The sequence below is a fragment of the Monodon monoceros genome, unplaced genomic scaffold, assembly GCF_005190385.1.
Source record: "Monodon monoceros isolate NGI ecotype Baffin Bay Population unplaced genomic scaffold, NGI_Narwhal_1 Super_Scaffold_18, whole genome shotgun sequence".
NCBI lineage: Eukaryota > Metazoa > Chordata > Mammalia > Artiodactyla > Monodontidae > Monodon > Monodon monoceros.
The window spans coordinates 73,945,211-74,015,164 of NW_021703774.1; the positions used below are offsets into that span (position 1 = coordinate 73,945,211).

A 69,954-nucleotide genomic window follows, 5' to 3' on the forward strand; every position below is an offset into this window, starting at 1 on the left:
TGAAAGGTGAATGAGTAAATACATATAAAAATTCTTAGACTGATGCTTGACACAACATTTCAATAACTGTTAGTTGCCGTTGATAGTAGGGAACTCCTGTTGAGTGCTACGTAAGTTTCTCATCTCTAATGTACAGTGAAATATCTACTAATTCAAGATAGTGTCCCAAACATATGTTGCATTCTTCCCATTTTGCACCCCAAATTCCTTAAATGACAGAAAACTGACAAAAAAGATGGCAAATGGGTTAAGAGTGAAGAGAGCAAGAACAGCAAACATCTTGGAAATTTAAAATTTGGTTACTGACACAAAAATTCAACAGTAGGACTGAGTCCAGAATAGAATCAATACAGCTGGGAGAAAATAGGGGAGCTGAAAGATGAAGCCTAGAAATTCCTCCACAATGCCATATAAAAAGATATAAAGATAGAAAATATGAAAAAAAGTTAAATGACATGGATGATAGATTCAGATGTTCCAAAATTCACCCAATAGGAGTTTAGAAGGAGAGAATAGAAATAATGTAAAAGATAAAATACAGGTCTACCAAATAAGGTTTGCTGATTGTACACTGCACAGCTTCAGGAGCACCATTTAAATTATAATCTTTGTGAATGGTATCCCCTGCAGTTGTGCAGTGCACAACCCAAGTGTCATACATTGTGGTCCTGAGGAAATAAAGAAAAGGAGACTTTCACAGAATATATATCTTCAGACTGCAAGGTCCCATTAAATGCAGAGCATATAGATATGAATTAAAAGTATCTTTACCTAGAGACATGGCAATAAAATTTCAAAACACAAGAGTTAAGGAGACAATTCTAGAAACACCCAGAGAAAATTCTTACAAAGAAATGGAAATCAAATTATGTCAGACTTTTCATTTGGACAACACTGGATATAAGAAGACAATCGGTATTTTTTTAAATCTAGGGAAAATAATTTTGAAACTAAATTTCTATATCCAGCCAAACTATCATCTAAGTGTGGGTGATTTTTCAGGCCCTCCCTGAAAGAACTTCTGGAGTTGTATTCCTGCAAGAATCAGAAAAAATTCTAAGGGGAAGATGTGCGATACCAGAAGGGGGCCATGTGCCCAGTAAAATATATTGCTAAGTCTAAATAAGTTTAGATTCTAGAAAAATTTCTTTACGGCTTAGAATACTTGGTATTTATTCATCCACCTAATTTCATAATTAAATAAATTTATTGAGAAATTAGAAATCAGGTGATAGGAGAGAGATGAAATAAATGAAGCAGAAAAGGTTCAAATAACAAAGAAATATAATACATATACCAAGTTACCTGTAATATAAATTTAAAAAGAAATGTGCTATAAATGATAGATACAAAGTACTGTGAGGTTAGAGATACAGGTGACATTGTTCGTGATATCCTGGGTCATACAAGAAGCATTAATTTATTGTATCCATCATGTCTGTATTGAAATCTCCCTCTGTTTTGATTACTGATTCAAGTTTGGATTTTAAGATTTTTGTTTAGGTAACTGTGATTACAGAGTTTTTTTTACATGTATGGTTTCTGCTCCACATTTTTTCTACTATTTTGAAGAAACAAGAGCTCAAAACTGTTAGTGACTTCAAATATATACGTCTTTTGGTGTAGATCCTAAAAAATTGAAAAGAAAATCTGGACTTCAAATTCCAGATGATATTGACATGGCGAGAATGAAGAGAAATAAAATAAGCTAACTAATATTTGTTATATTTAGGAGGAGGATATAGATATTATTCTAGAAGTTGTTAGAAAAGTGTAAGTTTAAATATATATGTATATACAAAATGTATATGTATAAAAGATGACTATAAAGCACTAGAAGAGGGATATTTCATATTCAGAAAAGCAGAAATCCATTAAGCAGTGATCAAGAATTATTTGCACTTGAAAGGCGATTGTAGGAAGAAAAATTCCAGTTGAACTAATATGAAACACATTGGCTAATTGTGGGAGGGGAAATAAAGCTTTTAAATTATACAATGTAAAAAAAATTGTTTGCACCTAACACAGGTACACACACATGCATAGACTCACACGCGTGTGCATACAACAAAGATTTTTAATAAGTCAACAATCATAGTGGTGATTATGTTAACACAGACACATCTTTCTCAAGAATTAAAAGACCAAGTCGACTAAAACTTGTTTGAAGATATAGAGGATTTGAAGAACATAGTTAACAAAAGTAATCATAAGTATAAGATTATACCTACACCATCTTGTATCCAAAATGGAAAAAGTACATTATACTGAAATTCACATGCAATACTGATTCAAAACTGACCATGTATGAGATGACAAATGAAAACTCAACAAGTGTTGAATAAGCTGAAACCATACAAGATATATTTACTAATCATAATGTAATGAAATAACTAAAAATACTCTCCTTGATCTATACTGTTAGGGAAAAGCACATGGTTAGAGAAGATATCGAAATAAAAATTATATAGTATTTAGAAATAAACAAAGTGAGCACTATATATTAAAACCTATATGAAGAGGTCAGAGGACCTCTTCATAGCTTTAAATGCATTTATGAGAAAATAAGAACTATTAAAAATAATGAATTAAGCTTTATATTTAAAAGCTAATAAAGGAACAATAAAACCTGAGGAAAGTAGAAGGAATAAATTAGGATAGAAATCATTGGAGTAGATCATACTTCCCCACTCTCCCCAAAACAGAATTAATCAATAAAACCAAAATCTGGTTCTTTGAAAGAAAATTTAAAAGTTAATCCTTCGGAAAATTTAATATTGAAAGAAAAAGTACACAAATAACATCAGCAAAATTAGATATTGAAGTATTAAAATGGTATGTATATTTTGATACAGATATTTACAAATGTAGACAACTCATTTTTCAATACAAATGATCAAAGTTGCCTTAAGAAGAGTAGAATACCTGAATAAAAAATTAGCTATAGGAGGAACTGAAAAGATAGGCAAAGATCTACCCTTAAAAACAGCACCAGGCCCAGACAGTTTTACCAGACACTGGGGGAAGAGACAATACTTATTATATAAATTGATCATGATAATGGAAAAATATTAAAAGCCACCTACTAATATTATGGGGCAATGAGAGCAACAAATATTATTAAGATTAAGAGAAATAACCCCTGCAAGGCAAATGAAAGAGTATTTGGTACATAAAAATAATCCATAAAAGTTAGATATTATGAGCCAGAATATAGATTTCAAAGTAGAAAGAGAGGTAATTGGGATAAGAAACTGCGATACAAGGAGTTATTAAGTGTAAGGTTAAGATTTGAATTCTAGTTTATTGTGCCCAAAGCCTGTGAAATTTCAAGAAATTATTTCTTTAAAGTTAGAAAATATTATTTTCTAAAATAAATATGATACTTACAGTCCCATTGTACATACCTATTTCTTTTCTTCAAGGCTTTTTTCCTGCCCGTGCAGAAGTTGTCCTCAAAGTTACAGCCAGACTCCAGATGATTGCTGTTTCACTGGAGATCATGCCATTGCTTCCTCAAAATTAAATTATCTTTTCAGAGAACACCATATTTGGGGAATTTATTTCTCCAGGATGTGTAAACCAATTATTTCTAGCCTTTCTTAGAGATTTTCTATCTCCATTTAACTCACATACCGTGTTTTGGCATCTTTCCCTTCCACACATGCTCCTTCTCCACAATTTATTCTTTCGTATCCTAAGCCAAAGGGTTAAGGAATAATACGTGCTTAGTGTGACAAGAAGCTGAAAGGGGAAGGCAGGAAGATGAACTTCTTACCCTTTTGGGGTTTTGACCCCATATTTAGAAACAAACAAAGATATGAGGAATAAAGGGCAGCAAACAATTTTATTGGCTCCAATTTTACTGCCAGTGTGCATTAACAAAGAAGTCTATACCTAAAAGACCTTATGGGGCTCCAGATTTTCAGCTTACTAGCATTTTCTTTTTGACAACCTGCTTTCCATTGCTAACCTTAATATACAGCTCTCTTAGGTAGGGTCTTTCATTTTTTATACTATTATTGCTGTGAGACCTTTTTCTATTTTTTATTTGTACTTTCCACTTAGATTGTCTCTCTAGTCCCATGGCTCTGAATACCACATATATATGATGATTCTCAAAAGTTTATCTCTAGTTCAGGATCCTTCCTTGAGCTCCACACATGTATCCATTGCTTTCCCAACAGTTAAATGTCAAATAGGAATCTTAAGATGTTCAATACAAAATTTTGCTTCTTGCTACTCCTGTCTCCCCTGCTCCACCAATTTGCTCCTGCTGTTTCCCAGCTCAGTCTATGGAGTTAGTTTATTGCTCAGGCCCCAAATCTAGGATTTGTACCTGATTCCTCTCTTCCCCATATTCCCTACATGTAATCAATCAGCAAGCTTTTTTTTTTACACTTCCTACAAAGTACATTCCAAATACCACCACTTAACACCCCTACTGCTAGTCCAAGCTACGGTTATCTCTCCCCTGAATTCCTAACTTTTTCTTGCTTCCACTGTTGTCCCCTTACTACCCCTGAGGGTCTGTCTCCAACTAACTCTGGTGGCAGTGAGGACTGCCAGACACCTTCCAGCCAGCTATGCCTCCAGTGTCTAATTCTTAGACTTGGAATTACAGGATAGGTCTGGCTATCTTTGGCTTCTTGGGGGAACATTTCTAAATCCAGAAGGCACTGGTTTTTCTCCCGGCTGAGTTTGGGAGCCAGGAAAGACCCAGAATGGAACCAACTCTTCCTGTTTTACCCAAAACCAGTCGATCCACTTTGGTGATTCCTTCTCAGCCTAGGAAACTTCTGAGTGTTCTGAAATGGGCCTGGACTCTTGTAGAAGCTCCTGTGGTCCCCAAATGAGTTTAGGGCTCATCCTACAGAGCCTGGAAGGTGAGAAACGACCACTCTCCTCACACCCAGTTGCCTGTTCAGCTCCGTAACTGTCTACTCTGGAGAGTTGTGCTTAGGTCTGGAACAGACCTGGGGATTACAGGATGGGCCCAGGAGCTTCTCAGATGAAGCTCTAAACGTCTAAGATGAAGCCTCGATAGGTCCAACAGGCCCTGGGTGTTGTCCCTGCTGAGTCTGAGGGCGAAGGAAGGAAAACCCCACCTTCCTCCTCTCTCCCAGCCAGCTGCATCAATCCCCTCTGGGCCCTTGTTCTCAGTCCTGGAAACTTGTCTTCCGGGATAGGACAGGGCTTGGACCCTTGAGGGAGAAGTTCCATGGTTCCCAAATGCATTTCAGAGCAGCCCGTGAAGAGCCTGGGGGCTCCCTGCCCACAGGCCTGCAGGTTCCGCCGGCCCGGGGTCCCTTCCTGGCTCTTGATGGTGGTGGAACCAGCAAGGAATTCATCAGGGCTTGACTGGACAGCCGTCTCGTACTCTCCACCTGCTCCCTCCCTGCTGCTACCACCGCCTCCAGCCGCCTTTATTCTTGAGGTCTCGCCCAGACAGCCAGCGACCCTCCCCTTCCGGTGGCCCCCTTAACCAGGCCTCCGCGGAGGCCAACGCCAGCCGCAAACTCCCGCGCGCCCCGCGCCTCCCGGCAGCACCTGCGCTAGGCGGCAGCCGAGGCTGCAACCGCAACAGGCGCCCGTGGGGTGGCGCGGCCGCCAGGTCCGTGAGCAGGATCGAGCCCTTCTTCCATCCCCCCTGACCTACCAAGGGGTTTTTCAGCTGCGCGGTTCCGCTGCAAGTGCCCACCCAGCTCATTCGGGAGTCGGGTTCTCACACCTGCCGGCCCCAAGCAAACAGTTACGTCGGATATGAAGGAGCAGCCCCTGAGTTGGGTGCTTTTTTGGGTACCGGGGCAAATCTGACACTCACAACCCCTTTCTCTCCTCTACCCGCCCGCCGCCTCTGCCGCCGACCTGACCAGAGCTAATTTCTTGCCCCTGCCGGCTCTGAGGAAGCAAGTATTTCTCACGGGGCTTTGGGGGGAGGTTGCAGAAAGCGTGCACCCGGCCAGCCTCCGCGCCGCTGGGCCCGTGCGCACTGGCGGTTGCAGCTTCTGTGGAGAGCTAAGGTCGCAATGTGCACAGGAGACCACAGGGTGGCGCCAGCAGCCTTCCGTGAGATACGCACAATGCCGCCGCCGCGACGGATCCGAGAGCTACCGCCGTGGTCTGTCCATCCGGGAGCCCGGTTCTAGCCAGTAAGTGTGGAGCTAAAAAAGTGTATTAATGACCGTTGGTAAGTAGCTGATTTACAATAGAATCTACTAACACGTCCCAGTTAGGAAGAGAAATGACTGATGAGTGATAACAAGCAGATTTGCCACTAAGTAAAAATATAAATATGGATTTACGCTATCTAGTACCCCCCTTTTTTTTTTGGCAAAAGTTAATGAAACAATCCCTTCTAAATTGTTACAGAAAATGGAAAACACCAATTTACCTTCAATACATTCCTTTTACTTGAAGATATAATGTTGATCTGTTAGAAGTAAAAGGGCTTTTCAGGTTTTTTTGAAATCATGCGTACTGTTCAGCTGAGAAACAGACTGAGCCACGGATGAATGAGATCAACCTCTTTACTGAGGATGGTGATAATGCAGGAAGACTGCTCTTTGAAGTTAGGTGATATTTCCCAGCATGCTTTTTGCATATCACTCTTTGTGATGGCATTTATGCTGTTCTCACAATATTTCCAGCTTCTTGCCTTAGCTTACTTTAGGATTTTACATCCTCTTTGTGTTTGGGTGGAGCTATGTAACCACTTCTGACCAGTGAGTTGGAAGTGGGAGTGCTGCGTGTCACTTCTGGGCTGGAGCATTTAATTTCTGGTTTGAGATGCTCCAGAACTCTTTTTCACTCTGGCACAACAACTGGCCTTCTTCCTCCCTCTCAGTTGACCCTAGTGTAATATAAACAACAAAATTTTGTTGGTGTAAGGTGCTGAGATTTTGGAGTTGTTTGAGCCTTAACATACCCTAGCCTATTCTTATACAGCCTAATTCATAGATGAATAGACCAGGTATAGAGCTGTGCATGTTTGTTATCCTAGATAAGGTGCGGTTGTTATCAGTATTTCTTACTTACAATTTCTTTGCCTTGCTCTCAGAAGACTTTCACCTCAGAGCCAAGCATCTTTTTTTTTTTTTTTAAATAACAGAGCAAGAGGCAAGGTCTTCAAATAAAAATTGTCATGAACTTTGCCCTACCTCTCTACAGTATACTAGGACTCAGAACATCTCAACATGGGCTAACATATCCATTTCTAATACCTGACTTTGCCCCTAACACCCATAAGTATAAAATAGAGAAAGACACAAAAACTTACCTCTGGTTTATAGTTCCTTTGTCTCTTTGGTACACTCAGAGATTTTTTTTTTATCCCCAGGGTAGTGTATCATGATTTGGGATGGGTGAGAGATATGCCTTTCTTTTGTAAACTGGGAGAAGGGTGAGTGGGAAAGAGGAGGTGGAAAAGGTGAACCAGCTTCAAGCATTTACAACAGGCATGTTCTTAGGCTGCACAATGTAATGAAAGAGTGCTTATGGAAGTTGATGTTTGGGGGTTGATTCCCTTAAACTATCATTGCCAATGTACCTGTTAGAACATCTTTATATATCCCTGTGGGTTCATACACTCTTGGGGGACACCTATGCTGGTGAGTAAAGCAATCCATATGTGTGACAATAGGGAGTGGTGGTGACTGTAGAATAAAATGCTGTATGGTGCTTGTTTCACCAGTGTTGAATAAAATCTTATTGACCCATTTCTTGATTCTACAAATAAAATTATCAGGTTTGCGTTTTGCTTCTAGTGTTAACTAGTGAAATTGCAAACCCTGACCTTAAAATGCAAGCCTTCATAATTCATAAAAGTACAATTAGAAACAATTGAAGATGTTCCCTCTCCCTTACAGACAGAAGGAGAGAGAACATTTTGCATCATAAACCAGCTCAAAAAATCTGATTTGATAAGGTTTTAAACCAAAAACATTCACAGGAATATCAAGCTTATTCTCCTGTGCACAGTGGAGCCGTGGTGCATATTTTCTAATGTTAACAACTTGTTTTGTTCTCTGTTAAAATAAATGTGTCCCTAGAAGTGTTATCTGAACAGTCTTATAAGACTCCAAAGACTTTATAAATTGTTGCAGTGGCATACAAAATGCTCAGGTTGGACTTTCTGGAAGCAGAGGCTGAGACAGAGTTTAGGGTACAAGATGATTATTAGGGATGAACCCTTGTGAAAGGAAGAATGAGGACAAAGGATTGGGCAGAGGAAGAAATCAGACTGCAATGAAGGCCTGACAGCCTTGATCGACCTGCTGAGGAGCTCTGGAGCAAATACTACTCCTGATAAGTTATTTGAAAAAGGCAAGGTGCAATGGTGTGTATATTATGCTAACATTTGTGTACAAAGGGAGAGAGAGGGAAGGATGTCTCCCTTTATTTGCCTATAAAAGCATAAAAGTCTCTGAGATGACAGAAAACAACCAATAGTAATTATCTTTTGGAAAGGACATTAGAAGGTACTATAGACTGAATATTTGTGTTTCCTCCCAAATTCATATGTTGGAATCTAGTTCCCAAAGTGATGGTATTAGGAGGTGGGGCCATTGGTGAGTGTTGAGTCATGAAGGTGGAGCTCTCATGAGTGGTATTAGTGCCCTTATAGAAGAGACCCCAGACAGCACCCTCACCCTCTGCATGTGAGGACACAAAAAGAAGATAGTCATCTATAGATCAGGAATTGAGCTCTTACCAGACACCAAATCTGTAGGCACCTTGATCTTGGACTTCCCAGCCTCCAGATCTGTGAGAAATAAATTTCTGTTGTGTCCAAGTGACCCAGCCTGTGGTATTATTTTATAGCAGCCCAAACAGACTAAGACAGAGGGCTAGGAGTCCAAGATGGAAGGAGATTTTTAACTGTATATGTTTTTTGTACATTTTGGATTTGACCATATATTCAAAAACAAAAACATTCTTAAAAATACATAATGGGATGTTAAATGTTCAATAAATGTTCTCAGCTATTCTGAAAAGAGCATTGTGTTAAAAAAAAACATGTAAGACCTTCAGGATGGCTGCACATAAATCACTTCATATAATCCCCATAATAGCCTACCCCCCCCCCAGGAATATGAAGTCCATTTTATGGATGAGGAGACAGAAGGCATGGAGGCTTACTTTCTATGGCACAAAGCAATCATGCAGCAGAGCCAGGTTTCAACACAAGTCTGTCTGGCTCCAACCCACCCTCCACTTATTACTAATAATTATAGTTAACAGGAGTGGGGCACTTACTATGTGCCAGGCACACTGCTAAGTATTTACTCATTTATAGCCACAATATTCCTAGGAGGCAGGTATTCCTTTTGAGTCCATTTTCCAGATGAGAACTGAGGTTTGGAAAGGTTGGTGACATGTCCAAGATCACATAGCTAATGAGCAGCAGAGAAAATATGATTCACTCCCCAAGCCTACATTCTTAACCCCTCTGATATGAAGCCAAACTGTCTCTCCGAATGTCCAGTCCCCCTCCCCCGTGCTCCCCTTGCTGCAGGCACACTGGTGGTTTTCAATTCCCATCCCAGACCAAGCCCCTCCCCACCTCCCAGCCTCTGCACGTGCTTTTCCCTCCACACAGAAAGCTTCCTCCTGGTCCCTCCCTTATTTGCAACCCTAGTTCCTCTTCTTCCTCTAGGTCTGAGTTCCAATGTCCCCTCTTCAGTGTAGTCTTCCCTGACTTTCTACTTCGATTCTTCTCTCACTCAGATCCTTGTTTTTCCCATCAAGGCACTCATTACAACTTACCAAAAATTTTATGTTAGTTTCATTTTACTTGTATTTTATTTGCCTTTCCCACTAGAATGAAAGGCCCATGAGGGCAGAAATTTGTCTGTCTTGGTCCCTGACATATCTCCAGTAGCCAGAAGATTCCAGGTATTAATAGGTGCTCTGTAAGTATTTAATAGATTATAATCATTAGAATTTGCAGCTCACCAATAGAAGAAAGCAGATGGTTTCCAACCCCAAGCTAAGAGTTCTCTTGTGTTAAAAAAAAAAAAAAAAAAAGGTTTCAGCTTCTGCTGCTCCAGGAGGTAAGTTAGCACAGCAAGCACAGCCTCGATGGAGTCCTCCCAGTGCCCTAGAAGGAAGTCTGCTCAAAGGTGTTCACCCACAAATCCCATACCAGGGACCTTGGGCCACAGAACAGCCCTGCTTGGCCTCCTTAAAGCTTCTTCTCTGCAGGGAGGGATCACACAGAATCTGATCTGCTGCCCAGAAGCTGCTGCATACCAGGGCTGAGCTGGATGCCTCATGGTCATGAGCCAGTTCATTCTTTGCCATCACCCCAGACGATAGGCATCTATCCCATTTTACCCATTAGGAGACTCAGGTTCACAGTGGTGAGATGGCTTTTCCAGAGCCACGCAGCTGGTAAGTGGGAGAGTCACTCACTCCCCCTTTAACATTCTTCAGTGGCTCCTTGTCACCTTCAGAAATGAACTCCAAATTCTTTAGCACGTAACAGAGCAGGACCCTATAGAATTCTCCTGGGACAGACCCTTCACCACCTTGTCCTCTGCCTGCCTCCTTTTTGTAGAAAAGCTGTAGTCTCCCAGGCCGCCCCTGAGTCACAAAAGCCTGGCTCAAGAGTTAAGGACTGAAAGGATGTGAACATGTAGTGGCAAAAATAGCAGTTGGGCCAGGAGAACTGATAAGAATTTAAACAGTAAATTGGCCATATGGCAGTCACAGAATCTTTAGTTCTTATCTGAAGTATATAGATAACAGTATCTGATGCACATTTCCTGAGTTGTTTTACAGATGCTAAAACCCCTACCAAATGGAAGAAGTTAACTACTTGATGACCATGAGCACTGTAGCCCCCAGAGCTACCGGAGCCTGAGGATTGATAATGTTAACCCCTGTGACACCACCCTGTTACCTCACCATCAACCAATCAGAGAATTGTGCAAGAGCTGATCACATACCCTGAGACTCCCCTCCCTCCCGTTGCCTTTAAAAATGTCTCCCTGAAACCCATAGGGGAGTTAAGGTTTTTTGAGCATTAGCTGTCCCAGACTCTTTGTCTGGTGCCTTACAATAAATGGTGCACCTTCCTTCACCACAACCCAGTGTCAGTAGATTGGCTTTACTGCGTGCGGGTGAGCGGACTCATTTGGTTTGATAAGAGTAAATGTTTTATTAATCTTCTTCTGACTTTTCAGAGGGTAAGCACAGCCTTATTGTAGTCAAAAGGGACATAGGGAGACTTTTCTTTTTACAACTATAATTTAAGATATTACATTAGAACTCAATAAAGACCCTGTTTAAGTCACAGCATTTCAGATTGGATCCTCTGGCCTTCTCACCTGACTCCAGGAAGATGGCATAATATAGATACAATGCATGGTTTATGTCAAGGTTTTCTGTTGAACACTATTCTGGAAGGAGAAGAGCTATGTTTGTGTCCACTGCTGAGCCACAAAGGCTTGAATGGAATCTCTTAGGAGCAGCATAAGTAAGAGGATGACAACTACTAACTCAGGGAGGATTGAGATGGTTCTTAAGTTACAACCATATACTTTCCCTTTCCACTACTCACTTCTAGATCCAAGTCTTGGTTCTTTTGATCTTAGAGACATCACTGCCCCAAACATGGCCCAGTCTTCAGTTCTGTCTCTACAGTTTCAAGAACTATGAACTATAAGACCAAATGAAATAGATAAGATTAGACGTCTAGGAGTACAAGGACTTCCTGGGATCATATCACTATTCTCCCTGTTTTGGTTAGGAATATTGTTATCCTAGCTCAGATAGATGGCAGTTGGTTCAGTTCAGAAGACTCACATGGGGAAAGGCCATTTCCAGTGTCAGATTTGTGGCACCCCCCCCCCCCACTTCCCCAAGATAAGTGAGTTTAAGGGTGGTTTTTCCTTCACACATATTAAAAGAAAAAAATTATTTCCTCTGCTCACAACACTCCTGACACCAAATGTATGAGTTTTCCCCCCACATTAAGCAATTCTGATACTAATTACTCAAAGCACAGACCCCACGTGATAAGGGCTCAGTCCCACAAGACTGCCCCCCGAGTTCCCACAACCTCCTCTTCAGGTTTGTAAAAATTATTGATAATATCAGGTTGGAAAGAATGAAAGAAAATGGATACTTTTACACACTGTCAATGTAAGTAAATTGGCAAAGTCTTTTTTTTAAAAAAATATTATTCAGCTGTGTATAAGCAAATCTGAATTTTGCCCATTAGGTTAAGCTATTATATTGAGCCATATGAAATTGCCAATATTTGAAAGATTTTGACTTAAAAATGAACTTAAAGGGCTTCCCTGGTGGCGCAGTGGTTGAGAATCTGCCTGCTAATGTAGGGAACACGGGTTCGAGCCCTGGTCTGGGAGGATCCCACGCGGAGCAACTAGGCCTGTGAGCCATGGCCGCTGAGCCTGCGTGTCTCGAGCCTGTGCTTCGCAAAAAGACTGAGATAGTGAGAGGCCCACGCACCACGATGAAGAGTGGCCCCCGCTTGCTACAACTAGAGAAAGTCCTCGCACAGAAACGAAGACCCAACACAGCAAAAATAAATAAATTAATTAATAAACTCCTACCCCCAACATCTTCCAAAAAAAAAATGAACTTAAAGATAAATCAAAAGAAACTATCTATGTTGAAACACACACAAAAAAGAGTGAAATGTTTTCAAATTTTCGAGAGCATATGGGTCAGAAAAGAACTAAACCAGATCAAAATTTATTTTTCATCTTGGTAGCTCCATCTACTGGTTAGGTAAGGCAAGAATTTCCCTCCTACATAGCACATAAGGGGTGGATGGCATAATTTCAATTGCTCTATCAATTTCTCTATCTCCTAAGAGAACACTCTTGCTTTCCTGATCCCCAATCCATATACTGCACTGTCATTTAAGGGAGTATTTTATTGTGTCTGATGTCTCCAGAGACTACTTTTCACCTAAAAATTGAGAATGTGGTCCTAAGCCATTATTTCTAGATATCATTTTGAAGCAGGAAATGAGATGACCATTCAAATAGGAAACAATAGTAATAACAATTTCCAGATACAACATTAGATAATGACTTATTGAATAGGCTTTATGATAGTCAGAATTGCCAGAAATTAGGTTTCTTGGGTCCTAAGATATCCTTAGGGTTGGAAACGATCCTAGGATTATCCCACTTGTAGGGTCACAACCACCAAAAGGATCTCAAGGATAAAAACTAGTGAAGATTTCTCTATCGCTTCCTTGAAATCCTAAGTAAACCCTCTACTTTTGTACTCTAGAGTCCTTTGACAGCAGAGCCACTTTCCTTGGCCGACTCAGCTTCTGTTTATTTAAATCTTTATTTCTGTCACTTGAAGGCACTTGGAACCTGGCACCATTTTTTATTTCTACATGACCTGTCCTCTGGTAGGTAACTAAAACCTTCAAGGACACTGGAAAATGCCAAATAGTGTGCTCTCAGTTGTGGTGAAACTAGGCTATGCCATCTTATTCAGACAAGTGAGGTTGAGGCCGATGGTTCTATGGTGGCATTCTTCATTCTCACTTGTGAAAACTTATCTCAATTTCTAGCCAACATATACATGTGCATCTGTGTACTACACTCTTTTAATTACATAATAAAAATAAACAGTTTAATTTTAAATGATGTGACTTGATTTTCTTATCCAAAGTAAAGGCTGAACATGTATAGGATTGCCATCTGGGGGATCCATAGGGAAAAAAAGTTAGATTTTGAGACTGAAGCCTTTGATTGCATGGCCCAGAATAGACTGATAGCTGGAATGAGTTAAGAAAAAGAGGGGAAAGAAAATTCTGTAGTAATTTTCTGTAATAAAATCTGTATTTGTAGTGGTCTGACAGTTTTTACAATGGTTGAACTGTGATTTGTACTCCATCTTGTGGTGTTAGCAACTTAGATTTAAGAGCCATAGCAGTAAAACATGACCTTATTTTTTGAGGCATTTAGTATATTTTAAAAGTTGATGATACATTTCTGGTAATAGTGGCTAGAATATTTAAATTAACCTTCCTTCTGAAAACAAATAAGTGTTGGATAAAATACAGAAAACGTATTCTTAAACACATTAAGGTGATGATTAGACGATAAAGAATCACCAGGTCTAAAGTAAGGAAAAACTGGAAGCCAGGGACATAAACAAGAATAGAAGCCACACTTTTTGCTAAGGGCACTTCCTGATCCTGCAAATTTGGTGTGACAGCCTCCTGTGGCTAATAGAGCAGAAATAAAAGATCAGGCTCTGCATAAGTTGGGGTGTCTACCAAAAATGCATTCCTATCAAAAGCTAGGACCCCAAATGGCTATAATCTTAGGATGAAGGTGAACTATAAATGAAACATCCCCGCTGTAATACAATTAACTTAGAGCATCTTTCACACATTTTACTTGGTTTAAGCTTGTTCTAGGCTGGGAGTGTTCCCAGGTGCCTGGCAGGAAGGCCTTCATTGTAAGTCTCAAATTATTACAAAACTGTTTTTTCAGATACAACATGTAGCACATATTCAGAGATAATGAAAACAAAGAAACTAGATCTATGCATGAGAACCAGCAGATACATCAGGCAACAGAAACTGACTCTTGAAATAAAAGAGATATTGGAGTTATCATAAAGACTGTAAACAATGATGTCTACATTGTTCATGAAACAAGTGAAAAATCTGAAAATACTATAACTCAGAAAGATACCTGCACCCCCCATGTTCACTGCAGCATTATTTACAATAGCCAAGATATGGAAACAACATAAGTGTCCATCAACAAATTAATGGATAAAGAAAATTCAGTGCACGCACACACACACACACACACACACACACACACACACACACACACACAGAGGAATATTACTCAGCCATAAAAAAGAATGAAGTCTTGCCATTTGCAACAACATGGATAGACCTTGAGGACATTATGCTAAGTGAAATAAGTCAGACAGAGGAAGACACATACCATGTGATCTCACTTCTATGTAGAATCTTAATAGAAAAAAAACGGAGCTTATAGTTACAGAGAACAGATTGGTGGTTGCCAGAGGTGGAGAGTGGGGGGTGGGCAAAATGGGTGAAGGGAGTCAAAAGGCACAGACTTCCAATTATAAAATAAGTCATGGGGATGTAACATATAGCATGGCAACTATAGTTAATTGTACTGTATCGCATATTTGAAAGTTGCTAAGAGAGTAAATCTTAAAAGTTCTCATCATAAGAAAAAAAATTCTGTGATCAATGTTAATTAGACATTGTGGTGATCATTTTGCAACATATAAAAATATTGAGTCATTATGTTGTACACCTGAAACTAATATAATGTTGTATATCTCTTATACCTCAATAAAAAATTTTGTTTTAATTGAAAATTTGGAAGAATTTTGCCTATTAGGGAGTTTTCTTAGCTTCAACTAAACATTCAGAATCACAAGACTTTCATAGGCCACACATGGCACCAGTCTACTCAGAAAGATAAAAGATAAGAACTACAGCTTCCTGGCAGGACAATCTCAGGCATTATTCTTCTGTGGAAGTAGTCCTTGCAGCAGTCTGCACTGCCACCCAGGAGATATTATCTTGGTTCTCTGCCCCTCACGTTCCATTCCAGGACAGATGAAGAGTGAGGTGTAAGGGAAAAAGATATAGTGGAGCCACCCTGGCTTTGAAACTCCAGGTCCCAGGAACCAATATCTCTTGCAAAAACTTCACAGTGTAAGCAGATAGGGTGGGGGTGGGGGTGGGTCCCTGGAGAAAGAAAAACAGGCATGGCTTTCTTGACATAATAGAAGCCATTTTTGGCCTAAGCCATTTTGTGATCTAAGCCTGGCCACACTGCTTGCCCTTGAACAGGTCTCAGTAATAATGATCTTAAGGGAGCAAAAGAACAAACTGTTATCAAGCAAGAGAAGTAACAATAGCAAAGATAATGAATCATTTGTAAAGACTCCCACTTCTGTTTCTATGGTAAAGACTAGCCTGAAGCACTTTCTTGAGCTGATCTGCAGAATTTAACACCCCCTACCACCCCCCCACCCCCCAACCTCAACCACCAGTTCAACAGGAACCTAAGGGATGATGAGGTTGGCCTTTTCTGACCCTCCTGACTTCAATAAACTTAAGCTTGGATCCTGTTGGCTGCCCAACCCCCTTTATGAATATGCATGTACCCTTAGCTTAAAACTTCCCCAATTTTGCTGTCTCGGGAGGGGAGACACTGCTTTGGGAAGGATCCCTGGTATTCTTACTTGCTGCAAGCAACAAACCGTTCCTTCTCTCAGTCTTTAGCTTGGTTGTGTCTTTTGACTCAGCACTCACCAAGAGGTGAACCCAGTTTTCAGGTAACAATAACATAGTTTCCAGTGTCCATGCAAGGTTTATGCAAGTTACAAGAGTCACTGCATTCAAGGAAGCTCAAAGTATAGCTTCTCGCCAGATGCTTATTTTTCCAAGTCCAGGTGTCAATCAGGAGTCTTTTTTTTTTATTATCAATCAATGTATTTTAGTAATATAGTTGATATTTCACCCCAAGATTCCAGGAAAACAGACCTGGTTAATTAAAGGTCAAATTGTCATGCAGAAGGGGAAACATTTTGGTTTTTTATTGGTTTAACATTTTAACTACAAAATGGAAATTATAAAAAGTGACAAAATGGACTTAGAGAAGAGTCAAACAGAAATTCTAAAATGATAAACCTATCCAAATGAGAATAAGCTAAAGCTATTTATTCAGAACTTGCTATAGCAAAGGTGTCAGCCACCATCCTTTAGGTTTAGTAGAGACTCAAAGGCAAGCAGAAGACTGGGAAAGCTTTATGGAAAAAAGGGAAGGCTTCAGGTATGCTGTGATTGGAGGCTGCTGGCATGGGGAAGCTGTAGGCAGGCTAACAGCTTCCAGCATCCAGCTGTAGAAGCAGGATGTCCTATATGACTGGTTAAAGGTGCATTTTTGGCCTTCTCTGGTTGGTCCTAAGTTAGAAGCAGGGACAAAAATTAAAGTTATTAATCAAGTCCTGGCCATTTGGGACTGATTATTACAAGGGTTTTTGTTTGGCTTCCTGGATTGTTTGCTGAGAAAATGGTTGACTTTCTACAACTCTGACTTATAGATAGTAGGTTGACTTCCTGGGCTGGTTAGTGTAGATAATGGGTTGGTTTTCTAGGCTGGTTACTACAAATTGTGGGTCAGAGTTCTACTTTTATTTGTTATCTGGCCATTGTCCATTTGCATATTCAGTCTCTGATCTAGAACTTACTAAAATCATGCTTTTATCCCCATCACTCCCCTGCAACTGCTCTTGTCAAGGTCACCAATGACTAATTTTGCTAAATCCAGTGGTCAATTCTTACCTTCCTTTATGTATCTATCAACATTTATCTAACCTATCAACAACAGCTGATCCTTCCCTCTTCCTGGAAACGTTTTCTTCACTTGGTAGAAAAAAAAGAAATTCTGAAACAAAATAAAAATAACTAAAATTTAAAACTTAGTGGAAGAATTTAACAGGAGATCAATCATAGCTGAAAACAGAATTAGTAAAGTGGTAGATCGGGAAGAAGAAAAAAAAATGTAGAACAAGAAGGAAAACAGTAATATTAAACATAAGTGAAAAAATAGCAAATAGAGTGAGAAGGTCTACCTTATTTTTTAGTTAGTCTCAGAAGTAGAAGAGAGAGAAAACAGGGTAAATATTAGAAGAAGTAATGTTTGAGACAACATGAAACACACAAACCAACAGATTCTTGAAGGCTAACCAATTCCATACAAGGTAAATAAAGGGACATCAATACTAGAGAGATCACACTAAAATTGCAGAAGATCAAAAACAAGACAAAAATTATACAAACACCCAGAGAAAAAAGAGAGGTTACATTAAAATCAGCAGCAATTAGACTACTGACTGACTTTTGAAAAGCAAAAATCAAATGCAAATATCTTCAATGTTCTGATAGTAACTGCTTCTTGACTCCTATACTTAATAAAAATAGTCTTCAATAATTAAAGAAAAATAAAGACTGTTTCAGAGAAAAAAAGCTGAAACAGTTCTTCACCAGGGACCCACACAGAAGAAATCTCTAAACGATGTTTCTCAAGCAGAAGGAAAACGATTCCACATGGAAAGACAGACACAAAAATAGAGAAAGATAACAGTAAATACATAGATAAATCTAAATTAACATTGGCCATATAAAAATACATAAAAAGTCTTATGGGGTTTAAAAATGCTTAGAACTATAACAAATGATAACAGCATATACGTAGAGTGAGACTAAATGGAATAAAAGTATCCCAAGGTCTTTATACTGTTTAGTATGACAGTAAGGGTCATAATTATTACTATGCTTGAAAAACTAAGGATTAAGATTGTAATTTTTAAACTAATCACAAAAAGGATAGAAACGAAGTGAAATACAATTAAAAATTTAGAAGGAAAAAACTGAAGCAAAGTATATATAAAACAATAAAAAACATAACATTGTAATAGTTTAAAAGATAACCAATTAAAAAAAACCCAAGAGAGAAATAGAAACACAGAACAAAGAGGACAAATAGAAAAAGATAAAGCTGATAGATTTTAAATTAATTATATTAACAATTACATAAATATAAGGAGATCAAGTTGTACAGTAAAAAATAAATATTGCTAGGCTGGATTTTAAAATTAAATATATGCTGTATTCGAGAGATATACCGAAACTATAAAGTGACAGAAAGGTTGAAAACAAAAGGAGAAAAAACAAGCTTTATTGAAAATATTAACCAAAAAGTAGCTACATTAATAGACTTTAAGGCAAAAAACATGACTTCAGAATATGTCTCTTGTGGAATACAACCATCCATTTCTAATTGCCTTTTATGCTAACTGGATATTATGGGTAATGATATATAAATTAATTTCCATGAGTCATTTTGTTAGATAAAGAACTTTGATATTTTCTTCTTCACCCTCCAACTATAAAGGCATAATAAACTAATAAATCTTTAAAGATACCTTATCTTTAAAATGTGTGTACGTAATTACAGTCATGTTATAATTTAGGATGATTCCCATGCCACAGCAGGCCCTCAGAATTTCTTCCCTAGGCAAATCTTAGGTTATTAACTGTCCAGGGTCAGGGGAGACTGTAGGGAAAAACCCAGGATGACACTGTCTCTGGCATGCAGATGGATGGATGGCAGTGCCAGTGCCAAACTCCTTGACTGCTCTTGTCCAGCTTCCTGCTGCTCTTTCGTCTCTGCCTCCCATAGTAAATCAAATGCTCATTTATGTGGCTTCTCTGAGGCCAACTGCTTCACTTATCACTGGGTCAATAGCAGGAGGTATTTGGACCAGAATAGTCTTCCACCACCCCACCGAACTTCAAACATTATCCCTTCCTCCCTCTTAATTTTGTGTCTTCAGAACACCAAAAGTGGTGAGGACAATTTCCCCATCCTTATTGTTTGGCTAACCCCTAAATTCCTGTGTTTCCTATGCATGTGCCAAAGAAGCAGAGGTCTTACACTCTCTTGCACTCTCAGCCTTCTGGAGCTGGCAGATTTGGACAGAGTAGAGATAAGGTGGACGTGTTCTCGGTTTCAGCAGGTGAACTGTCCACATTACCACTTGATGCAGTCTCATCTGCGAGGAGTGGCCATGTGGTCAGTCAGTTAGGGAGTTATGCTGTTAACTGAATGGTTGGCAGTTAAAGCTGATTGGCTTTTGACTGCCTTTAGCACTTTCTAGAGCTACCCTTCAGTTTCTCTCTCATTCTAAACAGCTTTTGTTCTGTATCTGCCATATGCCCACCTAAGTCAGAAGTTCTGAATATTCCTCTGTTGACTGTAATTGTCTGATAGGCTGTTAGAAGAGGTAAATAATTATAATTCAAAATGAACAATTGACTTCTCAGATACTAGGTTCCAAAAGTTAACTTAATGTATGATTTTGACCATTTGTGATATTGTGGTGACCTGTACAGTGACCTGTTGAGAGAAGTGTCTTTATTGGCCAAATTCCTCATCTTTCTGGTTCAGTGTAACATACAGAAGTTTCAAGAAAAGTTTATGGAATGGCAACCTAAAGGAGAGGGTAAGACTTCCTCTATGTTCCTCAAATCTCTTGGGGTACATTTACATGCATCATGACAAGAGAAAATCAGAATAATATAGGCATGACAAGGGAAGGAAATCTTCTGATCTTTTTCCAAAGCTAACTTCCAAATATAGAAACACAGTAAAGTTATTCCTCATATTCTAGGACACTCATTTGTTAGTAGGTGATGTCATTGTGTCAGAGGTTATACACATGAGTGTAGCAAGGATTTTAGCTCCAAATGTTACATGTCCCAGCAACACACCGAAACTTACTTCCTGCCTTGGAAGATGCACCCCAGAGGAACAGTTGTGTAACTCATGCCAGGCACTAATCTTTCCATGATCATAGCCCTATCCCAGTCCCAAGGCTGTCACATTACTGTTTAGAAATGGTCTTCAATAATTTTTGTTCCCCAAACACTGTCCATTTTCTTCTTTCCCTCCCTTACCTAGGCTGACTGTGTTGCCCCTGCCTGTTGGATCTTTGATGAGACTTGCCTTTGCAATAAAGACTTAATAGAGGTAGTAATGAAGCCACTATGGTGCAGAAAGAAGAAAAACAGTTGTACGTTTTGGCCTGCACTCAAACTTGGGTCACTCAGGTGGGAGGTAAAATGCTTGCTATGGAAGCACCAGTATTCTTAGTTTAAGGTGTTCTTCACAGATCATAACACATCCAATAATTCATGAGATTGATTCTCCCACAACCACCAGCAGGTCCTAGGACTTCATCTACCAGGATTCTTCAAAGAAATGGAGGCACCTGTCCACACCCTGGACTCAATGACTGCACAGATTCCAGCACATCAAGCAGCCCACTGTTTCTGGAGCTTGGTCTGGGATGGAAGAGAACTGCAGGTAGGACCCAGCTCCCTCTAAAGGATGAAAATTCTCCCCTGAGGAACCCAAAATTGTCCCTGTGTGAAGACCTCTGCGCTTCTAGGACACCTCTGATCATTACTACTAAGAATTCCCATAAGACCAAGTTTCAGAATGTTTCCTCCAGAGAACTTCCTACAGGGGCCTTTTGGTGGCCTTCACTCCGGCTGCTAGGAAACTGACTTGGTGAAACTGAAAAGTCAAAAGGACAGGTGTACCAGCACAGTGACTCATTTTTATTCTTGCTTCCTAATTTCCAAGCCCTGTCAGAGACTTGTGCTTCTCCAATATGTAAATGTTTTAAAGCCAACATAAGTCCAGAAACCACTAACTCCAGACGCTGATCTATTGCAATTATTTTCCCAGCACCACCCACAGTCTCCAGGGCCCTAATGACCAAGGGAGGGAGGACTACTGTTGCTTGGCTACTGTCTTGGTTGACGTGGATTTAGGTACAGGTATGTCCAGATTTATACCACGGAATAGTCAATCAGAATGCAGTGGGACAAAGGGCCTGGAGTAGACTAGACTCGCTGTAGGGAGGCCAGTTTTTGATCTGCTTAGATTAATGGAGGTAAGAGGTGATAGAGGAAGGGTATAGTAATGAAGTGGAGGTGAATCTGTAGAGAATCCTATAAACTTAAGCACTATTTATTAATTATACTGGAAATAAACTTCTGTGCTGGGAGGATGAGAGAGTCTATCCAAAAAGGATAGTAAGATCTGGTATGGGCAACAGGCTGGATGGTGGTGAGGATAAATGTACTAGGTAGGGATGGGAAGAGGTCTGGGTATGGTTTTACTGACAGATTGAAACACGGGACAGTATACTACTCCTCTGGGGATGCAGTACCTGGGTGTGATCACAGAGTGCCGAGGCAGAGGGTGGTGTGTGACGCTGACAGGGAGCTCACTGGTGTGTTGAGTTCTAGCGTTTGTGACTCTGAGACGCATATGAGGCATTGACCTGTGAATTAGGAGTTGTGAGTTGGAAGTATAGGTTTGTAGTTTGGAAAGGGATGTGGGAATAAATGTAGATCTGGTTGACGTAGGTGGTAACTGAAAGCATGCTGGCCAGAGCTTGTGTGTGTGTGGTGTGTTGAGCAGAGGGCAGATAGAGCCAAAGCTCTTCAAGGTCAAGGTGATGGTCGTTTTCCTTGTTGAAAACAAGTTTATGACTCAGCCTGGAACTAGCCTGGCTTCTCAGCAGGAGAAGTATGATTGCAGGTTATAGCTCCTGTCTTTCAAAAAGTCCTAAGTCCCAAAATGTGGGGGAGCTCCCCAGGCTCCTTTCATCAGTTTAATTTCCCCAGGGAAGACTGAGGAAAGAGATCTCTGTACTATTTGAACTTCACCAAAAGATCACCATGCTAATATTTTAACAATCAATATTTCTTTAAAATAGTCTACGCCTAATACAGCTAATAAATCAAAGCCTATTAATTTAGGAAATCGAATTCTCCCAAAAAATTAAATATTGATTGCAAACAATATTAATCTTTTCATACTATATACCCGTTCAAATGTTTTATGCACCTTAAAAAGCAAACACATAATATTACTATAATTATCGTAAGACTGATCATTACTTTTTCATAAAAAAAAAAAAAAGGCTCAAAGGACCAACTCCAAGAAACAAAATTGATCTCTTCACTATCTCTATCTTGATTCTGTCCCCTTTCCCCCTCTTTCTTCTAATTGTAATTCTGATTCTGATTCCTATTTCTTTCCTGGATTAGAATTGTACCTTACCTAACCTACAAGTTAGCTTACCTTCTCAGGCAACAGTTTGAGGTTGACAAGTGAAGATTTAGGAAAAGAAACAAAGAACCTGAATGAATTTCTGATATTCTTCTATCAGAATCTGTTGTGCAGTTGCACAGAATCTTTTTCAGAGTTAAGAGTCTGATCAGATAAATCAGATCTTTTGTTATTTATAGTTTTGTCTACGATAAGTCTCCTATTAAAAGCCTTTTGTTCTGGTGTCCTTGTTAGCTATTAGCACCATAAAAAGCTTCTTTTGGAACTACTGCTGGGTCTTTCTGGACATTCTAATTACTCTGCCTGTGGTGTAACAAAGGGAAGCATTGGTGGTACAGTGGTAGAATTTTTGTCCCCAACACAGGGAAGGATCCTGTGTACCTGATTATGTGTGTCAACAGGTGTTAGCCTGAAAATTATATTTTTTTAAAGGGAAAATGAACTGAGAATCTGGCAACTGTTTATAGGGTTTTGTTTTATAGCTCTTGACACATTAGGAAGCTCCTGCGAAAGACTGCCATTTAAAAGTAATGGGTGTTAATGTGTTAGAAAGACAACTTGGTGATTAATCTTGTTCCAAAATTTTTTCACCTAAGAATAGCTTAGAATTTAAGTTTTTTTAACCTATTTTCAAGCCAGTTACATTCCTCTTTTTAATAATAAATTTATTCATATTCAAAGGTTTCCTTACTCTGACATTATGTCTTTCTACATTTTGTTTATAAACTGATGGTGATTTTTTTTTTTAAAGCCTTAAACTGGCATTCTGTGTTGAAATCATCAGGGTTGTTTTACTATTTTGTTTGGGAACTTGTTTGGGAATCTCTGTATTTGTTGAATAAAAATTGTAATGTGTTACATACAAGAATCAGGCTTTAGAGAGAACAAACTAGGGGACTTGATTTATAAAAAAGAAATGATAGATTACTTATATGTTGAGGCAAAATGAAAGGACTCATCAGGTATCGGGGAAAATTGAACCAGGATGATCAACTGCAAGACAGTATCATAGTAAAACTCTTAGATTTTAAAGATAAAGAAAACAAACAAACAAACAAACAAAAATAAAGAAAACATCCTTAGGCTTGCCAGGCAAAACTGTGAAATAAGTTACAAAAGCAACAGAATTAGATGAGCACCAACATACAAAGCAAGGCAAGAGTGGAGCAGCATTTTCAAGGAACTTATGTAAAGAAAGTGCAAATCAAAGATATCATGTCCAGTCAACCTCGTTTTCAAGGTTCATGGTACAGGGGAATGGCTCTGGTATGGTACTCTGGTGACCTTATACTTCTCTACATAGGCCACATAGGCAAGGCTCAATTGGAGTCTAACCCAAGTCTTGGCTGAATGCCTCGGAACATGGAAAGATAGGCAGTCTTGTGAGGTGCTATCATAAGGCTCTTTCTCGCTGATCTCTTACAGGAGGTTCCCTACCTTGGGACAGGCTACCAGCAGATAGTTTCTCACCTGCCTCCTTGCTTTTGTGAGACACAGAAATTTCCAACCTTGCCCCCACCCTCCTAGGGCTCAACTGTAAGCTATAAAACTGCTCAACTGTAACAAGGAAACTGGCTCCTTCGTAACAAAGCAAGCCATCGCTTGTGTCTTCTTGTCATCTGATCCCTCTAGTGTGGTGTGATTTTGTGGAATTATGGATGTGGGGAGCTGACAACGTGCTACATTTACTTATGCTGTGTGTGTAAATAATGAACTACTTCAGTTCATTTGAGACTCTTGTCTCCTTACTGACCAATTCTACAGAAGTGTGACTAGCAGCTGCCACTATACCATTGTCTAGGGACTGCTAGACTGCCTGACTAATTTGGTGCCCAGTGTAGGGCCAGTGAGGTCACAGTACCTTCTTGAAGAAAAGACAGAAGGGTCTGTGTAAGCCAGGTTAGGAGATATGAGAAGGCTCCCTGGGAAGTTCTCCCCCAAGTGGTGGTTATGAGCAGGAGCGGGGAGGGAATAAGGATCCTCCAACTATCCCACGAGTTAATGAACATTTAGAGGCTGGGCAATGACAAGGAAGGATCGAAAACAGTCACCTAAACAGTGTTTTAGTTGTTCTAAAAATTTGTTGAGACTGAGTAGACAGCCTCTTAAAACCAAAATGCAGAGCTGTGCTTACTGCTGTGGGGCTGCCACCCTCATGCTCTCCAAACCCTCTCTTCTCCTCCTCCTGACCTCAGATAATAAGAAGCCTCCCACTGTTCCAACTGACCTCACAGACTGGTCACACCTCCTTGCACTTCCTGAACTTTCTGTCAAGGGGGTAAAATGGTCTCTTGGCTGCTGCTGTAACCCATCAAGTGCAAGTGTTAAACTCCTTGGTCTGTGTTCCGGCAAAAGAGAGCGTGAATTCAACTGACAGAGTTTGGGTACAACTTGCATCAAAGAGAAAAACCAAGTTAAAGTTATGAGTGAGGCCTCTGAGTCAATTCAACACATAGCTGTGAAAATGTGTAATTGAAATTAATGAGTTACATGCTTATACTTTGAATGCTCTTAAAGTGTTAGAGGAGATTCTTCTGTTCAGGGTACTGTCATGTGTAAAAAAAAGTGCTAATGGGATAAACTCCCCTGGGGTTTGCCACCAGTGGATGGGTCAGAGTTTAGCATGAGTGCCTGTACCCTCTAATGTCCAAAGTTTCACCGTGTAAATAATACCCTCTTGGTTGACAAGTCAAAAAATTTAATATCAACAGCTCTGACTGCAGTGTTATCAGACTGCTACTAGCAGGAGGGACTGATAAACCCCAATAAGCAAGTAGCTTGCTTGTCAAGTAAAGTTACTTGGAACTAGGTGGATCAATCCCCCTGGCCATTCTCAATCCCTCTAGCAGCCAAAAGAAAAAAACAAAACAACCCCAAAGCTGCTTTCTCTCACAAAGTAAAGAACTCTGTATTTCTTTTTTTTTTTTTTTTTTTTTTTAAGAACTCTGTATTCCTGATATGGAAGCCACCACTGCATGCTAGACTTACAATTCCTGCCAAAGTTTGACCTGTTTGTTTTACCGTAAAAATTCTTGTTCCATGGTCTTCTGGCCTCCATGCTTTTTGATGAGAAATCTCCATTATAGTTAAAATTTTAAAAATACAGAAATAACATTAAAGTAATAATCTCCATTGCCTACAAACTGGACTTTCCAAAATAAAGTGTTTAAAATATGGTGGGTGTAATTTTTAAAAATGGTGGAATTAGAGCACTTAATTGGTGGTGTTTGGCCAGAGGACCAAAGAATTCCCAAATCTCAACCTGCCAATAACTTAGATTTGCTGGTTGGTGTGGGGGTCCCTGAGGGAGATGTGTACATAAAGAAAAGTAGCAAAGTGTATTGGTTATTACCAATAACAAACTTCCATTGGTAGGGCTTGTGCCATAGTAGAAGGAATTCCAGTAAACTAGACCAGAACATAAGGCTCAGTTCGAGGTCTGAGAGGTTTTTCCTTCTGTCTAAGCACAAAACAACCTTTACCAAACTTCCCCAAATGAATCTGATGGTGCAAGTGCTATGAGAGGAGAAGGCCAGAAAGAAGGTAGATGGAATGGGGATGCATGGTTGGAACCTCCCCCTGACACCAGTTGGGTTAGAATTTTTGCTGCTCAGGTAGAAAGCGGCAGTAATAACCACACCCTTTGGTATGATGTTTTAATATACTCTGACCTCAACAATTAGAAAGGGAAGCTCAATACCTGTCCTGGATTGTGAAGAATGAGAAGTGTTTACTCCCCCATTGGGTATTAAGGGTTGGGGAAGAGGAAGAGCAGAGAATGTCCCTTTTCTACATAAATATTTCCCTTGATTTTCTGATGTCATTCTAAGTAATAATAAGAGAGAGATATTAGGTAAGTCCATCAAAAGGCCATTTTCTTCCCATTGTCACTCCTCCTGTGTTTAATGCTGGGTCAGGAAATGGGCAACAAAGCTGGCCAAGGAATGTCATTTTAATAGTATAGCATAGCCTTCTAAAGTATGTGAGAACATGGCATAAAATCAGTTAATTTCAGGGCTACACTACCTAAGAGGTTACCAACACCTTCCCATTATATTTCCCTTCTTGAATTATAAATAATTGCATTATCTGTCTATCTATCTATATGTAAAATATATACAAAATAGTAGGTATTACTACATATTTGAATATACTCATCAGGTAATGTTATACAGTGGGCAATACATGACAGCATAAGCCAGCTACATCAATGTGAATAATGTAAGCTGTGAAATCTTATTATTAAATTTTATTGTTATTATCACCATTATAGTACAATTTTTTTATTGTTTCCTTTAGATAAATAACAATATAGAAAAATTAATGACCCAATAAAGAAATTTCCCTCCACTAATGTCCTCATCAAAATAGATAAATTGGCCATCAAAATGAAAATTAAATTATGAAAGCAACTCCTCTCTGGTTTTAAAAAGTCTGCTGTGGATATAAACTACTATATATAAAACAGATAAACAGTAAGGTCCTACTGTATAGCACAGGGAACTATATTCAATATCCTATACTAAACCATAATGGAAAAGAACATGAAAAAGAATAGGTATATATATGTATAACTGAATCACTTTGCTGTACACCAGAAACTAACACCACATTGTAAATCAACTACACTTCAACAACAACAACAAAAGTCTGCTGTGGTTCCAACCAGTCTTTGGTCTTCAGGAGCTGTTACTTTTATTTCTGGTGTTTATTTCTGCCAACACTTCCAAAAATGGATCTAGGGATCCTCCGATGTACCACGTTTGTGAAGTTCCTAAAGGTAAAGTATACCCGTGAAACTATCCAAGCTACAAACTCCAAGTTACAACTCCATATCCACAAAATTTAGAACCAGTGAGACCGCTGCAAGCAAAAAAGCCAGGCTTACATTTTTTTTTTTTTTTTGCGGTACACGGGCCTCTCACTGCTGTGGCCTCTCCCGTTGCGGAGCACAGGGTCCGGACGCGCAGGCTCCGGACGCGCAGGCTCAGCGGCCATGGCTCATGGGCCCAGCCGCTCCACGGAATGTGGCACCTTCCCGGACCGGGGCACGAACCTGTGTCCCCTGCATCAGCAGGCGGACTCTCAACCACTGCGCCACCAGGGAAGCCCAGGCTTATGTTTTTTATTGCGACTTATCTTACCTGGAAGGGTGAACACCAAAACAGAAGTGAACAGAGAAAGAGTCTTAAATTCAAGTTTGCTGAAATACTAGGCAGTTCTTTTAGTTTGTCTCCTGCGGACTTAAATGACTATGGGGAAATTGACTGTGAAGAGACTGATGGTAAATAAAGTTCAAAATCATATCTAAAGATTGATAATTTCTAGTGTTGGTTTTAAATGTGGGGAGAAAATTGCCTCGTACAATTTGGGGCATGTAATTGGATTTATACTTTGGTGGTGCCCGCATATGAGAGTTTTAAATTCATACTACATTTCACCTACCTGTTCCACTTTCTGGAATGTATTCTCGGTAAACAGTTAACCCCATGTCTCCTCCAGTCGTGGAAAAAACGAATGATAGCGGTTAGAAAATGCCAAACCTAGTAAGAAGCACAACCTCCCTCCCTGACCGGGAATCGAACCCAGGCCACAGCAGTAAAAACCCTGCATCCTAACCACTAGACCACCGGGGAACTGCAAACTGCTAGCTCTTCTCCTTACTTCTGACTACAGTGACCTTTTCCCTTTGCTCTGGAAGGCCTTGAGCCTTCCAGAAGGGTCACCCGTCGTTCCAGAAATCCTTTCCTAAGGTCGTTCCCTCCCTGCTTCGTCCAAAAAAGGAGCCCGCAGGTGACGCTCCGAGCGCGCGCGAGGCCAGCCGGGTCTGCAAATCCCGAGCAAGTTGCCTCATCCTAGCAGCACCTCAGAAATGGCCTGGTGACGCGTCTTTGTGAGGTGGCTGAGTGTGGAGAGAAGGTCACCGGTGACCGGGGAGCGTGCTAGGGGCCCAGTGGAGGCGGGAGGGAATGTGCGCGGGGAGAGAAGGGGCCGCGCACCGTGACCCGGCATCTCCATCGTCCAAATGTACTCAGGCGGATGTAGCAACGGAGACGGCTTGGATGGAAAACGCTTTCAAATCAGGCTCCAAGGCCCTGAACTGGATGCCGAATCTTCCCCATACAACCTGCTGCACCTGCAGTTTTCTTACCTTACTTGAGGGCAACTCCATCCTTCGTGTGCTCACGCCAAAAAACTTGATGCCGGTCTTTCACAATCCACAACCTAATCAGTTAAGAAATAGTTTTTCCTTTCTGACTAATTGCGCACTTTGATCCACACAGTCTTCTTCTTGGTCTGATTTGGGCCCTCGACTCTCCTGATAAAGGCGTGGAAATCGATTCAACTCGCGACGCTCGGTTCGCTAAGACTTCAGGGTTTGAGACCTTTAACCTCGGGAGCGTGGGGCAGGGCCGCGCTTGAGACTTTTCTTGGCTCCCCCGGTCCAAATCGGCCTCTTCCGGACCTGTCCTCGGGGGCCGGGGGCAGGGCCGGGCCGCCTCAGCGGGGCCCCTCTCGCTGGGTCGGGAGCCCCACAACTCGCGTGGCGCCGGCGGAGAAGCTTCCGGCGGTGTTGATTCAATTTGCCCGCGGCCCGCGAGACGCAGGGACGCGGTGCGCGCGGGCGCACGCGGCGACTTTGTGGTTCTCGGGCATCCGCTGCCCTCCCGGCTCCTCTCGTTCTCCCTCGCGGGCAGTAACGTCCGGGCAGCAAGAGACCTGTAGGAGACGGGAAGCCTCTCCTTTAAGTCCTGTCCAGTCAGGATCCAAAAACGGTCTTGAAGAGACAGAGGGCGAGGTGAAAACAGATTAAGGGAAAAGAAGAAATCCCATGCGAATTCCTCATCTAAACGCACCCTGAAGATGAAGTCGGCGTCCGCAGCGACCCGGTCCTCCCGGCGTGGTGAAGGTGAGTCGAGTTCCCGTGAGCAGTTGGAGCCAAAGCAGACAACCGTGGCCAGGCGGCCAGCGAGTAAGCAGCCCCTTTGCCTCCCCAGATGGGCAGCACTTGAACTTGTAGCACTTGAACGTCTCTCCCTTGGCTTTTGATGGATTCCAAGGATGCAACAGATAGGTCAATTTTTAAAATGCACTTACTTGGGGTAAGAGTACTTTAAAATCTTTTAGCAAAGGAAACGGTTTATGGCTGGTATGAACTACGACTTTCAGGTGTGGGGGAAATACGAAAACCAATACACTAGGGAAAGCAACTACTGTTAATGACACAGACCCAGGAATGGCACTTCAGCCAGGTAGGTTTGTCCCTTAGGTTGGGACCACTAATCTAGGACGTTCACAATGAATATTTTAATTTTAATAGTTTTCAATGGAAATACACATTCCAGAAGTCATATAACAAACACACGAGGCCAGCTTTATGCCAATTTTACAAAAGCGAAAAGGAAAGATGGTATATAAATGACAAGGCCTAATAAAACGCCTTTAAATATTGTTTTTTTCCACCAACATTTTTTCCGCCTTTGGATAGGTAGCATCTAACCCCTTTTTCTACGAAATCTGACAATCACTGCAAGATACTAATATCAACTTTCTAGTTCCAGCTTACTCTTCCCTAAGCCTTTCCTCAGCAACTCCCCATCATCTTTTCTATACAATAAAAGTAAATTCTACTTCAGCCTTTAATTTGCAACCCCACACTCAACAATCAGCCTAGTAAATTAGGGTAGGCCTTCCTACCTACGCTACCTACCCCTACCTACCCCTTTGTAGGGGACTGTCCCTACAAAGAATAGAAAATTGCAAATCAAACAATTGTATTCATGGGTGTAAGGAAAATGAAGTTTTTTTTCAAAAAAATCTAGATTCATTGTTGAATGTTGCAGATATTTTGTCTCTCAATCAGCTCTGAAGGTAACTGGAGATTTTTCTCTGGAGGCTGCAATAGAGGATCTTTGGCTAACAGGTCAGCCATAATATGTGAAGGCACGTATCCTGCAATTAAATGAGAGGGATTAAGTGACAGCATATTTTGATGTGCATGGTGGCTACTTTAGTATATACACATTTCAAAATTTATTGAGCTGTGTGAAAAAGTCAAACCTGGAAGACTTTAAGATTTACTATCAAGCTGTTTATTACTACAAACAAGATAGTATGGGAGTGGCAAAAGGATACATGTATAGATAAATGGAACTGAATTGAGACACCTGAAACAGACCCACCTTATATGGTCAAATTATTTTTTTTAAAAAGACACTAGAGCTATTCAATGGGGAAAGGAATATCATTTCAATAAATAGTGCTGGAACAACTGGATATCTATGTAGTGAAAAAACCTACAATCCCTACCTCACAATATACACAAAAGCTAATCTGAGTTGGATCATAAATCAAACCATACAAACTAAAGCTATAGCGTTTTATAAGAAAATACATGAGAATATCCTTGTGACCTGGTAGTAAGCAAAGATTTTCTAAATATGACACAGAAAGAAGTAAAAAATACAATGATACATTAGGCTTTAACAACATTAAAAAGTCTTCTCATGAAAATATACCATTAAGTAAGTGAAAAGTCAAGTCACAGATTGGAAGAAAATAGTTACAAAAGATATCTGACAAAGACTATGTCTCCAGAATATATAATGAACTACTACAGTTCAGATTAAAAACGGAAACACCCATTTTTTAAAACAGGCAAAAGCTTAAACACACTTCAAAGAGGAAGATATATTAGTGGCCAGTAAGCGCATAAAAAGTGTTCAATATCATTAGCTGTCAGGGAAATAGATATTAAAACTACCTTGAGATACCACTCCACTCAGTAGCATGGCTAAAATTATAATGTCTGAAAACATCAAATCTTGGTGAAGATGTGGACAAACCAGAATTCTCATACATTTTTAGTGGGACTGTAAAATGTTATAACCACTTTGGTTTGACAGTTTCTTATACATTTAAACATAAATTTACATAAATATCCTTTTGTTCCCAGAAACACTTCACCTAGATATTCTTCTAAGAGAAATAAAAACACATGTCCAGGGGCTTCCCTGGTGGCGCAGTGGTTGAGAGTCCGCCTGCCGATGCAGGGGACATGGGTTCGTGCCCTGGTCTGGGAAGATCCCACATGCCACGGAGCAGCTAGGCCCGTGAGCCGTGGCCGCTGAGCCTGCACGTCTGGAGCCTGTGCTCCGCGACGGGAGAGGCCACAATGGTGAGAGGCCCGCGTACCGCAAAAAAAAACAAAAAAAAAACACATGTCCATACAAAAAAAATTGTAGCGAGAATGTTCATAGCATTTTTATTCACAATAGCCAAAACTTGAAGCAACCCAAATGTCCATTATCAGGACACTGGTAAACAAATTGTGGTATATCCATGCAATGGAATACTACTCAGCAATAAAAAGTAATAAACTTTTGATATACTCAACAATATGAATAAAACTCAGAGCCATTATGCAGAACACAACAGCATTCATATTCCATTATTCCATTTACAATAACTTCTCGAAGACATAAAACTAAGGTGCAAAATATCAGCACAGTGTTTTTCAAAAATAATGCAGAGGATAATGACAATGAAAACGATGATTCTACTAAGTATAACATTATTGATTGAGTAGTTACTAAATTTAGGCACAGCTAACAATGGCAGAATGAAGTAGACTACTCCTATTAGGCCCATTTTACAGAAGAAAGAATTGAAGCACATAAAGTTTAAGTTACTTGTCCAAGGCCACACAAGGGCTGAATCAGTTTTACAAACCAGAACCTGTGCTCCTGAGCACAGATTGACCAGGTCTTTCTTCTCAGTTTTAGGTTTTTCTGGTTTTCTCAGCTGTAGGGATAAGAAGGGGAGAGAGAAGGAAAGAGAGGGCCAAAGAAAGAGTGAGAGATGGAAGTACAAGGATCTGTGGTTATCGAAGAGCAGAGCAGGAAACTATTGTGAATGTGTTTACATCAAAGGTTGTAAAAATTTGGGGGAGTCTGGGTTGGTGGTCTGCAAGCAAGCTATGGATTCTATAGTGATTAAGTATTGTGCTGAGGTCAGGAGATGAATCATATATGTAAAAGCTGAAAGCTGAAACATTAAAGCTTCTAGAAGAAAATGTAGGAAAATATATTCACAATCTGGGGATAGGAGAGATGTCTTAGAGTAAGATGCCTTAATAATAAAAGAAAAAATAAAGAAACTAGATTTCATCAAAATTAAAAACCTTTGCTCATCCAAAATCACCATAAAGTAAAAAGGCAAGCCACAGACTAGGAGAAGATATTTGCAATATTCTTAACTGAAAATGACTCTAGTATTGAATGTATAGAGAACTCATAGAAATAATAACAAAAGCCAAGCCATATAAAAATGAGCAAAATACTGGAATAGACTTTCTTCACAAAAGAGAATTTCTAAATGGGCAAAAGACCTAAGAGATGTGCAATATAATTACTTATTAGGGAAACACAAATTAAAACTACAATGAGATACCTTTATGCACCCATAAGAATAAGTAAAACTTCAAGGACAGAGAACAGCAAATGCTGACAAGAATGTGGAATAACTTATATCTTGCTGCTGTTGAGAAGGTAAAATCGCACAGTCATTCTGGAAAACTGTTTTGGCAGTTTCTAATAACGTACACCTACCCTGTGACTGAGCAATTCTACTACAAAGTATATATTGAAGAAAAGTGAATGCACATGTCTACAGAAAGGAATTATACAAGCATATTCATAGCAGCTTTGTTCACAATAGCCAAAACTAGAAATAGCTCAATTATCCATCAACAGTGATATGGACACACACAGGAATAACCTTCATGAATAACACCAAAATAATACACTCAAAAACACAGATGCATCAAAAACATTATGTTGCATGAAAAAAAAAGCCAGACACACACAAAGAGTATATTTATTTATGTGAATTTCAAAACAGTCAACACTAATCTATGAAGATAGAAATCAGATAGTTTACATCTACTTAATTATATGTTCTTGTTGAACCATTTTGAGGAATTTACAGACATCATGATCATTGAACCTAAGTACTTCAACATGCAAATGACTTCATCTCTTTGATTATCATTTATGGACTCCAATATTCTGTTTTTTAATCCACTAGACTGTGGTCAGCAAACTCTTTTCTGAAAAGTACCAGATAGTAAATATTTTAGGCTTTGCAGGCCATATGGTCTCTGTTACAACTGCTCAACTCTGCCATTGTAACACAAAAGCAGCCATACATAATACATATGTGAATAGGCCTGGCTCTGTTCCAAAAAAAAAAAAATTTACAAAAACAGGCTATGAGCCAGATTTGGCCAGTAGGCCATAGTTTACTGACCCCTGCACAAAAATCACAATTCCTTTTCATGCTCAAATTATCACAACTTATGCCACTGGGAATTCCTTAAAGCTGGCTATGTGTTTCTGAAAAGATCCTAATAGTTTGTTAACGAACATTGCTTTCTGGTCCAAGCTTTCCCATGCTCACCTTGTAATTCCCCTGCACCATTCCTGGAAGTAGTCATTTCTTTAAGAAGTCTGCTTCATTTTGTGGGCAATGGTATTAAAGACCAAAACCTGGACACTGTGGATACTCATTGAGCTTTGGGTGATATTGCTTTTAAACCAATTCAGTTTACAGTGCTAAAATAGATTCTAACTGAATTTATTTCTTTTACATGTATCAAATACCCATTTAAAAATAACAGTGTGAGGCTTCCCTGGTGGCACAGTGGTTGAGAGTCCGCCTGCAAAGGCAGGGGACGCGGGTTCGTACTCCGATCCAGGAAGTGGGCCCGTGAGCCATGGCCGCTGAGCCTGCGCGTCCGGAGCCTGTGCTCCGCAACGGGAGAGGCCACAACAGTGAGAGGCCCGTGTACCGCAAAAAAGTAATAAGAATAATAACTGTGTGTGTGTATCTATTATAGATTTTTGGTTTGTGATTACCAGAGGTTCATATATAGTAATCTTTATATCTGTATCTATGTATGATTATTTTAAGTTGCTGATCTCTTAAGTTCAGACGCATTTTAACAACCCTGCGTTTTTACTCCCCTCCTCCTATGATTACTGTTTTTGACATCATATTTTACACCTTTCTGTGTTTCCATTAACTACTTATTGTGGCTATAGATGATTTTACTACATTTGTCTTTTAACCTTCCTACTAGGCTTTATAAGTAGTTGATCTACTACCTTTATTGTATATTTGCCTTTACCAATGAGATTTTTCCTTTCATAATTTTTATATTTCTAGTTGTGGCCTTTTCTTTTCTGCTTAAAGAAGTTCCTTTAACATTTCTGGTAAAACTGGTTTCATAGTGCTGAACTCTTTTAACTTTTGCTTGTCTGTAAAACTTTTGCTCTCTCCTTCAAATCTGAATGAGAGCCTTGTGGGGTAGAGTCTTTACGTTTTTCCCATTCATCACTTTAAATATATCATGCGACTCCCTTCTGGCATGCAGAGTTTCTGCTGAAAAGTCAGCTGATAGCCTTATGGAAGTTGCCTTATATGTAACTTGTTTTTCCCTTGCTGTTTTTAATATTCTCTCTTTATCTTTGCCATTTTAATAATGTGTCTTAGTGTGATCCTCTTTGGGTTGATCCTGTTTGGGACTCTCTGTTCTTCCTGGACCTGAATGTCTGTTTCCTCTCCCAGGTTAGGGAAGTCTTCAGCTATTATGTTTTCAAGTATGTTCTCTGTCCCTTTCTCTCTGTCTTCTCCTTCTGGGACCCGTATAATGCGAATGTTAGTATGCTTGATATTGTCTCAGAAGTCTCTTAAACTGTCCTCATTTTTTAAAATTTGTTTTTCCTTTTTCTCTTCAGCTTGAGTGTTTTCCACTGCTCTGTCTTTCAGTTTGCTATTCTATTCCCCTGTATCATCTAATCTGCTGTTGATTCCTTCTAGTGTACTTTTATTTCAGTTATCCTTCAGCTCTATTTGGTTCTTCTTTATATTTTCTAACTCTTTGTTAAACTTCTCACTGTGTTCTTCAGTTCTTCTCCCGAGTTCCTTGAGCATCTTGACCACTCCCTGTCCTTTAATATTTTTGTTGTGAAAACATCCACAATGTTTTCCAACTTTGTTTTAAACAACTACAGGTTCTCGCACATTTCTCTCTTTCAGGTCCTCTCTCTCCATTTCTCCCTCCCCATTCTGATACAGAATAAAAACAGTTCTCTTCTCTCAGGATCTGGCCTGGGTCTCTGCACAAGCCTCCTGGGAGGTCTTGTTGTCCTTGACCATGCCTCCCCTTCTTCTTTTCCTCCTCCTGAAGTTTCCCTTTTGGCCCTGACCCTTTCCCCATGCCCACCCACTGACCCACCACCCACTGAGACTGAATGCAGTTGAGTTGAGTGCCTGGAGCACTCAACTCAACTGCATTAAGAAACAAGGTAATCCCTCTCACTCCTGTTGTGCCTGTGACTCTCTTTATAGTGTCAGCTGCTGTCACTAAAAACTATTGTTTGCACTTGCCATCCATTCCCTCCATTCCATGGCCTAGGTCTTACTGGGCTCTGTCAAGGGCCATTTCCAATGGCTTTTTGGCAGCCCAGGCAACTCTATCAAGACCCAAGTGAAAGAATAAATAAATCTGTTAGATTTTTTAAATCGGCACCAACATTAAGTATCCATTCATCATATTAAAGGAGATAAAATATTTTAAGGGCTTTGACAAAGTGGGAAGTAAATTGTAGATGCAAAAACAATCATCTGTTAAGTAGCAAAGCTGGGCGAGGGTGGGAGTTCAGAAAGTTAAAATTGACTTCTTGTTAAATGAAACCCCTACATGTTTCCCTACTTCAAGGGAAAGAAATCCAACATTGCATTGGGATATATTAATTATTATGGAATGAAAAGATTATGATTAATGAAAAATCATTATGCTAAATTTATTAGTCATACTTCGAACATATACTCCAGTTTTTGATCACTCTGCTCTTAAAAGAATATAAGGGGCTTCCCTGGTGGAGCAGTGGTTGGGAGTCCGCCTGCCAATGCAGGGGACACGGGTTCGTGACCCGGTCCGGGAAGATCGCACGTGCCGCGGAGCGGCTGGGCCAGTGGGCCATGGTCGTTGAGCCTGTGCTCTGCAACGGGGGAGGCCACAACAGTGAGAGGCCCGCGTACCGCAAAAAAAAAAAAAAAAAAAAGAATATAAGGAGCAAAATCTGGAGAGTTCCCAAAGAGAAATGGTGAGAATCACTAGAAGCCTTAAAAAATTCATTTAGGAAAAGCCACAAGAGTTGTTTTTACTGAAACTATCTTCAAGAAAATAAAAGGTGTTGAGAAAATATTATTTGTTTGATGTTTTCTATGCAACAAGATTGAACAAGGAAAATATGCTTAGATTTTTCTTTAGAAATTGATTGGTTGGTAGTATGAGCAAAAGAATACACAGATACTAAAACTGGCTGGTAAGAGAGGTGGTCTTTACTGATAGGGACATCCAGGGAGAAACAGGTAGCCTTGTGTTGAGTATGGCGGGCCATCAGAAAGCAGGGCTTCCTCAGGTTCTGTAGCTACCTCCACATTCCAATTCTAGGATTACAACTTGAGACCAGACACTCTGAGTCCTTCCCATGGTGCTATTGTTGAGTCCCAGTTACTGAGATTTGAATTCTGACATCTCAAATTTTGTTTCTGCCTACATGACTGTCAAAACTTAGGGATGATAAAAAGGCTTTCTGATTTCTGAAGGGACACTCCCAGGGAACTTTATCTCAACTGTAAGACTCAAAAATACTCATCCTTTAGCCCAGTTTAAAGCCCATTTATTTTCATTTGTTTACTTCGTTGTTTGCTTGTTTTTAGTTCTAAAACTTCTCTGGACCCTCCTCTTCCTCTTCATAGCAAGCAGCGTCTCCCCCTACTTGCTGCATCTTTCCTTCAACCCAGTGGATCACCAGGGTCTTCATGGCTGATAAAGAACTATTCAAGGGGGCACATTGTAGGCGTCATTGTTTACTTTCTTGTAGGTTCTGCTCTTGTGATTTTTATGCTCCTAGGGGACCCTTCATAGTAATCCAGCCTCTTTAAACTATTATTTTGTTTTGATTCCTCTAGGTAGCTTTGGAGGAATGTCTAGCCATTGTGGAGACCCAGATGCATTTCTTTTCTATCTTTCCTTTTAAAGGAGGCAGTAAGAGGGTTCTTTGTGAGAAAATGCTCCAACTGAAGACTGTGATGCATCAACCCTTAGAGAAGAAGGGACCTGCTGAGAGGGGAGTGAATGAGCAGAAGACTCAGGCTGAGAAAGCAGGATTCTCCTCTGTGTCCCACAGTGGGTAAGAGACTCTTTGTTCAGAGACTTCTTCTGTCAGAATTAAGTCATTGCTATCGTAGCAGCTTTCAGGGTCTGTATTCAGGCTTTGTACCTTAACTGTAGTGCTTTCTCTTAAGACCTTCCTGGAAATTCTTTAAAGAAAAGTCTATAGTATTTTTATTTTATTTTATTTTTTAAAAAAGGTACACACACACACACAAAAAAAAAAAAAAAAAAAAAAAAAGGTCCACAACGTGGAACCAAGTTGTGTTTGATTTTTTTTAAGATTTTTTCATGTGGACCATCTTTTTAAAAAGTCTTTATTGAATTTGTTACAATATTGCTTCTGTTTTTTGTTTTGATTTTTTGGCCATGAGGCATGTGGGATCTTAGCTCCCTGACCAGGGATCAGACCTGTACCCCCTGCATTAGAAAGCAAAGTCTTAACCACTGGACCACCAGGGAAGTCCCTGTGTTCTTATTATTAATTACTTTATATTATTCAGAGTAATTTGGTTTTATTCTAACTAATAATGCATGTATTCACCAAATATATGATCTCATGGGTGCTTGAGATTTCATGGAACTCTTCCAGTCACTTGAGTAGTGTCTCTTTTCTTCATTGATGGGAACACATACGAATCTCCTGTTACCTGAGATGTTTTGATGGTGAAAGCTGACCCACATCAGTGCCTGAGGAGGTAGACTTATACAGAGGCTCCTCCATCTCCACCCCATTCTCTTGGAAGCAGATGACCCTGGTTTCTAGAATGGCAATTTGGATAAACTCAACATTTTAAATTTATTTTTTATTGAGGTAACATCGGTTTATAACATTATATAAATTTCATGTGTACAATCTTATATTTCTACTTCTGTATACACTACAGTGTGATCAGCTCAATTTTACAAATAAGCTTACAAAATTGCCAAATAATGGCCTGTTGGCTAGATTTGTCAGTCTGTCTTTAATGGCTGTTTGCCTATAACTTTTGGAAAGCATTCAATTAATATGGGGATAATCTGTTATACAGTTACCTGTGAGCACCAGTTACTGAAATACTAAATCATCACTAACTTGCTTAGTGGTTGAAGTGCAGCTTTGGAGGTGGTTAGATTTTGCTTCATACTCCATTGGGTCACTGTCAATATGTACCACTTAAATTTCACTGACCCAGAGAATAATGTTAGAGCTAAAATAACCTGAGAGTTATTTTAGAACTGAGAACACTCAGGCCCAAAGATATGGTTGCTTGATCACAGTTGCACAGTAGCCTTCAGCAGAAATAATATCAGAATCCTGGGCCCTCAATTCACAAAGCCTACACTCACTTTGTCAAACACATTGAAAAAATTTATATTCTTGTGATCATTCTTTTTAAAAAATAGACTTTATTTTTAGAGCAGTTTTAAGTTCAGAGCAAAATTCATGGAAAGTACAAAGAGTTCCCATATACCTATCCCTTGCCCCGCACATGCATAGCCTCTTCCCCCAGTGTCAACATCCTGCACCAGTGTCATATATTTGTTGGTATTTGTTGCAATTGATGAACATCATTATCACCCAAAGTCAGTAGTTTACATTAGGGTTCATTCTTGGTATTGTACATTCTATAGGTTTTGACAAAAGTATGATGACATGCATCTACCATTACAGTATCATATAGAATGACTATTCACTGCCCTAAAAATACTCTGCTCCACCTATTCATCCTTCCCTCCCTTTTAATCCCTGGCAACCACTGACCTTTTTACTGTCACCATAGTTTTGCCTTTTCTAGAATGTCATATAGTTGCAGTCATACACTATCTAGCTTTCTCAAACTGTCTTCTTTTACTTAGTAATATGCATTTAAGATTCCTCCATGTCTTTTAATAGGTTGATTGTTCGTTTCTTTTAAGAACTGAAAACTATTTCATTTTCTGGATGTACCACAGTTTATTTATCTGTTCATCTACTGAAGAACATCTTCGTTGCTTCCAAGTTTTGGCAATTATGAATAAAGCTGCTATAAACATTGTGTGCAGATTTTTATGTGGACATAAGTTTTCAGCTCATTTGGGTAAATAGTGAGGAGTGTGGTTGCTGGATCATATGGTAGGAATATGTTTAATTTTGTAAGAAACTGTCTTCAAAAGTAGCTATAGCATTTTGCATTCCCACCAGCAATGAATGAGAGCATCTATTGCTCCACATCCTCACCAGCATTTAGTGTTGTGAGTGTTCTAGATGGTTGCCATTCTAGTAGTATCTTATTGTTGTTTTAATTGGCAGTTCCACGGTGACATTGATATTGAGCATTTTTATATGCTTATGTGCCCTCTGTATATCTTCTTTGGTGTCTGTTCACGTCTTTTGCCCATTATTTAATTGAATTGTATGTTTTCTTATTGTTGAGTTTTGAGAGTTCTTTGTGTATTTTGGATAACAGTCCTTTATCATATGTCTTTTTCAAATATTTTCTCCATGTCTGTGATTTGTCTTCTTACTCTCTTGACCATGTCTTTTGCAAAGAAGAAGTTTTAAATTTTAAAACTTGGTATTATATCTAAAGAGTCATCACCAGCAGCAGAAACTAACACACCATTGTAAAGCCATTATACCCCAATAAAGATGTTAAAATAAATAAATAAAAAGTAAAAAAAAAAAAAAAGGAGTCATTACCAAACTCAAGATCATCTAGATTTTCTGTTGCATTATCTTCTAGGAGTTTCATAGTTTTGTGTTTTACATTTAGGTCTATGATCTATTTTGAGTTAATTTTTGTGAAGGGTATAAGGTCTGTATCTAGGTTCATTTTCTTTGCATGTGGATGTCCAATTGTTCGGCACAATTTGTTGAAAAGACTATCTTTTCTCAATTATATTGCCTTTACTCCTTTGTCATAGATCAGCCAACTATATTTTTGTGGGTCTGTTTCTGGGCTCTCCATTTTGTTCTGTTGATTTGTCTATTCTTTCACCACTACCACACTTTCTTGATTACTATAGGTATATAGTAAGTCTTAAGGTTGGTAGTGTCTGTCCTCTGACTTTGTTCTTCTCCTTCAATATTATGTTGACTCTTCTGGTTCTTTCGCCTCTCCATGTAAACCTTAGAATCAGTTTGCCAATATCTACAAAATAACTTGCTTGGGATTTTGACTATGATTGCCTTGGGTCTTTAAATGAAGTTGGGAAGAACTGACATCTTGACAATATTGCATTTTCCTATCCATGAATATGAAATATCTCTTCAGTTATTTAGTTCTTCTTTGATTTCCTTCCTCAGAGTTTTGTAGTTTTCCTCACATGGGTCTTGTACACATTTTGTTAGATTTATACCTAAATATGTCATTTTGGGGGGTGCTAATGCAAATGGTATTGTTTCAGTTTCCACTTGTACGTTGCTGGTATATAGGAAAGAAGCTGACTTTTGTATATTAACCTTGTATTCTGCAACCTTACTGTAATCACTTATTAGTTCCAAGAGTTTTTTGGTTGATCCTTTCAGATTTTCTACATAGACAATAATGTCATTGCAAACAAAGACAGTTGTATTTCTTCCTTTCCATTCTGTAAACCTTTTATTTCTTTTCCCTATCTTATTGCATTAGCTAGGAATTCCAATACAATGTTGCAAAGGAGTGGTGAGAGGGGATAACCTTACCTTGTTTCTGATCTGAGTGGAAAAGCTTCTGGTTTCTTACTACTAAGTGTAATGTTAGTTATATGTTTTTTGTAGATACTCTTTATCAAGTTGAGAAAGTTTCTTTTTATTCCTATTTTGCTGGGAGTTTTTTTTTTAATCATGAAGGTGTTGGATTTTGTCAGATGCTTTATTTTGCATCTATTGATAAGATCATGTGATTTTTCTTCATTAGCCTATTGATGTGATGAATTACATCAGGTGATTTTCAAATGTTGGAGCCAGCTTTGCATGCCTGGAATAAATCTCACTTGGTGTGTTGTATAATTCTTTTTATACATTGTTGACTTCAATTTGCTAATATTTTGCTGAGAATTTTTGCACATATGTTCATGAAAGATATTGGTTTGTAGTTTTTTTCTTATAATGCCTTTGTCTGGTTTTGATATTAGGGTAATGTTAGCTTCATAGAATGAGTTAGAAAGTATCTCCTCTGCTTCTATCTTCTGGAAGAGACTATGGAGAATTGGTATAATTTTTTCCCTAAATATTTGGTAGAATTCACTAGTGAACCCTTCTGGGCCTGGTGCTTTCTGTTTTGGAAGGTTATTAATTATTGAATCAATGTCTTCAATAGATATAGTTCTATTCAGATTGTCTGTTTTTTCTTGTATGAGTTTTGGCAGATTGTGTTTTTCAAGAAATTGGCCCATTTCCTCTAGGTTATCAAATTTGTGGGATTAGAGTTATTCATAGTATTCCTTTGTTATCCTTTTAATGTCCATGGGATCTATAATGATGTCCTCTCTTTCATTTCTGTTATTAGTGATTTGTGTCTTCTCTCTTTCTTAGTTAGCCTGGCCAGAGGCTTATTGATTTTTTCAAAAAAACAGGTTTTATGCAAAAAAATTACCTAGATACATTTTAATTGTTATTGTGATAAGTGCTATTTATTATTTGGAAACTGGCTGAGAGTAAATAATAGACCTATAGAATCCAGAATAATAAATGTGTTTCAGAAAAGAGCCTTGTTTTAAAAGTAGAATTAGCTTCATTTATATCTCAGTGACCCCTGAAAGTCAGAAAAGAGGATGCATGGTACTGATAAAGATACTAGGTTGAGAGTTTGAAGCCAAAATTTTTAATGATGGCTCTTCCACCAACCAATTATGGGGGTTCAGATATATCCCCCCTCAGCTTTATTGAGATATTTTTGACATATGTCAAATATCTTTCTTATTCTTTGTGAGCCTCAATGTCTTCATCTGTAAAATAAGATGAAGTCCCTTCCTGAACTAGTATTTTATACCTCTTGATGGACTAGGATGTTAAAGGGTCTGTTATCTTAGTAAATGCAGCCAAGACTGGGCCTTGGCCCCTGATGTATATCTGTGTGTCGTGTGTGTGTTTCTTACAAGGAGCACTATGCTAATATTATATCCTGAGATAGAGCTGAAAGAGCAGATAGGAGAAGACGCATCTTCTTAGTTGGAAAAAGAGAATAACAAGAAGAAGGATGGAGATGATGGTGGTGGGATGGGAATGGGTAGCCAAAGTTGGTGTGAATGAGAAAGTTAGAGGGAACTGAGTGTAAAAAATCCAGAAATGACAACATTGAAACTATTGGATCACTAAAAATAGTAATTAGTAAGAGTTTATTGTGCACATAAAAACAGTTCATGAACTGGGAACTCTTAAACGGACAGTTAGAATGAGGCTCAGAAGTATATTGTTATAAGATAGCTTATATAGTAAGAATGCAGAGACTGTTGATTATTTACAATGATTTGTTATAGCATTAGAGTTTTCCTAATGATAGAGGTTTGGTTAAAACTGGCCACCTCATGCCAATTTGGGGGAACAGCTTAAGTTTTGTTTATGATTTTCAAAGGCACTTACGAGATGCAGCCCAATGTAATTTTTTCTTGTTTTGCAGATTAGGTTGAGTTTAACTTCAGTAATTTTCTTAATACTATAATCAAAGATTTCATTGTCATTATCTATTTTAAAATCTGTGTCATTATATATAGGAGTTCAACCTCCATCATCTGAGTCAAACCAAAGGGTGCAATTAAAGAGTGAGTCCAGAACATGTCCTAAATCAAGTCCAGTACCATTAAGGTTTTCTATGCATAGGGACAGATTGCCAGCAATGAAGTTTACAGTGATTACAGGCCATCCTTTGGCTTCTGAAGCTTCCTCTCAATGGCAGATTAATTGGCCATCAGTATTAGCTGAATGGCCAAAGGATGGATACTAAATCTTTCTGTAAGGCCATTTTTCCTGTCATCCAGGTATGTGTAAAACCTGGTTCTAATATTAACTGAGAGTCTCCCTGAGCATTTAAGTGGCTACACTTAAATAATAATAACATAACAATCATTTTGATTAGTAAAGGAGGGTATGCATTGAATGGTAGACCTTAGTGGGTAGAGAAAATCCCTAACAGAAAAAGGAAAATGAGTTTGAATGTTTTGTGTTTGTAAAATAGCAATATCACAATAATTGTTATAAAAATAAGTCCTAGAAGAGAATGGGGAATCCAGCAGAATCATGTTCTGTGATCTTGGGTGTAAGCTGTCTACCTGATGTTGTCATCTGCTTTGAGCGAAGATTTTTTTTTTCCTGGAAATCTTTCATTTTAAGTCAGCTGAAGGTTGACAAGTTCAAGAGTCTGGTGGTGGTGTGGGGAGGCATCTCTTCAGTTGAGAGACATGGATCCAAGTTTCAATATCCTGTAATTTAACTGCTGTGTGAGAAATTTTGAAAAACCTGGTAGGCCCCTTTCCATCAAGGTTCAAGTGGAGTTTTTCACTGATATCTCTTCCAGAATACCTAGTCTCCAGGTTCCAGTGTAAGGGATACAAAGTCCTCATCAGACCAAGGATCTCTGAAAGTCTCCTTGACCTGTTGACTGTAAGCTTTTGAATATTGTATTAGTGCCCTACAGTATTGGGTCATATTAGAATTTACAAGGGCAGGATGTGCATGGGGTTCTCTTATCAAAGGCATGGGTTGTCCAGTGGTGATTTCACAAGGGTGTTAATTTATGTTTCCCAAAAGGTGTTGACCTCATTGTCATGAGGGCTGAGGGTAGCACTTTAGGCCAAGGTATTCCTGTGTTTTCAGTCAGTGTTGCCAATTTAAATTTTAGAATGCCATTGGTACATTCAACTTCCCTAAAGACTGAGGCTGATAGGGACAATGATAATGCCATAATGTTTGAATAACCTTGGTTAGTTGTTTTAAAACCTGTCTAGTGAAGTGAGTCCCTCTAATATTTGAAATTTCATTTGGGATTCCCCACAATGGAAAAACATTTTCTAATAATTTCTTGACTACAATGTTGGCATCAGCTTTCCAACATGGGAAAGCTTCTATTCCTCTAGACACACCATTACAGGTACATATTGATAGCCCCTAAAGGAGACAATTGAAAAAGTTTAATCATAAATATTCAAATGGTCCAGATAGTGGGGGAGCAGGCCTTGGAGTTACGTTAATGGTTTTACCCATGTTATATGATTGACAGTTTAAACATTGATTATAAACATGTCTTGCTAATTTAGAACAACCATATCACTAACATTTTTTCATAATTTGAGTCATTTTGTCAATTCCATTGTGGGTAGTCTCATAAAGTGCTTGCAAGAGTGGTAGTTTGAGAGATTCAGGAAGCACCAGACAGCCATTTGGGCCCTCTGAAAGTCCTCTTTTTTATGTTACATATTCGTCCTTCTTCATGACACTTTTGTATCTTTCAGCATCAGATACAATTTTTTGCCTATTACACAAATTGTCTTAAGTAATCTGATTTGGCTCTACCGTGGACGGTAGGTTGTGGAAATTCAGGAAAAATGGCTATGTGCCATTTTATGGAGTTCATTTAAATTACAAAGTTTTGGTACCTTAGTAATTTCTTGAGTAGTAGCCTTAGCATGAAAGTCAGCCATCACATTTCCCTAGTATTCAGGGTCTGATCAGTGGGTATGAGCCTCAGTTTTTATGACAGCAACTTGTGAGGGCAATAATAGTGCAGAGAGGAGGTCAGCAACCTGAGGTCCATTTTTATAGGTGTATCACTGGACTTAAAAATCTTCTCTGTTCCCAGAGCATACCAAAGCCATGGACCACTCTGAAGGCATACCTGCTATCAGTGTAGATATTTGCAGTTTTTTCTTTTGCCAATTCACAGGCTCAAGTGAGGGTAGACAGTTCTGTAGGTTGAGCTGAATTAAACTGAGGAAGGGACTCCTCTTTCTAACAGTTCGTGTTGAGTAGTTACAGTATATGCAGCTTGACGTTCCCCTTCAGAATTTGTGGCATAGGAGCCACCAACACAGAGTACTAAATCTGGGTTGGCTAATAGGGTTTTCTGTAAAACTCATCTAGGAGTTAGATTTGGGGAGCCAAATTCAGCACCATTGAGTCTCTCTCTGTCAGGTAAGCGTAGGAAGGTAACAGGGTTTAAAGAGCAGCACAAAGAATGCTCAGATTAGGAGGCAGAAGTAGAGTCTCATGCTAATCTACTAGCTAAGAAATGGTGTGCACGCTCAATGTTTAGCAAACTTTCTACAACATGAGGAACCTGTAAATTTAATTCACTTCCCTGAACAAGTTTCCAGGAGGATCCCACAAAGGAATTTAAAGGCTGCAGCTACTGCCTTTAAACAATTTGGGTGTGCCCGGGCCACTGGACCTAATTGTAGGCTATGGGTCTATTTTTTTCCTCCAGATTTTTGCATAAGAACTTCCAAAGCCTGATTATTACATTCCTAAACAAATAGCATGAAAGGTTTAGGGTAGTTGGCGGGTTGGGGGCCGGGGGGCGGGTCCCAATGCAGGAGGATTTTGTAAAGCCCGTTAGTTTCAGTAAAGCCTTTCTCATATTTTGTTTCCCAAGGAAGAGGTTCTTGAATGTTATTTTTAGTCAATTCCTACATAGAGTGGAGTAGCTAACAAGGAAAAGTTAGGGACCCTGGCTTGTCAATATCCTGCAGGTCTGAGGAAACCTCTAAGTTCTTAGTCATAGGTTGGGTTACTTTGGGTGGTACTTATTCTTTCTGGAGACAGAAAGTGTCCTTTTAGAGATAAATCATGACCTAGGTAATGTACCTTTCCTTGTGAAAACTGAAGTGTATCTCACAAGGCCTTATGGCCTTTATAAGCCAGTCGTAACAAATATTTTGAATTAACTCCTGAGTTCTCTCTAGATGAGGAACACAGAAGTAAGTCATCTGCATATTGAAGTAGAATTTCTGAGATTTTGCAGTGTGCTTAAATCCTTAATGCATCTGAAGCAGCAGTAATAATAGTATTTTTCTGTACTTATATTACATTTGAGAAAGGCTTTTATACGTAATAGCTCATAAATGTTTACTGAATGTATCATTTGCTAGATACCATGTTAGGCACCTGGAATCAATAAGATCTGGTCTCGGGCTTCCCTGGTGGCACAGTGGTTGAGAGTCGCCTGCCGATGCAGGGGACGAGGGTTCGTGCCCTGGTCCGGGAGGATCCCACATGCCGCGGAGAGGCTGGGCCCGTGAGCCGTGGCCGGTGAGCCTGTGCGTCTAAAGCCTGCACGTCCAGAGCCTGTGCTCCGGAACGGAAGAGACCACAGCAGCGAGAGGCCCGCGTACCGCCCAAAAATAAAAAAATAAATAAGATCTGGTCTCTTCCATGGAGAAACTCAAACCGGTGGGGAAGGAAAGTATACGAATAGATAGCTTCAACAGAACACTCTAACTGTTCTAACCTCTGGGTGTTTTGGAAGCCCAGATGAAAAGAGTGTAGGACAAGGCCATCTCTTCCTACGAAGCTGTCACCCATTGAGATGAATTTCTGAAGACAATCCCATTTCACAGACCTCCGCACAAGTGAGTGCAGGCTCCTTCTTAAGGAAAGGGTTTTCTGCGTCAATGGAGAATCCATAGGCTCCCTGAGAGGACACTTAGGACAGGAACACAGGGAGAGATGAGTGGAGGTTTGCAAGCACTTCTCTTTTCCATTATTGAAGAACTGTTTACTGAGAGCCCCCTCTGTGTTTGCCTGTGTGCATAATATGAATAAAAAACTCCCAGCACTGAAAGAATTCTTAGCCTAGTAACCAGTATAGCTGCTTAATGACATGAGAATTGTTGGACAGAAATGTGAATAAAGTGTAGGGTGGGTTAAAAGGTTCAAAGGGGGTTTTATGCTACTTGACCTGCCCTGATCCCCATTCAGGCTCCTTCCAACACCTGGATTGCCTGTTCCAGACCAGCGACCCTGGGCCTCAGGCAGATTTTTGCTTCTCAGAAAACAAATAGCACCTGTGCTTCCTGCTGGCACAATACAGACAACACTGCCTGGGTCTCCAAGAGAAAATGGTGAAATCAGAAGCCGTTGGTTCTGCTCTGGCACATCTGTAGAAACACAGAGGATGTCAAGTTGGTCTTATAAGTTCACCATTACCAAAGAAATGAATGATAATCTGTCTTCATTTTGATAAGTTAAATCCTTTATAGGCTTTGCTCTACTCATCCCAACATTTAAAATAAATTTCAATCCTGACCGTATTTCTAAAAAGGCAAAGAAGCTAAATGACTCTCACTTTGCAGATAAAGAAACTGAGGCACAAAGTAGTAAAGTGACTTCTCAAGTTTGCGGTGGGAGGACAGAGTGCATTGGGCTTGCTGATTCCTGCTCATACATCTAACCTCTTTGCCTCCCTCAGGAACAAGATAAACTAAAACCTTCTCTTCTACTCTTCTATATAACAAATAGTAGTTATATTGGCCAAGATATCATAGGATTCTAAATTAATTCAGAACATTTTTTGGAGATCATATTTTTCAGATCATTCTTTTGAACCCTATGGGCAAAACTGTAGCAGTTACACTGGAGAATACAGAAGCAATAGTATATAGTGATTAAATTAAGGGCTTGAGGATGTCTTGCCAATCAAGCCTTGGCTGTCTATGGAAAAGGCACAGATAGGTCCATTCTGGTGAAAGAAGAATCCCGCTGCCTAGACAAGTGGTCTCTTCTCTCACATAATGATTTTCCTTTCAACTTTTCAATTAACACCTAGCTTTGTTTACTGTATTGAAATGGAGTATAAGCTGAAGAGAGGGACTGGGAGCAGATTTTACAGTAGAATTAGAGAAGAAAGCCATTTTCAGAAGTATAGGGCACGGGGAAAGATGATCTTAGCAGGGGTCTTTTACACAGAGAAACACATCATTCTCTTTACACATCATTCTCTCTACCACATTCCGGTCACTAAACACGTGCTAGAGTTCAGCGTGGAGGCTCTTTCGGTGAAATTCTCAAAGCACCTTCTGCTGAAGTGCCATAATCTATCAGTCACCCCTTTCCACCCTTACTGTTTCTTTCCCGCCTTAGGAAATATTCCTTGATCCAGGATCAGGCTCGAGAGTTGACCCACCTGCGGGAAAAGATGAGGATTGGGAGGGCTGTCTCTTCCCTTCTCATCCAGCATGTCAAGAACACAGTGAAGACCTTTGAAGAGCTCCTCAGCAGTAATAAGATTGACTGCTACATGGAGCAGCATTTCCGTGAGCAGCTGGCCAAGGGCAGCCAGCTGGCAGAGAGCCTTGCCAGCAAGTTCAACACAGGTAATCTGGCCCCAGGCCTCAGGAGGGCCTTTAGTCCCTCCCAAGGACCTACGCTCACACAGGCCCACACTCATCCAGGAGTGACTTTTCAGTCTGGGGTCCTGCTCTGTAATCACCATCTTGGGGCCAGAGTAAGGACTGGCTGGTTAGGAGCAACAGAGCGGCACACAGGGTTGAGGATGCCATGATGATTACCTGCTCCTCCATCTCTCATGGAATATGGCTGCTATGACAGGAGCTATCAGTGGGGGGACAGCATTTATCTGAAACTAATTGAAAGAGAGGTGTAGTAGGGGCAGCTGGTTGTCTTGAAAAGAGCCCTAAACTAGGAATCTAAAGACTTGCTCTAGCCTGTATATGATCATTACTAGTTCTGGACATATTCATATTCCTTTTGATATCTGTTTCCTCACCTAAAAAATGAGGTCAAATAATACCAGCCCCTAAAGTTTGCATGATTGTTCTTAGGACAAATAAACAATATTAATCAGAGTACTTCAAAAGAATGATAAAAGGGCTTCCCTGGTGGCGCAGTGGTTGAGAGTCTGCCTGCTGATGCAGGGGACACGGGTTCGTGCCCCGGTCCGGGAAGCTCCCACATGCCGCGGAGCGGCTGGGCCCGTGAGCCATGGCCGCTGAGCCTGCGCGTCCGGAGCCTGTGCCACGCAACGGGAAAGGCCACGACAGTGAGAGGCCCGCGTACTGCAAAAAAAAAAAAGAATGATAGAAGAATCTTGCTGATTTGGGAATGATTTAGGCGCTCTGTGTATTAGTACCTTTTGTGGAATATTTATTTCAGGAGCCTTTTACATAGAATATTGCCTGGAGACCTGAGGGCACATAGTGAGAGCAGGCTTGAGGCCACTGTGCAGGCTCCTGGTGGCAGATGCAGAGGTGGGACAGGGATGTCTGTCACCTCTACAGAGGCAGGAGTAGGTTCTGCATGAAAGCTGTGATGGGACACACAGACATGGGACTGGGAACCAGCCTTGTGGCAGGACTTGGAGGCTCTGCCTGGAGTGGTCCAGAGGCCAGCTGGACAAGTATCCCATGATCTGTGGGAAAAGAGACATTTTCAACTTTTTACTCTGACTCAGGGCAGAGCGAGTAGAGATGATGATCTTCACGGTGGGTTCAGGAAAGTCTGCCAGACAAGTTCTCTAAAGACTCCACCCAGTGTCTCCTGAGAAAATTCAGAGTATCCTGGACTTGAGAGTCAAGCAGCTTTGTGTCTCTGATCCCAGAGAGAGAACCCAATGTGTGTTTGTATTTGGTAAATGAGAGCTGTTTAAATTATGACTGATCCTTTTTTTAAATTTGCTTTTCAGATGACTGTATAAGTAAGAAGAATCAAAGAGAACAGGTGCTGCGGGACCTCAGGTAAGTCCAAATTTTCAGGGGCTATGAAAGATATAATCTGGTAAAGGATCCAGAGCGAAGGCCAGAAGATCAAAGGAGCAGGAGCGCTCACCCTCCATAAAAACCAAACAGCTGATTATATCATTACACCATTATGTATCCTGAGTGACAACGTGGTCTCATTTCCTATTTTTTTAATTTATTTTTCTTTTGGTTCCAAGTCTCGTATTAATTCACTAATTTAGTAATATAGAGCTGCTCTAGCCTAACTCTCCAGTCTTAGGAGTCTCCTGTACTCCCAGGGATCACCTCTGATTTCCCCTAGATCTTTAAAAACTGGAGTGAGATTATACCTGATATCTTCAACTGTGACCCAACGAGTGCTGGCAGGTGTTAAATGGCTACAAATTTTCTTTGAAAGAAAAAAGATTTATACTATAAATATGACATAGATAGATTTATACTGTGTATAACTATACTTAGGGAAGGAGGTCTAGAAACTACAAGATGCCCAGAAGGCAACATTGCCTCAGGAAGCAGTTTTAAATACTATTCAGTGGATTATGTCACAGAGTATGTTGAAATCTTACGGGCCTGTGGGTGTCTTGTGAAGGAACCGTTAAGTGTTACAGAGCCTGACGGGTCTTCTCTCTTTCTCAGGATGTTTGTGGCCAAGGCACTGGACACTGTTATTCTCTCCTGCCTCCCAACTCTCTACCCCCAAATGGAAATGGATTGTTTGGTTTCTTCCCTAAAGGAACAGTCTCCTTGACTCCTGGGGCCTCCCCTGTGAGCCCCCAGGTCAATACAGCTGTGGTGTTCGGGTGACTTTCACTTTTCCTTCTGTCTTTCTTACCCCCTAGTATCTTAAGGGAGTTGCAGAAGAAGGGTAAAATGACAGAAGTCCTAGAGATCAAGCAGGATGCCCGGCCCCAGACTAGGCCCCAGACCCGCTCCAGCAGCCATGCCCAGTCCGCTGCCCATCGCTCCCCTAGCAGCACCTCTCCGCTGTTTGATGAGCAGGAAGTGCGCCCTACAGTGGATGTGGCCAGTAAGTATGCAGAGAGCCTCCAGTTTCTGGGTGCTCGCTTATTTGTCTAGGCCAAGGGGAGGCATCTTGGCAGCCAGACCCTGCAGATCCACTGTGATGCACCTGGTTGAGCACAGGTCTGGGGCTCGGTGCTGAGCACAGGCCCCAAGGGTGTCAGATAGCTTTTCTCCATTCCCAGTCCCCGACGTTGTCAGCCACCAGACCCCATCAGGCATGTACATGGTATTGGACTTGAGGGGAGGGGTCATGAATTGGGAACGGGAGGGGACAGATGCTCCTCATCACTGCAACACAGTCACGTCATGTTTCAGACTATGGATGCAAATATCATTAACATTGGGCCTCTGATTTTGGACTCTCTTGGGTAAACAGCCACAGTTCCTATTTTCTATTCACCACTAAATATTCTTTATCATTTGTGGATTTACAGATCCCACTCATCATTCTAATAATTCAGCTGTAATATCCTCTAAACCATCAGTAACTGGGACTGGCTGAATCCATCACCAGCATGCCCCTCTCCAGAATTCCCCAAGGAGGCCTCTTAGGCAGCCTTGCTAGGGATAGGAGGAGGAGAGTAAGTTTAAAATCAAACCTTCATTTTCTCCTGCTAAGCCTTCTCTTTATTTTCCCTGCTGAGAAAAGCATTTGAATTTTTAGGCAACTGTATGAGTCAGATTTTGGTGTGAACAACCAGGGACCAGGAAACCATCCTTAGTCCCTGGCTATATCTGCTTTTTGTTTTGTTCTCTTGTTTTTACCTTAACTGTCTGTTTTAGGCATGAATAAGCCATAATGGGTTTTGACCTGGTACTATTCCTGTTTCTCATTTTACCCTGAGAAGCAAAGCAGCGTAATGTTTCCTCACGAGTATAGCAGACAAGGGAAGACAGGAAGTACACCTTTATTGAGCACCTATCATGCTTGTATTATTGACCACTACACATATGTTGCTTCATTTAATCAGGACAGCAGTCCTCTTATGTTGGTGCTGGTGTTCTGATTTTACAGCACGGCTAAGGACACTGAGGCTTGGTGAAGCAAGGGAACTTACTGAAGACAGCCCAGCTTGGGGTAACGTTCACTGTGAGCCTGCCTGACCCTAAAGCTTAGACTGTCCACTGAACTGCAGCCTCAGCATTCAGGGACCAAGCAGGGAGGGAGTCACTCCATTGCACACCTCTTTCTGTAGGCTTCTGGAGCGAGGGTTTTCCCCATTCCTCTCTTTCTGCCCCTATGCCCCACACAAAGGCCTAGCCTCTGCAAAGGAGACAAGACCCTAGACACATTGCACTTCCACCCATGAATTTATAAATGAATGGGGTGCCCTTGATATGTATGTGACATCATCCAAGGGCCTATGGGAGTTTTGAGTGCATCCGTGGACCATAGGCACTTGGTTCCACCTCAGCGCAGCCCTGAGGGACAGCAGGAGAAAGGCAAATACACCTTCTCCTTACCTGCAATTCCTGCCACTACTTGTAAGAATGACCACATTTAAAATGTGGCTGCTGGAGTGGCACTCTCAAAGTACTGGCCTTATTTTCTGTTATTCCTATCTTTTCTGAGGGAGACTGAAGCCCTTCTTTTTCCCATCTGAAGTCATTATTTTCTCAGAGGGGCAATGGCTTATCACTACTCCTTCTTTGCTTTTGGGGTCAAAATGTCTAGGGTAGTTAACAAATGGTGTGTGGCAGCTTCACTGTGAGGCTGAATTCCTCTCACAGGAGGCTCTTCTCTGCTGCTTTCCACATGCTGTGTAGGGCACGCTCCCTGTGTTGTGTGGCCAGGGGAGAATGGGACAAGAAAACGCTGATCACTGTTAACTGACAGATTTGAACCCTCCTACACTCTTAGCTGAGAGTAAGTTGATTTTCTGGGGAGGAGATAAAGGGGCTTTGAAAGGGGTTGGGAATCACATTTTGATTGAGTTCCTACTTTAAGTGAGGCTCTGAACTGAAGGCTTTACTCTTTATTTCACTGTGATGTTAATTACATCTGGTATTATGTAAACTGGGGAAGGATACTGACTTAAGTAGGCAGTTCCCTAGAGGAACTTGGCTTGGTTGAGGGAAATAGGACTTCACTCCTCCCTGCTTAGAGGAGAAACCCGACTACTCTGTGGACCTTGATAATAATCCTTGAAAGGGGCGACTCTTGAACTTTTCTCTGAATTATGGCCCTGCCACCTAGCCAGGTTTTTTTCTAAAGGGAGCCAGCAAAGGACATGATGATGTTCTCGTAGGATCATTGAGCTGTAAGATACCATATATTGTTTGGTTCTACAATCCCCCATGCAGAAATACCCAGGTCATTCTTTGGACGGGAGCCAGACAATCAGCTATATTTAAGAATTATTTTTACAGTCTCATGAGCCATTCTGGGTGGGATGCAACTCACCACTTGCCACTCAGACACTCCTTCAGCCTCAGAAGGCGTTCAGAGTAAGCTGAGGCAGGAGGAGTGGGAGCCACCCTGTCTAGGTTTTCTGCACATCCGCCAGAAGTAGAGACAATTTTCCCTTCTTCATCCTCTTCCAACAACCCCAGTACAGGGAAGGACTAGCTTAGGAAGGACTAGCTGCTCTGTTGCTGGCAAGAGCATAGACTGTTGGGTGAGTGGATCACCTGTTCACAGACCAGCAAATTGCTTCATCTCCTTAGTCTCATGACTTATACGATTGGCAATGAGTCCTGCTGTTGGAGGAGACATTTCTGAAGTACCTCCCTGGGAACATTCCAGCATTTGGGGATCATAGAGGGAGCTAGGAGAGGGGCCCCTGTACTTTTCCTGCGTGTGCACTGTGACCCTCAGACACTACATCTAACAACTACTTCTTGATATCATAGGCCAGGGATGCCAGTAACCTTGGGGTGAAATTTATGGTCCTTGAGAAATGAGTTTTTAGCTGATACTCAGCACTAGGCTTCGGGTCACTGATATCCACCTTAGTCTTCATTCCACGAATTACTGCATTACTTTTCTAAGGCTGCTGTAACAAAATATCACAAACTGGATGTTAAAAACAACAGCAGGGGCTTCCCTGGTGGCGCAGTGGTTGAGAGTCCGCCTGCCGATGCAGGGGACACGGGTTCGCGCCCCGGTCCGGGAAGATCCCACATGCTGCAGAGCGGCTGGGCCTGTGAGCCATGGCCACTGAGCCTGCGCGTCCGGAGCCTGTGCTCTGCAACGAGAGAGGCCACAATGGTGAGAGGCCCGCGTATCGCAAAAAAAACAAAACAAAACAAAAATAAAAACAACAGCAATTTGTTCTCTCACAGTTCTGGAGGCTAGGAGTCTGAAATCAAGGCATCAACAGGCCATGCTCCCTTTTCCTTGCCTCTCCCTGACTTCTGGTGGTTGCAGGAAGCATCCTTTGCCTTGAAGATGCATCACTCCTATTTCTGCCTCCACTGTCATGTGGTCTTCTCCCCTGTGTATCAGTCTTGTTGGATTCAGGGTCCACCCTAATCCAGTATCATCTCATCTTAAGTAATTATATCCATAAAGGTCACAGTCTGAGGTTCCAGGTAGACATGAATTTTTGGAGGATACTATTCAACCCAGTATAATTATTTTTAAAACACTTCATTTCTGACTTCTCTGTTTGTTTCTCACTCATATTCCTTTCTGGACAGATGTGAGCCCAGCCACTCCTGCTGATTCAGGTTCATTGCCCAGCAACCATTCAGAAGCCATGTCTGCTCAGCCCTTCTATCCTTTGAGTGGCACCACACAACTGAGTGGGACACCAGACCCTGGGCTTCATGGCAGCAGCGGCCCATGGGATGAGATGAGGCCTCAGAAGATGAATGCATCTGGGAACCTATCCTCCTTCTCCTCTTTATACCAGCCCAACTCCAAGTCCTCTGGTAAAATACAAAGGAGAAGTTGGTGAAATAGAGCCCATTGACAGGAATGATACATTCCTTTCCCGGCCAGATGGTTTTTTGTTCCTCTGTTAGACCCTGGCTCACAGAAAATGGGTGAGAAGATGAAAGGCAACATCCCGTGGGTCAGCCAGAGAATGAAGTCCCAGCTCAGTGTTGGTGCTTTCTACGTGCCTCTCCCATTTCCCCTACCTAGGGACTCACTCTGGGCAGGACAATAAAGGAAGGCACTCTGAGGCACTCTGTAGGGAGGATGAGTTGCCTCACATTTGTGTGTTCCCTTCCATGGGGAAGGTAGGTCTTCCTTAGGTCAAGAGCTATTGCGGGATGGGAGACTGTTTCTATACACACACACACACACACACACACACACACTTTGTATACAACTATAAGCCAGTCCTGCCTCTCAAACTTTGCCATTGGGTTTGGAGCCAGGCATCTGGCACCCAGTGGCTAGGGGTGCAGCTGTGTAGAGGAAAGCCTTGAAGCAGCTCAGTTTCTGGGATGCAGACAGTGTAACAATACAACATTTGAAATTCTCAGAGAAAAAGCTGGCCCTAAGCAAGATGTCCTGGTGGATGAAGCTAATTTTGGTCTTTCTACGCTTTCCTTTGTGCATCTTTTTCTCTCCTTGAAGGTGTTCCTTTCTCTCACTCCTCCTTCAGGTCCTGATACCTCCCCAGGCTCTTCCTTGTCACTTCTCACCAAAGGAAAACACTCAGTGTCACTCGTTATTCACAGCCTGATCTAATTTCATCTCCACTTACCTTAGTCTTTCTGTCAGTGAGTGGATGTGATTGAGAGCCCAGGAGCTCTTTAAACAAAGTTGCCTGGTGTTTCCTGGGTGCCCAGTTGTGAGGAGGAAGTTGACGGAAGTATAGATATGGGCAGGGATCTTGCAGGGAGACCCTGGGCAGAACCCCCCACCTGCCCATGAGTGACAGCCTTCCCCATTTCCTACCTCTCCCATGTCTTGGTGGTACGCAACAGGGGCTGACCTGCTGGAAAAGAATCTTGTTGAGATCCAGAACCTGCGCCAGCGCCTGGAGGAATCCATATTCATCAATGACCGCCTGCGGGAGAGGCTGGAATATGTGCTCAGCAATGCTCACCAAGGAAAAAGTAAGAAAGGCACCAAAACCTCCTGGTTCTGTCCACATCTAGGAGTCTCAAGAGGGCATATAGGTTTGCAGTTATAAAACACATTGGTGTGCAGTACTCCACTCTTCCTCACAGTCAGCCCAGAGAGGGAAGCAGGACAGGCACTATTGTCCCTACTTTACAAATACTGACCCCAAGTGGCTTGCCTCAGGCAGGGCTAGTTTTCATCCTCAGGGGGCTGTCTGATGTTATGCCCATTCTTGTGACTCCTTATACTACCTGGTGCTGCCCCTGGGCTTGTGGCCTGACTGTCAAATGATAGAGCCAAGGCTTCCATGGTGCCCACTTCAGCAGAGGGAGGACCACATCCCACCTTCATGTTACTACCACATGCCCTGGATAGCACCTGCCACTCCCCCGCCCCATGCAAGTGGCCCGTATTTCCACACTTTCCACCCAGATGTTCTCGCTGGAAGACCAGTACTTCCACATTCCTTCTCCCTTGTCAGGATCAGAAAAAAGGTGACCAGAGCCCCTACAACATCACAGCAGCAGCCAATTAGGAGGAAAGACCCTGTTCTACAACTGCAGCCATTGACATGAGTGTGTGGCCCGTCATGGACTCAGCCACATCATACTATTGTCCCAGTGCATGAGGCTCCCAGGTTTTCTGTTTGGCTAGGGCTGAAACTTTGGTGAATGCAAGGAACTATATCTTTGAAAGAATCTGTTACCCAAATGTGTGACTTGACTGGGTTGTTGTTATTCCCTGAGACAGTATCAACCTTTGGCTTCCATGGTTAGAACCCAGAGTCCATGCCTCAGGTCTACAGGAAGAAAAGGGCCTTCAGGGAAGCCAGCTGGAGTTTTCAGGTCACTTCCATATTCCTCCTTTCCACAGCAATACTCTGCTGCAGAATCAAAGAGAAGAGGGTGGAGAGTACAAAAATTGCACAGATCCACACAGCCCAATCTAGATAAGGCTGCTTCTTATGAGATCCCACCTACAAGTCCCTAGACTCACAAGCTCTAGTTGTGAATAGCACTGAGAAATTCACATTTCATATATAAATCCCTTCTCCCATCTTTGCAGGTAACCAGAGGGTCACTGGCTGTGAACTGAACACCAGCTTGGTGTCTCTTTCTCTCCCTTTCCCATTTCCAGCTGAGTGTAAATGAGGAAGGGAAAGAATGTCAGTGTCTGTCTGGAGCAGTCAGTGAAGAGAGTACCCTAAGTCCCTCCAGACTTCATTGCATCTCTGTCTCTCCCTCCCTAGGAACTGCACAGCCAGCTCCAGATATCTCCCTTGCAACCCCTCATTCATACACTGAGAGTCACTATTCTGGCTCTGATAAGGACATCTTGTGACATGACAACAGGAGGGTCTAGAGATATGTTCTCCAGATTTTCCAGCCCTATCCAACAGCATTCGTGGATGTAAACTTGGAGGCATCAGATATTACCTTTAAATGAATGGATCAATTTAATAAATTATTATTTTAAAATTGTTTACATGTATTTATTGAGTGTCTATAAAAAGTAAAATTTGGGCAGGAAAGAATAAAACCCAGAATGGCCTGAAATTCATAGCAAAGGTTAAAGGAAAAAATACATTTTCACTATTAGCTATCTCTATTTCAGAGAACTAGACCAGAAAGGCCGATGCTGGGAAAATGTTGGAGCTATTAAGAGTGGGGCCGTGGGACTCCTTGAACCCCATTACATGCTTGGAAAGAACAGAAAAACTATCACGTGAAAATACAGTAGCATAAAATCTGAACGTTTATAATGAAGACCATTTACCAGACCCGGGTGCACTCCCTTCAACAGAATGACAGAAGCTGCTTCTCAAAGTCATGAAGATCAGGGTTGCCTCAAGCCTGGAAAATAGCAGTTGTCCAATTTTCAGAAAGGTAGAAATAATATATTTCAATATATATAGAAGAGTAAATTTTATTTTGATCTTTTTCAAACTAAGAATGGATTGGTATTAATTAGATGACATGTAAGCACATAGAAAAGATTGGCACTGATAAGCAGAATGGGTTCACCAAGAGCAAGTTAAGCCATATTGATAACTTAGCAGGTCAGAAGAATGCCCAGAGAGCTGAGTCAAGGATAAAATTTAGGGCCATGTGCTCTATATTGGTCATGGCATTACTTGGTTTTAAGAGAACTTCTAGTTGCCAACTAAGAGACATAGTTTTGCTAGTTTTCAGAGGATGACAGAGTATTTCATGAAAAAAGGTACATGAGAAGAAAAGATTCTGAATACAGGCTCATCAAATATTGGAACAGCTGCCATGTGGAAATGAAATTAGACTATGCAGTTAGAGGACAGAATGAACACCAGCGGGTGAAAGTGACGTGAAGGCCAAGGTGGACTTGATGATGAGAGCCATTTCTACCAACTAGAACTGTCCAATGACAGAAGTAGCGTGCCTCATAGCGGAGAGAGCTCTCTGTTCTTGGAAGTATTCAAGACCAGAGTAGATGTTTCCTCATGGAGAATGTCTGAGAGTGAATCCTTGAAAGGAGAACTTGCTGAGCTAGATGCCTAAGGCACAATCCAACTGTAAGGTTCTATGATTCTTTAATCGATATTCATGGCTTGGTCTTTTAAATAGTTCTATTGCATAGTTTTTTATGTGCTTGTCTTTACTGGATGCTACCTTTCTCAGTAGGTTATCGCAAAGGCACTCACACCATCTCAATAGCTCTCTTCAACCCCCGTCAACCTCCCACAAATAAACCCAGCACATCTCCTGATGCCTCGGTACTAAGCTCAGTTTCCCTGAATTTAGGTGCCACTCTTATTTCTCTGAACCCAGATAAGTGCAGGTCACCCCAGGGGCCATTATATGGCCCTAGCTCACCTCAGATACCAATAGTGATGCTTCCTTCCACCTTTGCTTTAGATCTCAATATCAGTGTGGGTGTGACTGGGCTCACCTTCCAGCTGACTGCTTTGCAGTGATGAGAACCCAAACTCCCCTTCCTTTACCCCTTTCCAACCTGGGCTCACCAGAACACTCCAAGGAGATGGAATTCCTGAGGAGGCTGTGCTATCCTCTCAGTCCCAGCTTCAAGGGCTCAAATGGAAGGTAGAGCAAAAGAAGGTGGAGTGATAGTAGCTTTCATAGAACTGGAAGGAGAAGCAACAGGAGAACTTGTTTTTCCAGGATGAATGTCCTTCCAGATAAAGACTCCAAATGAAGTGGCCCTCATTTCATGAGCTGGAAGTGACTAGGGCAAGACAAGTGATGCCTATATTTTTAGAATCCAGTATATGTATTTGATTGTGGGATACAATCCCAGTACTCACTGGAGGTGTTGTGTAATATAAAGGCTGTGCTTTATATTATTTTCCTAAAAGAATAACAAATTCCGACATCTTAGAAACATCTGGCCCCAAAGATTCAAATAAAGGGTCATGAGCCTTTACTGTATTAATTACAGCTGCTTGTCCCCACTATTTGCAGGAGGTTCTGGTTTGCCACTACTTTTTTGGTTTTTGCTTTAGACAAACAATGTAGGCTCTCAGGTATTTAAGCCAGTCCCAAATTCCTCATTTCTAACACCATAATAAAAAATCTAAAAAAAAAAAAAAAAATCTACCTCATGTGGTTGCTGGAAGCATTGAGTGAGATAGTGAGATAATGCCAAGCAACATAAGAATCACTGAACTAATGGCAATGCATATTCATTATATTTAAGATCTATCTCTTCTGTTTTGGGGTACATTGAAATGTACAAAGTGCTTTCACATGCATGATTATTCCATGTGGTGTGCGTCCATTTTTTTGCATTATCACATCCCTCTGGGCTCAATCTTCTTTGCTTTCTCAGGAGGGCACTCTTAGTCCTTCTCTTATTCTTTCAGTATTCTTTCTCAATCTAATCTCCCCTGTCTTCAAAAGAAATGTGGATACTGCCCTCAGCAACCCAATCTCCTTACATATTTAGTTTTTTGGGGAGGTAGGGGTGGGGATGGGGGGGGGGACCTGTGCCACACAGCTTGTGGGATTTTTGTTCCCCAACCAGGGGTTGAACCCAGGCCTTCAGCAGTGAAAGCACAGAGTCCTAACCACTGGACCACCAGGGAATTCCCAAGTTTCTTTTTTAAAAAAATATAGTGGGCTTCCCTGGTGGCGCAGTGGCCCTGGCCAGAGAAGATCCCACTTGTCGCGGAGCAACTAAGCCCGTGCGCCACAACTACTGAGCCTGAGCTCTAGAGCCCGCGAGCCACAACTACTGAGCCTGTGTGCCACAGCTACTGAAGCCTGCGCACCTAGAGCCCGTGCTCCGCTGCAAGAGAAGCCACAACGAGAAGCCTGCACACCACAACGAAGAGTAGCCCCTGCTCACCTCAACTAGAGAAAGCCCGCACACAGCAACGAAGACCCAACACAGCCAAAAAAAAAAAATATATATATATATATAGTAGTGTTTAGTTATGTCTTCCCTGTATCCATTCTTCCTGCTCTCCTTGCCTTCCACAATGTGAGCCAGCCCGCTGTCTCAGTCACTGTTGTACATGCTTACATTCTATGCAGGCTTGAGCAAGAAACAATGCTGTACTTACTAGAAAAAGAATAGTTTTAATCAAGATGCTGTCAACAAGATGACTTGTCTCATGAGATCAGCCCAGGGCACAGAAGTAATCACATCTGTGGCTCTTGGGTCCACTTATTCATTATTGCCACTTATAGCTCAAACTGAAGGTAGAACAAAAGGTGAGTGACAGTAGCTTTCACAGAACTGGAAGGAGAGGTGACAGTTCTACCACTGTACTTATTTCTGTTGCTCATACTTGCCAATCACTAGTACTTTTGTGTAGTCTTACATCTATTCTGGGTTTGGCTGCTATGATGGCCATGATAATTTGCCTTATAGACCTTCGTAATACATAGATCTTAATTGACTGAAGGACCCAGCTATGCTTTAAAATCTATCTCTGAGGCCACATCTCCCATGGGCTGCTCCCTGCCAGTAGCTGAGTGCAGTGAGGATGCAAAGGCAGACCCATTCCTGGGAGACATAGGACTCTCTGTTGGCTGACTTTGGCTCAGTGACTCCGCAATAACTTTGATGAATTTAGACTTCATGGCAGGCAGTCTTGGACACTTTCTCTCCCTGTCTTCCTTATTCAGAGTCAGATTTGCTTCATGTTCTAAGGTGTCTCCCATCCTTCCTAAGTACCTTCCTATTTACTTTCACATAGGTATTTTCTCTAATATAGTCCTTGTATATTTAATTCTGCTCAGCATTTGCTTTTTGGAGAATCTGGAATAACATAGTTGTCATGCTGCCAGCCCCTTCTATGGCTATGTGCTGTGGGCACTTTGAACTCTCTTTGTTCCAGACATAACTGTCTTGATATTGCTCCCCTTTCCTCACCCTGCCTCACAGCCACAGGGGAGTCTGTGCACTGTTATAATTAGTAGTTTATTTATTAAGCCCATAAACATAGAAGGTGCTGTGTTGATCACCTTTATTAGCTTATAGTCACCTGGCACATACCCATGAGCATAGGACATTCAAAGAACAGAATAAACCATTAAATCAGAAAGAAATGAAGGTATTTCATACTGACAAATCACGGGAATGCTTAGTGGTTTGGCAGCCATGTAATTTCTCAGCCTTAAAAAAGATGAAATCTTGCCATTTGCTACAACATGTATAGACTTGAGGGTATTATGCTAAGTGAAATAAGTCATTCAAAGAATGACAAATACCATGTGATTTCACCACATGTGGAATTTTTTTTAATTTTAAAATAAATGAACAAGCTGAACCATACAAAAACAAACACATAGGTACAAAAACAGGGCAATGGTTACCAGAGGGGAAGAGTGGAGGGGGGGAGGGAGAAGTGAGTAAAGGGAGTCAACTGTATGGCAAGAGATGGAAAGTCAATCTTTGATGGTGAGCACACTGTAGTGTATACAGAAGTTGAAATATAATACTGTATGCATAAAAAATATTATAAACAAAAAGATGAGTAAAATGATACCCTGGCAGGGCACAGAGAGACAGGCAACAGCCAAGGGGCAGCTGCACTTCCCTGAAGGGTCCCTCCCAAGGTAGGCAGTTCTAGCACTCAGGCTGACCCAAGACCCCACTGCCCACCAAGACAACCAAGCAGAGTCTGCAGGGCAGCGGGTTCTGGGGGCGGATTACAGCCTAGTTGTATTCCCAAAAGCTCAACGCCATTCTGGCCTGCACTGTCAGGGAGAGCCAAAAAAATTTCCACCTGAAGCTTCTTATGGCCTGCAGAGAACAGGTCAAGAGGGGCCTCCTTGCCAGGACAAAATCTCCCCTTGGCCTTGGAGGACAGGTACCACAGAAGCTGGTTTTGAGCGACAGCGGCTCAAACAGTGATCTTGAGTTGAGATGTCTGCAAGTTACTCTCAAATGGTGTAGCAAGTCATGTACATTGGAGAGAGAGTTAGAAAGCAAATGTGAGGAAATGTTAAATGGTGCATTTAGGTGAACATATGCTTTTACTATTCTTGCAAATTTTCGGAGGTTTCAAAGTAGGTTTTTTTGTTTGTTTGTTTTTTTAAGGTGTAATTGGTACTCAGGTCCCAAGTTCTCTTTAGATGGACACTGAAAGTGAGGCTGTAGGTATCTGAGATGATGGGAGGAGTGGAGGCGAGGGAGTGCCCAGGCTGCTCATCACATCTCCCCTCTCCCCGCGTGGGAGCTGCCTTGGACCCTGGAGACCGACCTCAATGGCCTCAGAATTCTGTGCAAAGACTTTAATGCATCTGGACGTTGGGGCACAGCACACTTCTGCAGAAGAAGTAAAGGCGGCTGCGTGTGACACTTCAAAAAACGAGCTTCTCTGACCGGGAATCAAACCCGGGCTGCGACGATGAAAGCGCTGAATCCTAGACACTAGACCACCAGGGAGCTGTGCACTCTGCGTTTGTAAGTGATGATAGGAATCCTGCGAGGGGCTGCCAAGGCTGTTCATCACACCTCCCTTCTCCCAGCCTGGGAGATGCCTTGGACCCTGGGTCCAGACCTCACTGACTTAAGGATTCAATGCAGAGATCTACTGCATCTGCGCCTTGGGGCACATAACACTTGTGAGGAGGAAGTGAAGATTACTGAGTGCTGAGATGCCACACACACACACAAAAAACTTCCCTCATTGGGATCGAACCAGGATAGCAGCGGTGAAAGCGCCGAATTATAGCCAAGAGACCACCCAGCAGTTGTACGCAAGCCCTTTGTTAAGTGATGGTAGGAAGCCTATAATGAGTGTCTGCTGTCTCCCGCCCTCCTGTTCTGAGTGCCGCACCTCCCTCCAAGGAACTGTACCCGAAGAACGTTCCCTCCCTGCTTTCTCCAAAAGAGGAGCCCCACGCGAAAGGCCGAGCGCTCTGCGGGACAGTGGACGCGCCCGCGAGGCCCGCCGGGGCCGCAAGTCCCGAGCGAATTGCCCCGTCTGGGCCGCACCTCAGAAGTGCCCTGGAGCCGCGCCTTTGCCAGGCGACCGCGTGTGGAGAGCAGGCCGCCGGGGAAGGGGCTGTAGAGACAGGAGGGGAGGCGCGCGGGATGAGACCCCGGGATCCCCAACACCATAAAAGACTCCCGGCGGATGCAGGATCGGGGACGGCTGGACGGAAAACGCTTTCAAACAAGGCTGCGCGCCCAGACCTGGATTCCGGGTCTTCCCCTCACTACCTGCGGCGCCTGCCGTTCTCCCGCTTTAGATGACGCCAACTCCAGGTCCTAAGGCTCCGACCAAGAGTTGTCTCTCACGCAGCGTTTTCCTCAGACCCCACATGCAGTTAGTTAGGACTTCGTGTTTGCTTCTCAGTCCAGGTGGACGTTGGCCTACACAGTCCCTCCCTTTTGCCACTCTGGACTTGGGCAAACGATTCTCCTGATAAAGGCGGGGAAATCAGTGTAACGCTCGGCTCCCTCACCCTGAACCTCGGATGGGGGTGTTGGGCGACACTTGCGCTTTTACCTGGGCTGCGTCTCTCTTCCGGGCCAGTCCTCGAGGCCAGGGCCGGGGCCGGGTGCCCTCAGCGTGCTACTCTCGCCGGCTCTAGAGCCCCGCGCCTTCCCTTGCGGCTGCAGGGAGGCTCCAGGGGCCGCCTGATCGGGTTTGCGGGCCCCTGCGGCGCGGGTGTGTGTTTGTGGTCCCTCGGGAACCCGCTGTCCCTCCGCCCCTGTCGGGAAAAGGACGACCGCCCCCTCGTCCTGTCCACGTGGGACGGCAGCGCGCCGGACGCGACCGAAAGACGGCGAATCCGTTCCTCTGGCTGCGCGTGGGAGGTGAAAACTGGAACCTGGAGGGGAGGGAAAAGGGGGAAAACCTCACGAAATGTCCTGATCTAAAGCTATTTTCAAGTCCGCCTCTTTGGGGATTCAGCCCTCCAGCGCTGGCGAGGATGCTGCAGTCCGGTCGCACCCTCGACGGCGCTTGGAGTCGACGCGGAACAAGGCAGAGCCCCGCGGCTTGGGGGTCAGTGCGCACGCTGCCCGCGCCTTCCTCGGGGTCGCAGCACTTGAACCTCACGTGTGAAGGAAACGCGGTGACTGCCACAATAAGAAAGAAGGAAAACAAAGACTGGAGAAAATGACACGTGCTTCCCCAAACTTGTAAAGCTTTACTTTTAAAGGAAACCAGACAGAGAGACACAGACACACAGACAGACAACATTACATTAAAGTCTTTCAGCAAAAAGAAAGTCGTCTGCCTGCTGGCCGTGTGCTGTGAGGTGAACACGAAACCCCCTCCAGACACCGGCTTTCTGGCAAAACCGCCTTTACCTCTTTGTCTTCCTAGGTTAAAATTCGCTCTCCATGACCTGTTGAACTGGAAAATTATAAAAGGCAAATGAAAGACGTTTCAGACCTTGTAAAAGGTAAAACAAAACTGTTCCTCAAGAAGAATGTCAAGTACGATGAGGGAGGAATGAACAACTGTGAGATCGGCGTGGACCGCGCCTGCGTCCTCCGCGGCTGGGCCTGGTCTTCAAACGAAGTCAATACAGGCCTGGGTTGATGTTCGATGTTTTTCCAACAGCCAAACGACCTGAGACGTCAGCCTTTGCTACGGTTCCTGCTAAACGTGAAAGTGTGATTAAAGTACTGGACTTCAACTACACGACTAGAATAAGCCACAGGGGCACCTGAGCAAGCCCCTTTGCAGGGAAGGACACCGAAGAAGCGCTGCTGCGAAAGGGCTTTCGAGGAAGGAGCTCGCGGGTCAGGCGCGACAGAGAAGAGGGGAGGGAGGAGAGGAAGAGGAGGGAGGGGAGGGAGGGGAGGGAGGGAGGGGAAGGAGGGGAGGGGAGAGAGGGAGGGAGGGGAGGCAGCGAGGGGGAAGCGAAGGGAGGGTCCTATGTTTTGCAGGTGGAATCGAAGCATCGATCATTTCCGAGAGCCCAGAGCACTGACCGCCTGCGCCGTGAAAAGGGCCACCGAGGCGCGGGTCCGCAGCCTTGGAGGGGTGGTGTCCACGCTGCTGGGATGCGAGGTCACCTGGGGCTCAGGCTCACCTAACCCCCGGCTCCTGGGGCTTCCGGAAGCTGGAGAGTCCGCGGGGGCGACCCCTGCACTCGGTGCATAGCTGTGTGTTGGATGCGGGATTGGGAAGTGAAACTGTGGGGGCCCCAGGGACCTCGCTTCGGGGGAGGCGAGGAACCCTAAACGAGGGCCTCTCGGGAGCTGCAGTTTCCTTACCTGAGGGCTCGCCTGTGCTCCCAGGGTCCTTTGCTTTCGAAAATATTTGTGGCCAGTCGTTGCAAGAGATACAGTTCTTAGATGTGTCATTAGGGGTCTGAGCTATATCTGTTTCCGTAGTGTAGTGGTTATCACGTTCGCCTAACACGCGAAAGGTCCCTGGTTCGAAACCAGGCGGAAACACGTCCATTTTTTTCTGAAACTAACATTCACGTTTAAACACCAAAGAACGGGGCGAGTGGGATGGATTGAGGTAGCGCGTGCAGCTGTATTTTTATCTCCCCGAAATACAGGAGGAGTTCCCTTATTGCCCAAAAGCCTACTCAGCACTAGCAACCATCCCTCCTTTGTCTGCTCTGTGTCGCTTTGAAGACAAGGCCACAGACAGACCAAGAAGGGCACAGGACAAAGCCAAGTTAAGGTTGTCTTTACATTCGGAAATCCCCTCACCTTCTCACGTGGTGCCTAAATCTCCTCTACACGCTGGCACGTATTTTGTCTCTGGAAACAAGTTTATCCCTGTGAAGCTCACTTGCTTACCCCACCTCAGCACGCTTGCGGAACATGCTGATTTGCGTGACAGAACAAAAGAGACCGACCCAACTCGGCACCGGGTGCTCGACCCAAAGACACGTAGACGAATTTCAGGCTCCAGAATTGCAGCTGGTAGGGGCACGTAAAGGAGTCCTTACACGTGCCATTATCAGGAGAGCCCCTGTAGTGAGCTCAGAGATCAGGAAGTAGACGGAATCGCTCATCAGCCTCTGAGAGCCAAGTCAGCACCTGACACATAAGGAAACCGAGGTTCAGAAAGAGAGCATGACCTTGGCTCTGCCGCACACAGCGCTAAAGCTAGACCAGGATGGAACCCAGCCACTTACCTTGCGGCCTGGCCCCAGAGCCCAAACGTCACCCGGAACAGGAGAGGTGAAAAGTGATGAGCAGCGGTGCAAGGGCTGGGAGCCTTTCACAGCTGCCTTCAGCCACGGGCGGCTGGGAATCGCCTCCTTTTCTGCTCTGCCATTCTCAAAAATCTAACCTTACTCTTACAGTTTTCAACTGGAGAAGCCAAATTATGGAGGTTTGTTATGTCTGGTTGCCTGGTAGCTACAATTTGGCGTTTCACTGCTGGGGCCCGGATTCGATTCCATGTCAGCAAAGCTCTAAATTGCACTAAATCTTCCTCTTCCCGAACAGAGGTAGTTTGCCAGAAGGGCGATGCAAGATCTTCCTCAGGGTTCCATTTGCCAGGCACCCTCCATGTGGGGGAGGGGAAATGTGATGAACCACCAGGGCTTCTGCCCTCCACTCCACTCTTTTCTTCCTTTATTTCAGAAACCTAGTGTCTCATATATGGAGTTTTCATCCAAAGAGAACCTGGGACTTAACTTCGAAAAACTCATTAAGAAAACAAAAACATAAAACCTTTTAAATATACAAAAATTTTGAAACACTAACATTGTCTATTCTGTACCTAATCTCACAGTTAACATTTTCCCACACTTGCTTTCTCACTCTCTCTCCATATACATGATTTGCTACACCATTTGAGAGTAACTTACAGACATCTCAACTCAAGATCACTGGTTAGGCCACTGTTGCTCCTTTCCTTTGACATCTCCTTCAAAACCAGCTTCTGCGGGACCTGTCCTCCAAGGACAGGAGGAAGCTTTGTCTTCGTGAGGAGGCCCCTCTTGCCACTTCAGAAACCTGGAATCTGTTCTCCCCAGGCTTGTAGAGAATCTTCAGGTGGTGTTTTATTCGGCTCTCCCCCAAGTGCAGGCCAGGCATGCCCTGTGCTTGTAGGAATCCCGCTGGACCATCTGCCATCCAGACTCCTCCTGTTTCTCTTGTTGGCCAGTGAGGTCTTGAGTCAGTCTGAGTTCTAGAACCACCTACCTTGGGAGTAACCGTCAGGGAGGTGCAGCTGCCCCCTTGGTGCTTACCAGGCTCTCTGTGCCCTGCAGGGAGCATAAAGTGTTCTGACTGGATAGAAAGGTGAAGGATCTTTCCTGTGGTGGGAGGATGAGTGGAGCAGGTGGTAAATACATTAAAGGGAGAGGGAAAGTTCTCAAGAGCTTCCCAGAATTGTCTGCATGGGTGCTGTCAGGGCGGGTGGCTGCCCTGTGATAATGGTACTTAGTCTTGTCTTGGCCTTGACCTGGGCCAGGGTCCAGTCTGAGTCCAAGCAGACAGAGGCATCCTGGTTTGCAGAACATATTCCATTGTGCCTCTCTCCAAAGTGGGGTAGTCACTGAGCTTCTAGTTCCAGGATCCCAGGGGATGGCATCCATGGGTTGGGTTTTGTTCTTGAACTTTCTTTCTTGGTGACATGTAACTCAGGGCAGGGGGTTGGGGGAAGTTTAGCTCTGGATAAATTTGTGGTCTTCAGTGCTAGGTAAAAAAACAAAAGCAAAAACAAAAAAGAAAACAGAACAAAAACAAAACACTTTAAAAGACTTTAAAGAATTCTAATAATTGACATATAATGGCATAGGCAATGTTTTTGTCATGTCATACTTATAAAGATGACTCCTTTTATGCATCTCACCAATTTAATAATTTCTAAGAGCTATTTTCTTCTAATAATGAAGAAAATATTGGTAGCAAAGAACTCCAGTTCTATTTTTGTAGAAGTCTCAGATTTATTTTCTCTTCAAAATCCTAATGACACTGAACTGCCTAATTTTGCTATATTATTTTTACTGGTCCAATAAGCAAACTTAAATTCCATAAATATTTAAGTTTATAAGATTTAAAAATATGTGTTGCAGTAAATTAAATATACCATATGATATCTTTTAAATGGAGATTAAGTCTTATAATTCTAGAAGTAACTGTGTTAATTATTCCACCTACCATTTTTCAGTCATTTGCCTCATATTTTTATAGATTATAAAGTGGCCATATGGTAACAGGTTAAGAGGAAATGTCAGTACTTTAAGGGATGTTTGTGAGCATGGCCAACACTCAAGTGTAAAACACATGCAATGTCTGCTCCAGGAATTAAGGAGCTGTCACTGGACACTTGCTGTTTTACTGAAGTGTTTTTATTTTTTTAAAATTTGTGTAGGGGGTTGTTCTTTGTTACCTGCCTTCTAGATCATGAGTCACCCTTTTTCCCTTCTTTGTTAGGCTTTCCTTGTCTTCTTTTTCACTGCTAGTGCCCCGGGAGAGGGGTGGGAGGACACACCTGGAAAGGACACAGTGCCAAGCTGTTGTGTTCCTGCCACAATTTTTTTTTTTTGGATGCCTCCAGATGTGGGCTCAGGAGGGCAGGGACCTTGGGTTTGCTCACTATGCAGTATCTCTCCCAGAGTAGGGCCTGGCATTTAGTAAGCCCCTAATATGTGCTCAGTGATTGAAGACATTCTAATGAGAGATCCTGGAAAGCAGAAGAGGAGGAGAGAAAAGTGGGTAAGATTGGGGGCAGTCTAGAGTATGAGGGACAGAGACAGACAGACAGACAAAGACAAACAGAGAGAGAGAGAGAGAGAGAGTGATTGAGAGAGAGAATGATTGTCCAGGAACCATATTTAGTGTGTAAAAGCCAAAGAGCTCAATTATACTCATGAGATTCAACAGAAGAACCAAGGGAAGGTGAGCCAATAACTCTTTGTGTCCAGGTCTGC

General features: G+C 42.0%; 1 protein-coding gene and 2 non-coding genes across 3 annotated transcripts; 2 read left to right on the forward strand and 1 right to left on the reverse strand.

Moving 5' to 3' along the window:
* Window positions 1-28,282: 28,282 nt before the first annotated feature.
* TRNAK-UUU lies at window positions 28,283-28,354 on the reverse strand. The gene has a single exon. It is a non-coding gene; the product is annotated as a tRNA-Lys (tRNA).
* Window positions 28,355-29,411: 1,057 nt separating this feature from the next.
* LOC114898117 (myomegalin) lies at window positions 29,412-58,092 on the forward strand. The gene is made up of 9 exons (XM_029227176.1): window positions 29,412-29,628; window positions 37,555-37,644; window positions 37,831-37,981; window positions 48,977-49,209; window positions 50,538-50,589; window positions 51,432-51,619; window positions 55,258-55,491; window positions 56,500-56,631; window positions 57,888-58,092. The coding sequence occupies exons 3-9, from the start codon at window positions 37,860-37,862 to the stop codon at window positions 57,977-57,979; spliced, it is 1,053 nt and encodes a 350-aa protein (XP_029083009.1). The 5' UTR covers window positions 29,412-29,628; window positions 37,555-37,644; window positions 37,831-37,859; the 3' UTR covers window positions 57,980-58,092.
* An 8,340-nt stretch (window positions 58,093-66,432) lies between these two features.
* On the forward strand, window positions 66,433-66,505 carry TRNAV-AAC. Its single transcript has one exon. It is a non-coding gene; the product is annotated as a tRNA-Val (tRNA).
* The last annotated feature ends 3,449 nt before the right edge of the window (window positions 66,506-69,954 follow it).

Excerpts from the sequence above, each read along its gene's own strand:
- LOC114898117 (XM_029227176.1), top strand. The coding sequence starts at position 37,860 with ATGCTCCAACTGAAGACTGTGATGCATCAACCCTTAGAGAAGAAGGGA. Across the intron at positions 37,982-48,976 it reads TCCTCTGTGTCCCACAGTGG|GAAATATTCCTTGATCCAGG; the intron begins GTAAGAGACTCT and ends TTCCCGCCTTAG. Across the intron at positions 56,632-57,887 it reads CAATGCTCACCAAGGAAAAA|GAACTGCACAGCCAGCTCCA; the intron begins GTAAGAAAGGCA and ends CTCCCTCCCTAG.